The sequence below is a fragment of the Chelonoidis abingdonii genome, chromosome 2, assembly GCF_003597395.2.
Source record: "Chelonoidis abingdonii isolate Lonesome George chromosome 2, CheloAbing_2.0, whole genome shotgun sequence".
Taxonomy (NCBI): Eukaryota; Metazoa; Chordata; order Testudines; family Testudinidae; genus Chelonoidis; species Chelonoidis abingdonii.
In genome coordinates this window covers 159,903,457-159,975,545 of record NC_133770.1, presented here as the reverse complement: position 1 = coordinate 159,975,545, position 72,089 = coordinate 159,903,457, and the positions used below count along the sequence as shown (strand labels likewise).

The 72,089-nt window shown below is 42.9% G+C and overlaps 2 protein-coding genes across 3 annotated transcripts; one reads left to right on the top strand and one right to left on the bottom strand.

The window, feature by feature from the left end:
• Positions 1 to 16,105: 16,105 nt before the first annotated feature.
• On the top strand, positions 16,106 to 21,727 carry NEFM (neurofilament medium chain). Its single transcript, XM_032782505.2, has 3 exons — positions 16,106 to 17,257; positions 18,322 to 18,446; positions 19,871 to 21,727. The coding sequence occupies exons 1-3, from the start codon at positions 16,196 to 16,198 to the stop codon at positions 21,174 to 21,176; spliced, it is 2,493 nt and encodes an 830-aa protein (XP_032638396.1). The 5' UTR covers positions 16,106 to 16,195; the 3' UTR covers positions 21,177 to 21,727.
• A 10,955-nt stretch (positions 21,728 to 32,682) lies between these two features.
• NEFL (neurofilament light chain) lies at positions 32,683 to 39,789 on the bottom strand. Of its 2 annotated transcripts, none has more exons than XM_075061955.1 (4): positions 38,653 to 39,789; positions 36,355 to 36,479; positions 34,948 to 35,204; positions 32,683 to 33,255 (listed from the first exon to the last, which is right to left on the bottom strand). In XM_075061955.1, the coding sequence occupies exons 1-4, from the start codon at positions 39,718 to 39,720 to the stop codon at positions 33,080 to 33,082; spliced, it is 1,626 nt and encodes a 541-aa protein (XP_074918056.1). In that variant the 5' UTR covers positions 39,721 to 39,789; the 3' UTR covers positions 32,683 to 33,079. The 2 variants fall into 2 exon arrangements, with proteins under 2 accessions (XP_074918056.1, XP_032638399.1); XM_032782508.2 differs by having other exon boundaries at positions 34,879 to 35,204; positions 38,653 to 39,787.
• Between the last annotated feature and the right edge of the window lie 32,300 nt (positions 39,790 to 72,089).

The window sequence follows — 72,089 nt, the reverse complement described above, 5'->3', positions numbered from 1 at the left end:
AAAATCTATACTTTAATAAGAATGATGAGATGCTTCTTCATTCCTATGCCTGAAGAGAACAGAGATGGTGGCATAATTATGTTATCAAAATATGCTGCAGAGGGAAAGGCATTTTTTGAGGAAGCTCATAGCCAACAAATCCTCAGCAATCAAATTTGTTTTGGTTTATTTTATCTTGAGACACATTGAAAACATTAAATATTATGTTCATTGATGTGCTCATCTTGTTGAACTACATAGCTGCTCTAAAATGCAATAGTGTCTTCAATTTAAGCTGTGTTATCCCATATCTCTGTATGATCCATTCTAGATCTGCTATAGCAGAATCTGGCCCCTGACAGCAGGAAAGTTCCAGTCCTAAGCTAGAATTAATAGGAAAAAAATGTTGCATTATCTCAGTTGAATAATTTTTATTAGCCAGTAATAGGGAAGAGATAAAGATAGGACATTTTCCAGGGAAATTCATACAGATTGCGATGTGTGCTATAAATCTAATAATCATATTTTAATATTGTCTTCCTCTTAGAGCATACACATTTCTTAATTAAATGATTATTGTATACGCCTTTCTAGTAGGTATAGCCATTGTCAGATTTAGTATCAGTCAGGTGCTTTTGGTCTTCCTGTAGACAATTCAATTTCTAATTGAAGGTCCAGAAGCAAACAGAAGCGATCAAAGTAAAAACACAAGGCCATGTGCACTAGCCCATTGTTGTGTGCATGGAAGTCTTAATGAGGTCAACACAAGTTCTGCATCAGAAATGATGGCAGGATATGGCTCATAAAATTCTATTTGAACAACACAGCACCAACATTCTCTTCATTTATTGAATGTCACATAATCACCAGAATGGACAATCACTGGAGAACGGATCCTTCAAACCCTCATTCACATGAGGTGAAATTCACCCCCTGTGCATAGCACCAAAGCACTGTTTGTAAGTGATGAATTTTACTTGTGAGCAGTTCTCATTCCTGAGTGTAACAACAAGACATTGCTCTGATATAGCACTTTTTATCAGTGGACTTCAAAGTGCTTTACAAAGAGGGTAGGTATTATCTCCATGTTTTACATATGGGGAAATGGAGGCACTGATAAACTAAATGAGTTGCCCAAGGTCAACCAGCAGGCCAATGGCAGAGCCAGGAATAGATCCTACCTCTTCTGAGTCCCATTCAGTGTGCTATCCACTAGCCTACACCGCCTACTAATAAGGTTATAATAATAGAGTAGTTCTGTTGATATAAGAACTGCTTATATGACTAAAGATTTGAAGATCAAGCCAGTGGCTAAAGACAAGACAATCAAGTTCAGTTGCATTGTGCTCCTCAACAAACTTCATTATAAATAATGCATACAACACCTAAGGAATCTATTCGTCAAGTAATTAAGTGTGACTAGTGTAGTATGCAAGAATTAGGTTCATCGTGAAAGGTGCTTTTTTATCATAGTTGTGGCTTCCACTATCAAATCCATGACTTGGAGCCCTTCTCTTCTGATAAATCCACTTTAATTTTCTCCTGGAAATAAAAAAATCAAGTGCCTTCACTTTTGATGTTTTTTCCTTTATTAAATATTGAAATTTAGTCCCAGTCCCTCAAAGGTATTTAGGTGCTTTGAACGGACACCGAAATCTTTTTATTTACATATTATTATCATTGTTATTATTTTCTCTGGAGTCTTGACCTTGACTATACCTTGACCAAGAAATCTGGACCTTGGCAAAAAATAATTCAAAAGCCCTGCCTTTCAGGATCTGGGCCTTAGTGTCTGTGGAAAATGTTGAGATGACATCCCTGGAGAATGAAGTCACCGAATCATTGTAATAGATACAGCAGGAGGGCAAATTTCTGCTACAACAGCCTCTTCTCTGGATCAGCCACCTCTAACATGCTGAAGAGTGTTCTGTCTCCATGGACCACTCAGTCCTTGGCTGAGAACACTGATAAATCATGATGAGGATGTTCATACCTCTGGGCAGATCAGAGACTCATCCATTTCTTCAGCATGCTTTTAGAGTAATAATATTGTGCATGTGTATCGCTTTCTTTCATGCACAGATCTCAAAGAACTTTACCCTCATGGGAAAGTATCACGGTCCCCATTTTACAATAGGGAATCAGAAACAAAGAAGTGAAGTGATTTGACCAAGATCTCACACCAAGTCAAGTGTTGGGAATTCAACCCTGGTCTCCATCGCTCTAACCATTGGATGTCACTATCTCTCATGACTGAAGAGTTGTAGGAAATAGGTTTTGGGACTGCTTGACAGATTTCAATGTTTAATGGAAGTATGAAGAAAATGAAAGGATAAGAATAAGCCATATTGTACCCAGGCCTCTACTGACTGACTGCAGAGGGCACAAGTGACAGTCACAATCCTTGTTCATTCTCATGGAGTGTAAGGAATGAGCAACACTAGTACTCAGTGATTCCAGCCTCCCGAAGTGTACTGTGGGCTCATATAGAGGATGAAAGATTACATACTACACCCTACCAAAAGGTGTCTGGCAGCTGCAGCCACATCCCTGGTACACTTGCCTGGCCAAGCCACAATGCCTCCAAGATCTAACAACAGCTGTTTAAAGCCAAAACTGGCCCAATGTGTTTTCAACAGTAGGCTAAATCTGCCCCCAGTAATTAACTATCTTGTATGTGCATCACTTCCCCCTACAGAATGGGCTCAGAACCGCTCAGCTCTGTGTCATTAGCCCTATATTACAAACAGTTACCAGCGATTCTTCATTCACTGAGGTAGTCAGTACCTAGGCTTTTGAAGTAAAGCATCTGAATTATTTTCATGAAGTTGTAAATAGTCAGCAAGTGAAGCAAGCTTCCCATTGTAAAACTGTCCACAGAGCTCTTACAGTACTGTGCCCTTTGGCTGAATAAACGTTGCCCATAGAATTGTAAAAGTAAAGCAAAAACTAACAGAAATTAAAAAAAAATTCAATGCAAACAGTCTCTTTTGTAAGCAAAAGTTAGGCTAGCTGTTATTCGAATAACGCAAAATTTATAAAAGCAAAAATTGTGTAAGGCAAGTAAAAAAACTGTACAAAAAGTTGTTGCAACCATGTGTTAATAAAAAATATAAACTTTAGTCTAAATAAAAGTAAAAAAAATAAAATATCAAAATAACCTATATATGAACAAAATGCAGCTGTTGCTTATTATTGTATATAACAAAAATATAAATGCTTGTTATAATTGTTTACCTGTAAAAAAACCTGCCTAAAAAAAACAACCCTGTGTCCTAGTGCGCTCTCTTCCTCTATGCAATTTCTTAAAAATAAAGTATCCAACTTTGCTGAACCCAACCAAAAAGTAAAAACTGTGTTTTTCTCCAACAGAGTTTAATGGATGTTAGCAACTCTACAGCTCGCACCACTGGATATTGACAAGATTCAGGCAGATTCCTCACATGCCCACACCTCTTCCTATGAGACATAATTATGTTCTGCAGTTAGTGAGTCAGGCTTTTTAGTGGCTGTAGGACAGGAGCAGTCAATCATATCAGAGCCAAATTAGCAACCAGTGGGAGTGTACAGCAAATGGCTGCGATACATTGCAGTTGTAACACTACACAGGGAAAAAAGTGCATATGAAGAAAAACTAGTGATCAAGGCTGAATCAAAAAAAAAAGAAAAAGGCCGACCCAAGAGGAATTATTGTGATGTAATAAAGGAAGACATGCTAGCATGTGGTGAGAGCATATGACATTGAACAGAGCATGCTGGAGGGAGAGGACACACAGCAGACGCTATTTGATGAGATTAACACCAGGAAGAAGAACTGAGAAGAGGATCAGGCCAGTGTTGAACAATCAGATGCATTGTGGGGGTATTATATCTCCTTCTGAAGTAAGTCATTATCCACTGTTAGAGATAGGGTGCGTCTGTTCTGAAGTGTAATGGCAATTCCACTCTAACAATGGCCTTTGGGGTTTCAATGAGAGAATTTTTCTATGAGTTTACCACCAAAATAGCAAATTTTCATTTTTCTTTCTTTTAGATAAAGGGAAAATATATAGCATTCCCAAATCTGATTTCATATTGTTAATGCTGGCAAAACTCCATTGACGTACTGGAGTTACTCCTTGTTTATGTTGGTGAGAGATCAGAATCAGACCTGAGTTGTGTTTTGTGAATTGGTTCCTTGTTCCTTGGAATTTTAATGATCCTTCTTCTAATCTCTTGCCAACTCCCAAGGCTCTGACTTACACTACCGCTTAAGTCAATCTAATTTATATCGTTGAGGAGCATGAAAAGACACTCCCATGAGCGATGCAAGTTACAGTGACAGACGTGCTGTCCACACATCTTGCGGAGGTGGAGTAATTATACCTCAAGGCAAATGCCCACTGACTTCCACTGCTATGTAAAAACTGTGTGAGGAGCTCAGTTTTTGGCCAATCCCCGGATGACTTACAGGATCAATACCATTTTCTGTAGACAAAAAGGAAAACAAGTCAATGATTTCAAGGAGGGCTGTGCAGAGGGAAGGTCAAACAACATCAAGGTCCATTACAATCCCCCTGCTATTCAAACTCTGAATAATGTAGAGGTTCAAGTTTGCCTTTATTAATACATATGGTATTTTTAGTTAGAGAAAATATTTTTGCACATTTCTTCATAAACATGCTCAGTCATTTCACCTATATGCACAACGCCTTCAATTAAATGAACCCAAACCACTTTGCAATACATGATTTTAAAAGACTCAAAACAATATAACTAAAAATACAATCTCAGCTTTTTTTTTTTAAAGTGAAAAGTGTCAGCTGGATATAACCACGGAATAGGCACAGGTGGGGGTGCGGAGAAGTGGAAACTTCCATTCCATTGTGCCTCAAACTAGTTCCAAAAACAATATCTGTTACATGAAGATAGCTCCAGTCAACTCATCCCTTAGCCTCTCTGCTGAGATTACTACATGGCAGATGTCATGTTATAGGCAGACACATAGAGCTTGTACGGCATTAGATTGTGATATCTTCTTGTATAGTGTTAGATTGTGAATTCACCGACTCATTTCACAACAGCAGACAAAAGTTTCAGTGGCCCCCTAATATTAGGTGCCTCAATTTTGGAGTCCTCAATTTCAGACACTAGTAGACTACGGCAACATTTTGCAGGAGTGATAACATATGTAGGTGTCTCAGTCTTGGCACCCAGACACTGAATAATTCTCATCCCCTCTTCCCATGTCCAGAGCTGTGTGCTGTCCCTTCATTCTATTGTTCCCTTCCTCCCATGTCACTCCATTCCCCTCCTCCCTGGGACCCCATACTAGAGTTTCCCATTCTCACCACACAGCCCATGCCAAGGGCTCTGTATGCACCCTCCCCCAGTCTTATTTCTTTTCTTTCTGTCTGGAAGCAAAGTTATTCCAGGCATCAGCCTGGGAAGGTGAACAGACCAACAGAAATGCCATCAACTTGAGTGACAAGGTGGGTGAAGCAAAATCGTATTGGACTAACTTCTGTTGGTGAAAGAGAAGCTTTTAAGAAACAGAGAACTCTTCTTCAATTTGAGTGTAAGGTCTCACAGGTTTGGCCAATTAGAGAATGAGCTGAAGTCAGGTACAACATGATTATATTTTATGAGGCACAAAGAGGGGACAAGTACAGATACAGAATAGTCATCTTTGCCTGCTGTTGAGTGGAGAGGAAATGGCACTGAAATAGTTCCAGTTAGCAAAAAGCTTCACATCTATCATGGGAGTCAGAATGTTACTCAAACACTGCATCTGCATTACACTAAAAAATGTTTCTTTCCTAAGATGTCTCCTATTCAAGTGTTAACCAAACCTAGCTCTTGCTTAGCTTGGAAGATCTAAGAAGATAAAATGCAGAAGTTGCACAAAACTGTGCATGCCTCCCAAATATCAGCCTCGCTTTCTCTCTCTGTCTTAGGGTTTTTGGCTGTCACACATCATAGTATCCGATGGCTTTCCATGAGTGGAAACTTCCTGGGTCCAATGTATAGGGCATTGGACTGAGTTCCATTGCCAATTTGGCCACTGACCTAATGGGCAAGTCACTTCCCCCTCCCTGCAACTCCGTTTCTCCATCTGTAAACAAGAGACAATGACACTTTCCTTGTAAAGTATTTTGTGATCTCTGCTCTAGAGTGGCTAAGTAATAATAAACCACAGGGTCAGCTTACAGCAAACAGTGAACTCTAATGAAATAAACAAGTTTTCCCCAATCTGGATAGTTTAAGACATCATCTCCTGTGAGCTATCACAGGCAGCACTTGAAATAATAGTGTAGAATATTATTATTAAAGTTTACAGACAGTGTAATTTGGAATTCCTGAGATTGCATTAATTTGACTATTAATTCACAAGGAACTATGTAAATGTTAGGCTGAGAACATGAAGGTTACAAAAAATGCAGCATTGCATCATCACAACATATGCACTATCAGTCTTGCAATGAATGCAGCATTGCAGAAGATAATTTGCATCTCTCCATCTTTTACATCTACTTTTGCTCTTCAGATCATTCTCACACTCACCTTTCAAAGGGGATGAGAGAAGAAAATCTGAGGCAAGAACATGCTGATAATCAGAGACTCAAAGACTTACAAAGCACAAGCACCAGAGCCTGAAAATGACAACAATCTACAGGACTCTAATGAATATAATTGTTCTGAAGAATACACAATACCATTTTATATTGGCATATTTAGAAAAACCCTCTGACAACCTCTTTCCATTTCAGATGAAAAACTGAGCTCCTGTCTTATCTCAGACACATTAGTCATTGTTATGTCAGATCAAGAGCGACCCATGAAAGTCACTGATTAAAGAAAGAAGAAAAGATTTCCTTTGATTTTTCCATTTCTAAATTATCTAATGTAATTATTTCAAATTTCCAAGGGCAGCTCACTATATTTCACATGTATTTCTTTAGAATGTGTTACACTAGTCTCCGTATACATTCTGCACATTCTAGCTCCTTAGCTGGGGTGACTTTTAGCTCTTCTTTAACAAAATAACTTAAGGGATATTTTGACAATAAAATTAGCTAGTAAAATGTATTACCAGAAGTATTGATTTTCCTCCTCTGAATGCTTGTATTAGTCAATTTCTTTATTTATTCGTCTCCTGCTATTAACTTGGAGTTATTTCTACTGAGGATTCACAACTACTCTTATAGCACTGGCTCTGAGCCAATGAGTACTTGCAACATGTAATTCAGAATTTTGAATACAGTAAATAATTGAGTTTTAGGAAGATTCAGGGTATTGTACAAAGCACACACAGTCCTGTAATTACTTCTCATATTGAAACAAGTCATATTTTGATACTCACACTTCTACGGGCTAGCACACGGTATAACTAATAATAATTGAAGTCAATGGCAAACTGTCTTTGATGTCAGCAGTTCATTTTGTCCGAGAAGCAGCCCTTCCAGGAATAATTTCACAGCACGGCAGCATGTGGAGTACACAGAACTGGTAAGAGAAGCGGCCACACTGAGAGTGTATTGTAGCCACTTTTCAAAACTATGTTTTTAGTTCAAGGAGGTTCAAAAGCCATCAAAGCCGCTATCAAAGCTAGAAGGAAAGACAAGCTATTCTGGACTGCTTTGGCACTAAAAAAAGATTATTTTCCCCAACTTGTGCTACTTTCCACAGGCCAACTTTCAGCCCAGTTCAACTGAAAACAGATGGCACACCCAGGAAATATGACCTCTGACTCTTAAACATGATGCTATAATTTGGAAGCACCAAGGCAACAAAGAGGTGATTTTTCTTCACTTCCCATTTGGATTTAGAGCAGGCATGATTTTTTTCCCTTTATGATGTGGCTCAGCTGCAGAGATGACCCCTTGCATTGTTTATCTTGCTGTATGACTCACACGGACAATGGACCAGCCCCTCTGAATGCAGTGTGGGTAATTGAATAGCTCTAAAGCTGCAGAATTCTCCACTAGGGACCAAACAATTCTAATTCAACCATTTCCTAACTATTGATCTGCAATCCCATGACCCTTCTGTGCTTCCCCTTCCATCCCACTACTCCTATCATTCATTGTTATAAATGCAGATGACAGGTTATTGCATACTTTGCTGCATTTTCTTTTCAGTTTACCATTTCTAACAGCATTATTACTTTAAGCGTATGTTGCAGGTGAATTCAATGACCAGTACAGCAAAAGACAAGAAGCACTGATTTGAATTATGTCTAGAAAGGCCAGGTAATATGCAAGTTTCTACCATTGTACCTCAATCTTGATTTCCAGCACCTAGTGTTCTCTTGTCCCAGACATCTTCCTCCTTGCAGCAACTCTACCGTCTACTCCCGGCCACACACACAGACACATTTCTAGTTCTGGGCCAAACGCACACCTCTCTCACCATACTACTCCAGCTTCATCCACACATCAGACCAATCCTAGACCCACAAGCTCTGCCTACAAATCTTTACTTTAACATGAAGCACCCCTTGCTTTTCCAGCCCTAAGTTTTGCATGAGCAGATGTTTTCAGTTCTGCCAGATAGTGTGATGGGGTTTTGATATGCACAAATTTCCACTAGGAGCATAACACCTTCCATTCTCACTCACCTTAGTGACTTAGGCAGTATTTGAACCCAGTTTCCAAATTGGCAAAAAACTAGAGGGTTAGAGCTATCAAAAACATGAGTGACACAAGATGGTGTTTAAGAGGACACTATTACTGTGAAGTTCAATGATGATATGGATTAAATAGAGTATTTTTATCATGAAGGCACTCACAAGAGTAGCTCCAGTTGAAGATCTTGTAGCCATTTCATTGCAACCACATATTTTCAGGAGTTTCTTGTTTACATCCTAAGGACCTGATTCTCATTTATGCAAAGGTCAATTTACACCAATGACAATGAAAAAGGTCTTCTGAACCTGACTCCCAGTTGCACTAAGGCCTCTTTACATTGTCAGAGTGGTGTAAATTGAACTTTGCATAAATAAGAATCAGGCTCAAATTCTCAGCCTAGGGGCATTTTTTTAACTCAAGGAATGAAAGTTTGCTCCCTTTCTGTTTTAATGCAGAGATTATTTAATATTTTGTTCTTTTATAGCACGTTTGATCCAGGGATTTCAATGTGCTTTGGCAATATGAATGATGTTTCACAATCCCTCTTTAATGTAGCTATGCACTGTTATTACTATATTCTCTCTCTTCTAAGCACTTAGGACCTGCCTGATACAAAGCCCATTCAGTCTTCCACTGACTTCAGTAGTCTTTGGTCAGGCTCTTAAATACTACACTGATTTGTAAAACCTGAAGATGGTGTAGGAGAGTTGACTCACCCCAGGCACACCAGCTCATGCAAGGTATGACATGGGGCTCCTGTCCTCTCTAGCACCCTGCTGATTGTCACTCCAGTCCCACTGGGGTCCACCACTTCTCGTAGTTCAGCCTTAAAATCATAGATTATTAGGGTTAGAAGGGACCTCAGGAGATGATCTAGTCCAAGCCCCTGCTCAAAACAGGACCAATGCCCAAATCCCTAAATGGCCCCCTCAAGGATTGAACTCACAACCCTGGGTTTAGCAGGCCAATGCTCAAGCTCACTTTAAAATCTCTTCCCTTCCAGGATTACCAAAGGGCCAATATATTAGACTCAAGCCCACAGCTTTTCACCTCCTACCCAGATCCCACAGACTGTTCTGGGACTCTGCAGGGGTGTCCTCTCTCTCTCTCAATGCCTCCCAGGTCTTTTCCCCTTTCTGCCCAGCTCCACACTCAATAATCCTTCTTTTGCCTGAACTAAGGGTGTTTCTGCACTACCTTATCTAATGGATCATTAGGGGAACCCTCATTACGACCCTCTCACCCCTGAAACAAGCAGCCAGGGTCTGTTCCATCAAACCCCCTTCCTGCTGCTTCCCTTGACTCCTCTTAACTTGGCTTTCCTTCTGCCCTTTCCCACAGCCTATCCCTGGGTTTACTATACATCTTCTCTCTAGGCCCTTCCTTCATTCTCTAACAAGAAGACAGACATTACAGAATTCTTCTCTGTCTCCTCTGGGCTTCCTCCCTTTATAAGCTTGCCCTCCTGCAGGGCTTCATCTTCAGTTGGGCCTGACCCACCTTCCAGATGCCCTAATTGAGCTTTCTAGCCCCAGTTAATCCTTTTGGGGCCAGTGTAGGGTATATACCCATCACAATTGTTAGAGATAAAATTCATTTAATCAACTGGTAAATTGAGGCACAGAGAGATTAAAGAGACTTATCAGGACTTGAATCCTGAAGTTCTGTCCGACAATCCCCTGCACTAATCACTAGACTAATTACTTGGTTAATGGATGTGTTTTAAGTCTGCAAACCAATATACAGCCCAGTTTTTCCCCAGGTGAATGGTCCCATTGACTATATATGTGAAATGAGACTATTCTCATGAGTATGGGTATGCAGGATTTGGCTCATTACTGATATAATAATTTTAGGCATTTTTTCTTTTTTGCTTATTAAAAAATAGCTCATTAGACTAATTTCCAAAGCCCATAAAGGCAACTAAAAGACTCCCGTTGACTGCAGCAGGTGTCAAATCAGGCCTTTTATTTCTATAGCTGGATGAAAAAGATTGGTATTAAACGTGGTTACTGTGCACGCATGTGCTGTGATGGCTTTTCAGATTGCAATTTCATTGCACATTTGAAGCTCAGTTGTCAAAGAATATACTTTAAGTGCTCAGTGGGGCTCAGTTCAAAAACTATTTCCAGGATATGAGCATGGAAAGGGGGAGATTTCCTCAAGTGCAACTGAAGAACCTACTATAGTGCCCTTGTAGATAACATGAGCAACCTGCACCATGTGCACTTTCTGTGATGAGACAATAAGAGAATTTCTTTTACCATGCAGATGAGGCTCCTTAATGTTCACAGGATTATTGCTTTAATGAAATATACTTTAAAGGGTAAATATTGATTTCATTTCAGGGTCTTGGCAATTTGCAGCTGGAAAGTGGGGGATAAGCAATCTGTCAGATTCTTATGGGATGAGATGTACTATAATATAAAATTGATTTCACCCCCAAGGTTCTGCACTTCAAATGTATTTGCAAGTTTCAAAATATTCCCAGCAACTAACAATGACAGCAATTTGTTTACAGAATCATTCCATCTTGCACTTGCCAAAAAAGTACCATTGCCATTGTATTGTTCAGAGGACAATAATTACCCAATTGAGCCATGTATCAAATTATACCTCTCAAGCTCCAAGTTGTGGGACAAAGACAACAAGTTGTGTGTGTGTGAGGAGGTGAGAGGTCCACACGGGAAATGATGAATGCTCAGAGTTTAAAATGATATGGCATATGCCTCTTAATGTTAAATCATCTGTTGCTGAGGACACCGAGCTTTGGATCATCTGCATGCTGATGCTGATGGGATCAAAACCCACATTATCTCGCTGTCTTCCTCAGCAACTTTGCCTGCAAAATAAGGCATTGATCCTGAAAGGTCTCATATTGAGCTTCGCAAGAAGCACAGGCCTGTTGCATTCCAGCATAAGTGGGAGTGGAAACCAGAATTCTGCAAGAAACATTCATTCATCCCGATACTGAATGCAAGTTCTGTTTAGGATTGAGTTTTCAGGATTGTACGCCTTTCTTAGTGCAGTTTATTATCATCAACAGCAACATGAAACACTTCTGCATACAGAAAATAATGCATACGTATGGAAATATTCAATTTCAAGTAATAAAGCACATAGAATTGATACTGTGTTTTAGCCCTGCCTTGAGCAACTATAATTAGAACAGAAAGGAAATTGTGCATTGGAATTTCTCAGGCAAGCAAATGTTTTCCCCCATCAAAAGATTCATATTTTATTCTTTGACACCTTATCAAAAAGCTTGAAAAAGTTAAATTGCTCAGACTATGCTGACTGATCCATCACTCTTATAAAATTTGAAATAGAGTGTTAAAAAAAACATGGTTTTCATCCTCTCTTTGCTTTTGCTTCTCTTCTCTTCACTGCACCGGATGGTTCTCACAGCAATGCTGAATATGGTCTATAAACTTGTAAATGATCATCTATCATTAATTCACAAGCATAGCCCGACAGTTTTGGTTGTGACATCCCAAGCAGATGATGATAGGGTAAAAAAGGCTGTTCACTGACAGGCAGTTTCTCACAGCAGCTTCATGTGAGGCTGAATAATTGGATTTCTTATTCATTTGGTGGCCAGATGCTGTAAGGTACTGAGCAATTCCTTTGAAGTGATGAGTACCCCCTTGACTTCAATAGGAGTTGAAGGGCCTGAGCATCTTTCAGGAAGCACCGAAGCCCTTGCAAGATCAGACTTCTGATGCATAGACCTGAGTGTTTTCTTCCTTAGCCACTGCCATATCAGCTGGAGTAAATTGGCATCATTCCATTGCCTTCACTGGCATGAGTACAATTTATGCCAGGGATGATCTGGTCCATCATAAATTAGAAGTAAAAGGAGAACGGTAAAAATATCTGCTGGATCCCATATTCACCACCATATTTAATGCTCCAAAACGTCTGTTAGTCTATAAGGTGCTACAGAACTCTTTGCTGCTTTTACATATCTAAACTAACACGGCTGCCCCTCTGATACTTGACAACATATTTAAGATTCCAAGGAAACCAAATCCTCATCCAGTATAAACTGGGGTAGCTTTTTTGACTTCCATGGAGCAACACCAATTTACACTACTTGGGGATCTGGCCCCTTGTTTTAAGACTACCATTAAAGGACAAATGTTCAGCCAAATCCTGAAGTCTTTACTCAGATTTTACTCAGACAAACGCCACATTGAAGCACATTTATTCCATCTTACATGAATATTATCAATGCTCTCCTAATGAATGTAAAATGTGATTATATTAAAAACTGCTAGCTCCTGAGGAAAAGGCTCTAATCTGGTGTATTAGTTTATTTATAGATTTCTCTCCCTCCCGCCCAAGGTATTGCATTAGCTAGCCTGTCAAATTCACTGCAATCTCTCTCTATAATATAATCAAATCCTTCTCTCTGTCAGATCCCAGCATGGATTTTCTTAAACGATTCCCAAGTTTTTCATTATAATGATATATATTTGCTGGAATATTTTTATGGCAGCATTCAGCATTGAATATCCTGATTTTTGTTTCTTTCAAACAAGAAAGTTGCAAAAATCAGTCATGTCTTTCTACGGTATCTCTCCTCTTAACACTGGTTTTCCCAATAATGCACAATCAAGATTAAAAGTAATGTATTTTCTTTTCTACTCTGTGTAACTGGCAGCATTTTCCAGCATTATCTCCAGTCCTTCTCTGCAAAGAATGAGACACTATGATGCTCTTTGCTCAAAAGTAACGATACTTGTGTGTTAAACTCTGAGGCAAGAAGCACTCCATATTTAGAAACAGTAGTCTTCATCTCAAAAAATCCTCAACCAGATATTGACATAAAGTGGAAAAGAATTAGTTACTAAAAAAAGTGAAATATTTTAAAGATTGTTTTTGCCGGTTCATTCTAACCTCCATATCACCTTCATAAAAATGTAGCATTGGTTTTATCTACACATACTTTATTATGGACCTGAAGCAAATGTTACCAGAACAGTGATTTTTGAAAATGAAAAGAACTATCTTTCTGTAAAGTGATTAAAGATTTGTTTGAAAGTGTGTGTGTGCATCTCTTTTTGTCATGAATACTCTGATTTTGTTTAAAAGATGATCAATATATACTATAATTATTGTATTTTATACTTTACATTGCTTGAATTTAAGTATTCAATAAATAAGTCAAATTGTATTAGCACTTGATTATACAGTAACAATGTGTTTTGCATACTATTTTGAATAATCTGTGCATAAACATATTTAATGCAAATTGATTTTATTGGAAAAGTAAATATGGCTCTTCTTTTAATTGTCTTTCAGCACAATCATCTTGTTTTCAGAGCATTAAAAGAATAATAAAAGTCCCAGGCACCTGTGTCAACCATATGTTTTCTTTTACAGTAAGTTCTCCCTGTGAGTAATACAACATGAACATATTCTGTTTTTTCTACAGTTCTTTAATCAAAGGGGAAAATAACAATAAACCAGATCATAACACATCTTTTATCCTGAAAATTAATAAAATGCAATATCTTTGTTAATAGCATTTTTGTCTTGACTTCCTGCTGAGTCTAGAGAGTTCTTCCCCCCACCGCTACCCCGGAAAAACTATTAGCAAAATTAATAGAATGCATTTGGAATCCTTCATTGCTTCAATCACACTAAAACCTTCTCCCTATACTGGTCCCATACAACTCCAAATAGGTTAAACTGTGGATCTGTTTGCAAATGCAATTCAGCAGATACCTTGGATAATTCTGATTTCCTTTCTCCACTGACTGCAGTGCTGCAGTCCTATGACAACATCATATTAATGAGCGAACTGTGGTACAGTGTTCCATGTGGTTTGAAAGTTTAACCCTGTCTCTCAGACTTTTCTAGCTGTACCTGGTGAAGAAATGTTGCAGCATTTTAAATGTCATTTCATACACAGGGCTAAAAATAAGAAGGTAATTAGAGAACATAGTTTTGTTTTTCAAATGTTACAGATTTTGGAGTAGAAACAGGCATACATTTTAAGTGCCTACAATAAGCAAGGAATGCAGGAACCATGGATCGTTTTTATTTTAGCATCAGCAATGATTTATCCCTGTAATTAACTATTTAATTGCCTGTGTACCTGTGATACATCCAAGAATGCAAAGTCCACTGGACGCAAGCTAGTCACCACAACATACTCATAACAAATTACACTGTGCCACCAAAAGATAAGTTTTAAAAAGTCTTCAAAGAGAAAATGCACCAGGCATTATTTTTTTTAAATAGCTAGAGACAGATTGATCTTTGGGAAAAAACAAAGCCAAGAGCCATAAAATGAGTAATAAAAGACTTTAGATCCAAGGGGATTTTGAAAAACTCCTGTTTACCTGTACCAATTACAATGTGGGTGCTCTATCCCTGTAGTGGTTACACACTAGAATGCCATCAACTTCCTTCTGCAGAATTTCACGTTTCTGATTTTATTATTTATCCCTAAAATTCGAAAGCCAGTTCTGGGGCTCTTGATGATCACAAAGCAGCAATCCCATTTTCCTATTAATCCACCCAACCTCTCTTCTTTTTTCCAAGGGATTGTTGACCTTCAAATGTCAGACCTTTGTTGGGGGGAAGGGATTGTTTCTTTTATCCCATCTTCTCCCTGCCTTCCTGCTCCCCGTGATTCATCTTAATAGGACTGTCTCGGGCTAAGAATTTTACAGCTGTATGTGAAAGGAAATGACTTCAGGGGGCAACGTCTATTCACTCTCTGATCCTTCTTGCTACTCTGCATTGCAGAGAGAGCCCAGGCTTGACACTCTCACGCTGCTCATTTAGAACAAACAGCATACTAGCTAGGTTTTATTATAGCTGCGTGGGGGGGGGGGGGGCATCACAGCACCGGACAAACCACCCGGAGACGTGTTTTCATTCAGCATAAATTTCCCCTTCCATTGCTTTTCTAGTTGCCTGTGCAGCTGGCCGTGGTGCTGAAACCGCCATGCCTATCCCTCCTACACATAGACACACACACTTCTTACCTGCCTCCCCAGTGTATTCAGTGGGCTCTCCCTCAAATCTAATGCAGAATGTCTGCCGCCTCCACCCCTTGGAGAAACTCAGCACCCCCACCCACCTCCTTCTGCTTGTCGCTGTTCTTTTGCAGGGAGTGAACTGACCCTGCTCCATTGTGCTTTGCTCCCTGCAGTCGGTGGAAGCGAGCAGGGAGGGGAAGGAGAGGGCAAGGACGGGAGGGAGAGGATGGGAAAGAGAAAAGGGAAGAGTGGTAGGGATGGAGGAGATGAGGAAGGAGAGAAGAAGGGGAAAGCTAAGGAAGAGGAAAGAAAGGAAGGAAGGAAGGAAGGAAGGAAAGAAAGCAGAGGGGAGGAGAGAAGGAGAGGGGAAAAAAAGCAGCTCGCCTGGAAAATGGGGGAGAACAGGCTGGGGAGGTGGGAGGAGCCAGCTGCCGGGGGGTGGGGGCTGGGGCTCGCTGCGGCGCCTTCAGCTGCCACGTGTTGCCTCCCCGGCCCGCCCCATCCGAGCATGTGGCTGGAGCCGCGCGGCAGGCCGGCTCCCTTATATAAGGGGCGGGCAGTGGCAGGAATCGCGCTGTGAAAGCCGCACCCATCCCAAAGTCTTCCAAGATGAGCTACACCCTGGACACGCTCGGCAACCCCTCCTACCGGAGGGTGACCGAGAGCCGGGCCATCTACAGCCGGGCCAGCGCCTCCCCTTCCAGCGGCTTCAGGTCGCAGTCCTGGTCCCGGGGCTCGCCGAGCACCGTCTCCTCTCCGTACAAGCGCAGCGCCCTGGGCGCGCAGCGGGTGTCCTACGGCTCCACAGTGCTGAGCTCCTCTGAGAGCCTGGACCTCAGCCAGTCCTCCCTGCTCAGCGGGGCCGGGGACTTCAAGCTCAGCCGCTCCAGCGAGAAGGAGCAGCTGCAGGGGCTGAACGACCGCTTCGCCGGCTACATCGAGAAGGTGCACTGCCTGGAGCAGCAGAACAGGGAGATCGAGGCGGAGATCGCCGCCCTGCGCCAAAAGCAAGCCGGGCGCTCGCAGCTGGGCGACGCCTACGAGCAGGAGCTGCGCGAGCTGCGAAGCGCCCTGGAGCAGGTGAACCACGAGAAGGCGCAGCTCCAGCTGGACTCGGAGCACGTGGAGGAGGATATCCAGCGCATCAAGGAGCGCTTCGAGGAGGAGGCCCGGCTGCGTGATGAGACCGAAGCCACCATCCGCGCCCTGCGCAAGGACATGGAGGAGGCCTCCATGGTCAAGGTGGAGCTGGACAAGAAGGTGCAGTCGCTGCAGGACGAGGTGGCTTTCCTGCGGGGCAACCACGAGGAAGAGGTGGCCGAGCTCCTAGCCCAGATTCAGGCGTCCCACATCACGGTGGAGAGGAAGGACTACATGAAGACGGACATCACCTCCGCCCTTAAGGAGATCCGCAGCCAGCTGGAGTGCCACTCCGACCAGAACATGCACCAAGCCGAGGAGTGGTTCAAGTGTCGCTACGCCAAGCTCACCGAGGCGGCAGAGCACAACAAAGAGGCCATCCGCACGGCCAAGGAGGAGATCGCGGAGTACAGGAGGCAGCTGCAGTCCAAGAGCGTGGAGCTGGAGTCGGTGAGGGGCACGAAGGAGTCGTTGGAGAGGCAGCTGAACGACATCGAGGAACGCCACAACAACGATCTCACGACCTACCAGGTAGGCGACCCACATCGAGCAGTGAAAAGCACAGCGGGGCATCATGAGGGCCGGCCCGCGGGATGCAAAATGCAACCAGAAAATCAAAAAGACGAGTTGCCTCTGCCAATGCAAAATTAACTTGTACGCTGCAGAGCGACCGTGTGCAGAACAGGAGCGCAGACAGAATGAGTTATCGCTGACATGCAAATATGGCTTGTGCAAAACAAACCAAAAGTATCTGAAAAGGTGTAAAAAAAAAAAACCACGCTGTGCAAAATTTGCTTGCGTAGTGCAAAAAGATCAGCTGTGCAATGCGGTCCGGACGTCTAATAGCAGTGTTCAATGCTTGTCTCCGGACGTTCACGCCCTTTGCTGTCTGCTCTTCCCTCTGACAGTAAAATATTTCGTCCACAGTGCCTCTTTACAAAGAGCATTTTTAATATTCCTTCTTAGATTTTTAACTATTCTTTTAGAAAACACTCTCCATTCTCCACCTCGATGTACTATGCAAACTTTTAATGGTAAGGATATAGTAAATGACCTTCTATCAGAGATGTTTAACAATTTGCAAATATATATTCTACATTTTGCTGTTGCTTAGTCATAAAATAATTTGACTGGAGATTTTAAAATGATGTTTGGAAATGTTTTAACACAGCTTTTAACTCTTGACAGTAGTTTAGGGATAGCTAATAAATATCTTAAAATATATGGAGAAAGTTAAAAGGTCAAACGCACAGTCCTCCTGAGGTAATGCTCCATCGTAAAGAGTTTTGCCTGATTAAGGACTGCAGACTCAGGACCCAAAAGCTTTATTGTAATGCACAATTATTTGCAAAACAATAGGGCTGATTCAGATGCCCAATGAAGGCAGTGAGACCAGGATCAGACTCCTTTTGTGCTCTTATCCCTTTCTTTTATTAGTCCTGGATTTTAAGATGGACTTTTAAAAGGCTTCCTTACAGAACTTTTTCAGGGCTGCTGTTAAGCTAGAATATAGGGGTTAAGACTATTATCTGAGCAGGGATGCTTTTTGGATGCAAGTCTAATGATGTCATGGGGATTTTATGTATCTGTTGCAGGACACGATTCATCAGTTGGAAAACGAGCTGAGGGGTACAAAATGGGAAATGGCACGTCATTTGAGGGAATACCAGGATCTCCTCAATGTCAAGATGGCGCTGGATATTGAAATTGCTGCATACAGGTACCATAGGAATGCTGTGGATGTGTCTGGAATACTAATTGCACTGCAGATGCCACTGGTTCCAACCAACCTCTGCCCAAACAGCTTGTACCATTGGCAAGGATTTTCCCCTACAAGCATCAAACAGATGCAAGAATAGACACTCGGACAAATTATTAGCACTCTTTCAAATCTGTGCAAATTCAAGATCTTTTCACATTAAGAAATCTTTTTTGAGTTAATAACTGATCCAGCTCTGTGAAAGTCAATGTCAAAACTCCCGTAGACTTCACCGGGAATGGGATAGGACCATTAAACTGCAGTACAATGGTTCCATAATGCAGCATTCTGTTCTTATGTTTACAAAAGTACAAAGCAGGTGACAGTTTTTAATCTGTAATTATTTTCTTTCACTTCACTTTGCACATGTCAAGCAAGCAGCATGGGTAGTTTTAATGTGCTCTTGTTATTTTAGAACATGGCTGTGCTCGGGTATCAGATGAGCTCTGTTAATCTGCACATTGAAAACACTTTCACTTTTCTTTCTTAACTTTTCTTCAGAATCCTCCATGAAGTAATCCTGGAACAGGGATGTAGCTGCTATTGCCATCATCTGGCAGAATGTTTTTCTAGCCTCTTTTGCATTGCTTTTGTAACTGTTTATTTGCCACTTTTATTTTTGAAACCAGGTAGCTTAATAAATAAATAGACTACAGTCACAGCTTTCAAATAAAACATGAAAGCGCTGATTTTCTGGGTCAGAGGATTAGATGGGGAAAATGCATTTCTGAATATAAATAACATCAAAACAGACTATTGGAAAGCAACATCTTTAGAAGCCTGCCGAGTACTGGGGTTATCAAATATACAGAGAACGGACATCTTGTTTTATTTTATTGCCAAGGTTAACATGGTTTATTCTGGTGAACATATTATGGCCGAGAGTTTCAAATCATAAGGGATTTGGATGCCCAAATTAATGAGAAATGGGGATTCAAATGCCCTAATTGGCTTTAACAATCTAAAGTAGAATATTTCTCTTTTAAACATATTAGGGCCCAATCCTCAGAAAGGCTAGATCGGCATGGCTTTATTGAAGTGAAAGGCTATGCTCAGAACTGTGCTGATTTACACCAGACTGAGAATGTGGCCGGTGCATTTTTGTTACAAGGCAACAAACTTTGTGATTGAGTATGACAATCACAAGATTTAAACCAAGCTAAGAAAAAATGGTGTGCTATACACAGCACTGAGATATTACCGTGGTGAGCATAAGATGCCTGATCCCAGCCTATTGAAATCCCACTGAACATGAACAACCGATATTTTCCTTGTCCTTAGCATATTCCACATGCTTGAAACACCTTTCTATTTCTCTGAGACACTGCAGACACAAGTCAGACATTTTACATGCTAACTTCCCCTGCTCCTCTTTATTTCCCTAGGAAACTACTGGAGGGTGAAGAGACAAGATTCAGTGCCTTCTCGGGAAGCATTACTGGTCCTACATTTCCACACAGGCAACCCACGGTCACAATATCAACTAGTAAAATACAGAAATCAAAAGCTGAGCCGCCAAAGCTAAAGGTCCAGCACAAATTTGTAGAAGAAATCATTGAAGAGACAAAGGTGGAGGATGAAAAGTCTGAAATGGATGATGCCCTGATAGCTATTGCAGAGGAACTGGCAACCGGTGCCAGGCAGGAAGAACAGAAGAAGGAAGAAACAGAAGGGGAAGAAGCAGCAGCAGTGGAAGAGGAAATTGTAGCTGAAAAGAAAGCTCCAGTGAAAGCAGCTGCACCCAGAGCTGAAGAGGAAGAAGAAGAAGAGAAGGGAGAGGAGGAGGAGGAGGAGGCTGCAAAATCTGATGAAGCAGAAGCAGGAGGTTCTGAAAAAGAAGAAGCAGAGGAAAAGAGTGAAAAGGAAGAGGGTGAGGAGGCTGAGCAGGAAGAAGAAGAAGGAGGCGAGGCTGAAGCTGAGGGAGAAGAAGCTGAGGCTGAGACTAAGAAAGAAAAGGAATCTGAAGGGAAGAGCAAGAAAGAGGCTGAAGAGGCTGCAGTGGAAGAGAAGGTGGAAAAAGTGGAAACATCTTTAGCAAAATCTCCACCTAAATCTCCTGCAGCAGAAGAGGCTGATGAAGAACAGAAGGAATCAGGAGAAGAAGCTGAAGAAGGAGAAAGTGAAGAACAGAAAGTGGAGAAGGAGGGTAAAGAGGAGGAAAAAAAGGAGGAGAAGCCAGGATCCCCAGAAAAGCCAGGATCCCCAGTGAAAGAAGGAAAGGCTGTGGTGGAAGAGACCATCTCAGTCACAAAGGTAACAAAAGTCAGTGTAGAGAAAGAGTCCAAAGCGAAGGAAGGGAGCAGTGAAGGAGAGGAAAGTGACCAGGCCTCCAAGGGGTCCATGAAAGAAGACATTGCAGTTAACGGGGAGGTGGATGAGAAGGAGGAGAAGAAATCCAAAGAAAAAGAAATTGAGGAGGATGACAAGGGTGTGGTCACCAATGGCCTGGATGTGAGCCCATCTGAAGAGAAGAAAGGGAAGAGCGAAGAGAAAGTTGCGGTAACCACAAAGGTGGAGAAAATCACTAGCGACAGTGGGGACAGTACAACCAAATACATCACCAAGTCTGTGACAGTCACCCAAAAGGTAGAGGAGCATGAGGAAAGTTTTGAAGAGAAAATAATGTCCACCAAGAAGGTTGAGAAAGTCACTTCTCATGCTGTAATAAAACAAGTAAAAGACAGTGACTAATAAATAGTAATTAAAAAAATAAAAAAGAGCTTGGGTTGGTGAAAAAGGTTAAGCCATATGACAGCTGCAAAATGCATGTGAGTGACAGCTTAAAGCAAAACAGGTTCTCTCATGGAGTCTCCAGACACACTGTATTTTACTTTTTTGTGTGTGTGCGCAATACTGGGGGGAAATGCATGCAAGCTCAAGATGTTCTCCCTCCACAGAAATTGGGGAATTAAATAAATAAATAAATGCATGAAGAAAGGAAGCTTTTGAATTCCCTAAACTGTTGGAGGAACACATCTGAGGAACGTCTTAAGAGGTATTATGCAAAGAACCAACTGAGCCAAGAACAAACACAAAACAAAACAATCATGAAAAAAACAACCAGAATTCTTCTAGCCTTAAAAAAAGCTACTTATGAATAATTATGTTTACCTCACTGGTGCAATTAAGATGGACTTTTGTTCATGGGAGAACCTAGTTGACATTCACAGTACACAACCTTTTGTTGTTCGATGTAGAACCGTCACAGCAGTACTTGCTCAATAAAGGTCATATTGGAATCATGCCTTGCTCTGTGGTGTTTCTCTCGTGAGTAGAATTTCTCCCCAGGCTTTTTTTAATATAAATGATTCAGCATTAATAGTAAATTAGCTTCGGTTTACAAACTGCTTGGGCTTTTTGCAAACTTCTTTGCATTCCCCAACCACTTCTTTAAACAAATATTTAACAATCTGATCTAATGTGCATTGGAGCCAATGGGAGTATTACCATCTAATTCAGTGGGTGTTGGATTGGAACTCACATGCTTGTAAAAAAAAGTCCAGATTCACAGCCCTACAAAGTAAAGGTCTCAGTCGGGTTCACATCCTGCAAGCCTTACTTGTGTGAGTCGTCCCGGTCACCTTCACAGAACTATTTGGGTGAGTAGGGTGGACAGTATATGATGTTTTAAAGCGTGGATAGGAGTAGTTTAAGCTTCCTCTGTACACACTCTACCCCAATCTCTAGGGGCCACCTAAGGGGTGGAAGAGAGTCTCTAGGACTCATACAGTCCTTGGCCTCTTTGTTGAGACTGCCACCAAGTGAGCCAGTAGGGGTTGTGATGGGGTTTGGATATAGGTGTTTGTCCATTAATAAGTGGGCTGAGAACCATCAATGCATTTCACAAAGGTCTCCAAATACCCTTCAAAAGGCAGTGACTGCTGATGGCTATGGCTCTAGCTATGATTTAGCCCAGCAACTTAGAGGCGGATACCTCCTTGACCAAATCCTTAAAATCATCTGCTCCTTGACTTATATTTTAGACTCTTCCTTGTCAATGCAAAACACCATTACACTATTCAAAAATTAACAGTAATTATACTCTTTCGGGAACAGAAAACTGCCTTAAAGGCAATGTTGACATTAAATATAATTATTTTAAATAGCTATTCATTTTAAAATATATATTAATGAGATTATTCCAGACACACAACTCCAATTAGTGATTGTTCAGATTACAGCATTTGTGAGTCATACAGAAAACTGAAATGAAAGCATCAATTTCATCCCACTGAAATGAGAAAAAAGGATGGGATTTTCAAAAGCCCTCAGCACTGGCCTAATTCTTCTTCCATTAAAGCCAAGCATTAACCTCCACAGAAGAAAAATTAGAAGCAATGGCCCGCTGAATTCCAACCTATATAGAAAATAAAAGTTTTAATACACAATAAAACAAGAAGAAGATAAAAGCAAAAGAACAATATAAATGGGTCTTGTTTCTCCATTGCCTTCCATCTTGTGTGACCAATGAGACTTGTGTAAAATGAATGGGAAGCACGTCCACCCTGATTTTACACCTATTTTTCAGACGTGTAAATTGTTATTTGTATAACTGTAGCACTTAATTGCCTGCACAAGGCACAAGACAGTGGGGAATTGGGTCCATGATTTACTAAAAGCTTAATCAAATGAGATCTAAAAAAAACACAAATAAAAAAAATGCTCAGCTGGTGTAAATCATCATAGCTCCATTGAAGTCAGTGGAGCAGCTCGAATTTACTTCAGCTGAGGAGCCGACTGAATACGTCCTGTTACAAGATAAATCGAATATTCAGTCTAATTAATGCTTTTGTGGGAATTCAGATAAGGAATACTACTTGCTTCCTATTACCTTTGCATATCAGTTAAATAGAATATTTACAATACCACCAGTGAAAAGAGTTGCCAATCATTTTTTATCTGTCTGTATTCAGAATGAGAAGCATCCTGAATTTCATTGGCTAAATGTAGCACTGATCAAAAATCAGTGATTTGCATATGTCTTCTGGGGGATTTAATTCTTTACTCTATCAATAATTGAGGGGATGAGATGTGTATGTTCATAGCTGAAGGAAATGTAAAATGTCCACAGTGGAGAAAACTTTTCAAATAAATCTAAACCCTTTTGTGTAGCAAAATAATTAATCTTTTTCCTGCTGTTTTCATTAATGAAATCTCTTCTCAACAGATTGCTGGATGACTGGTGTTTAATTAAAGCAAAAAAAAAAATAGCAAATTAAATGGCAACATCTCAATAGCCAATTTATTCATAAAAGATTTATCTATCTTTATATAGTGGCTTAAAGAACAGACTTTTGCAGTTCATATATATAAAACTTCACTTTTATGCATAAGATACCAACTAGCAGAGGCACACGGATCTGTTCTTTAAGTCAATCAGAATTAATGAGGAGTGGTATGCACCCATATTTAACTCCCAAGGGTGATATAATCTATTTAGACTTTTAAAAAGCCTTTGACAAGGTCCCTCACTAAAGGTCTTTTTTAAGAAAGTAAGCAGTCATGGGATAAGAAGGAAGGTCCTTTTGTGGATCAGTAACTGGTTAAGAGAGAGGAAACAAAGGGTAGGAATAAATGGTCAGTTTTCAGAATGGAGAGAGGTAAATGGTGTCCCCCTGGGGTCTGCACTGCAACCAGTGCTATTCAACATATTCACAAATGATCTGGAAAAAGAGGTAAACAGTGAGGTGGTGAAATTTGCAGATTTTACAAAATTACACAAGACAGTTAAGTCCAAAGCAGATAGCAAAGCGTTACAAAGGGATCTCACAAACCTGGTTGACAGGGCAACAAAATGGCAGATGAAATTCAGTGTTGATACATGCAAAGTATTGCACATTGGAAAATAATCCCAACCATACATACAAAATGATGGACCCTAAATTAACTGTTAACTCTCAAGGAAGAGACGTTGGGGTCATTGTGGATAGTTCTCTGAAAACATCCTCTCACTGTGAAGCAGCAGGCAATAAAGCGAACAGAATGTGCTACTTCATTATAGCACTCATTAACTCTTATGTAGGTTCCAAAGCATGAAGAAATTTTCAGCTCAATGGACCACTACCTGGGTTGAAATACTGGGCATTATAATTAGTTACAAGAGATGAATTTTTGAGTTAGATTTGCATTATTCAATGGGCATTATGCATTTTAGATTTTCCGCATTCGTTCTTTAGCTTCTGTAAGAACATTGGGCTTCCCTCTGTGGTACTTCAGTCTTATGCCAAGCTAAAAAGGTAGAAAGAAAACAATGACTAGTAGTTCAGAGAGAATTATCTGTAGGTGCTATATACATATAAAATAAGCAAGTAGTTCCATTGCAGTCAATGGGCCCATTCAGGGTGCAACAAGTTAAGGATCTGTATAAGACTCTGCAGGATCAAGGCCTAATGATGCTCACCATGTTAATTTAAGTGAGTTACATTTTGATCTTAGTCCTAGTGGACTTTCACAGGTGTACCTGGAGTCACCAATTAGCCTGATATTTTTTGTGTCATGCCCTCTTCCACAGTTATGATACCCTAAGTATATGGGCAAATTCTGATTACTAGTATTGTAGTTGTTTATATTAGAATAGCACCCTACAGGCTCCAATTGAGATTAGGACATCATTGTGCTAGGGGCCCTATATAGATAAAGTAAGAGACAATCCCTACCCTACAGGGTTTACAACCTTAAATAGACATGACAAAGGAAGCATTATTAACTCCATTTTGTAGGAGGAGCAATGAGACATTAGATGACTTGCCCAAGGGGCCACAGAAAGTCTGCAGTCAAGACGCCTGTCATAAACAGATAGCTAAGGGTTAATGTTTCTTTTACCTGTAAAGGGTTAACAAAGGGAACCAAACACCTGACCAGAGGACCAATCAGGAAACCGGATTTTTCAAAGCTCAGGGCAGGGAATTTTTGGGTGTGTGTCTTTGTGCTCATCTCTGTGCTGTCTCGGTTCTGAGAGTAATTCTCTAATCTCCAGGCTTTAAAACTTCTGTTTCCAGTTGTTAAGTACAGTATAAGACAATATAGATTGTCATAAAGCATAACTCCCAATTCTGAACCTAGCGGTCCAAAAATTCTGGGGTGCCTGCATGAAACCTCAAGCTTAATACCAGCTTAGATCTGGATAGCGCTGCCACCAGCTCAGAAATTGCAGTGTCTGCTCACTCTGGTTCTCCCCAAAACTTCCCTGGGACACCCAAAACTCCAATGCCCTGAGTCTCACAGCAAAGAGAAATAACCCACTTCCCTTCCCCCTCTTTATCCTGCCTCATTTCGCCGCTGGTACACTAGGAGATCTACCCTGCACAACACCGATGAGATCCAACGTGTCTCTCTCCACCTCTCCAGAGGCTATACAAATTCCAGCTTAAGTAACTCTAAACAAAAGAATTTCCCCCTCCCTTCGTTCTTAGCCTTAAGCCAGAGGGAAAAAAATCAAAGGTCTAAAAAGAAAGCTTTATATAAAAAGAAAAAACATAAAAAATGGTCTCCGTATCAAGGTGAACAATATCCAGGGTAATGCTTAAAAAGAAAAATGAATAACAGTCTTATCCAAAAAGAAATACAATTTAAAACATTCCAGCAAACTACACACATGTAAATACAAAAACAATATAAAAACCTATATTGTCTTATACCTGTACTTACAACTGGGAAACAGAAGATTTTAAAGCCTGGAGATAGAGAGATTACTCTCAAAGCCGAGAGAGCAACAGAGACCAGACAAAGACACACACCCAAAAATTCCCTCCCTGAGCTTTGAAAAATCCGGTTTCCTGATTGGTCCTCTGATCAGGTGTTTGGTTCCCTTTGTTAACCCTTTACAGGTAAAAGAAACATTAACCCTTAGCTATCTGTTTATGACAACGCCACTGGAAAGCAGGTCTAATACTCATTAGATACCTTTGTCCCGTGCCTTACCCTCAACACCATTTTTATAAAGGTCTCTGAGAAACCACAGATTTTGTAAAATCAGGAAGGCAGAACAGTCCACTCTCACCCCAGGGGACAGAGAGGCACATGAGATTAAATAGAATTTTATTACACAAAAGTGACTTACACCAGCATTCCCTCATGTTAATTTGTATTGTGATAGCACTATTGTAGTAGGCATTGTACACACATACAGCAGTCAGTCCCTACTCCAAAGGGCTTACAATCAAAGTAGACAGTCTTTCCTACCCACAATCTTTGCACCCCTAGTGCCAGTGTTAACTGCTCTTGGGGCAGCCTCTCTAGAGAGGCCCCAGCTGTTTCCTAACTGATCTCCCTCTGGTCATCTCTAATTAGCCCAGTCCATCAATTTACCCTAAACTGAGTCAGTCATTAAACTTCAGGGCTTGCAGTCTTCCTTCATCTTCATATCAATAGCTTAGAGACAGGCTAGTTTGCAGTAGTGGCTACTACCTCTTCACTATCCCAAGCCTTTCTACCTCCTCATCTCACTCTGTCTCCTTGCTTTGTAGCTGGGCTCATCTTCCTTATTGGTCCCATCTGTGGGTGCATGCCTCCATGACTGGCAGTTCTGGCAGCTGTGCTGGGGGATGGCCAGCCTGGTTACCCATAAGCAGGGAAGGCTCTCCTCTCTCTCCTGTTTGTAAATCCCATTACAATCAGGTCATAAATAATATATACTAACAAAAACACTTTTATATCTTATAATGGTATCCACACTAAGGGGTTACACCAAGCTAACTATATTGGTTTCTAAAATAGAACCAGCATGTAGACTATAGGCAAAAAGTAGATATAAAGAAAAAAAAACAATGAGGGAAGCACAAAGAAACAATAATATACTAGCGAGCATGAAAAGCGAAGGTCACAACTACCTGCTGCCTATCCATTGCTGAAGTTTGTTTTGTATTATCAGTCTTTTGAGCAAAAGAAAAAAATAATATTTCAGCCTTTAATTATTTTCTAGCTGTAGATTTTCTATCTGTAAACTCTGATGTATAAAACATGTTAGTGAATTCAGGAAATTTCCCAAAGTTAATGTTTCCACCCGATCTGTTTGAATAACCCACAGGAAACACAGTGCAAGGTGGAATGAGTAACAGAATAACACATATTTCTAAATATTTATAATACTGCATGTTTTAGATTAAATTAATCTTTAATTTTGCCGGGGGGTTTGTCTGCTGACATCTCATATCAAGCACAGTTTGAAGAGAGAGAGTAAATTCAGCTCACGGAGGCAAAATGGTTATTTCATTTGTCTGATTTGTACCAGTTACTTCTTAAAATCAGCATGATCACTGGAGGGATTAATTAATCTGGAACCCCAGAGAAGTTCATTAATTGATCCAAAAGCCCCATGAAAGGAATTTTTAAAATCTGAAGTTATGTGTGGCAGATACGTGTGTTTAAATTTAAGGACAGACATGCAAAGACTACCACTGGACTACCAGTGATCTCAGTGGGTTTTGGGTCAGGCCATAAATTACTAATGGATGATTAATGAAGTCATAAAAGCACCACCACTGCTCAATAAGGGACAAAACAAGGTGAGCAAAGCAAATATAGGTCAGGACTGAGATTCATGGGGAGGGCTGTTTGGAAGGAACCTTATTCTGGGCCATTGCCATCAGTCCTAAATTTTCCAGAACTAAAACCCAGTTTAGAAGAAGAAAAATATGCTTCTTTTCTGGAAAGCTAGCAGTTGTACTTCACAGGATATATGAACGAGTCCCCATTCCCAGTGTATGTCACACATTACACTCAACACCTGGGGTTGGCTTGTTTTTCATTTGTTTGTGGCTCCCCCCCCCCCAACAATGCTAAAAATAATATTAAATAATAAATGAAAGCAGCAAATAATTAATGATGAAATATTGAGCAAATACAATATCCACAATATCCTGACACTTTCAAGCATTTTATTCTACCTAAGAGGAAAACAAAACAAAACCAACTTGATTAATAAGAAAAATCATTGGTTTGAATACAGTTCCGATCAGTTGTGACCTATGGATGTTTTGCTCTCCTAAGATTCAGTCCCAGCATTGTGGGAGTGGGGGGGAGACACAATAGATCTTGTAATGAAGAGAGAGCCTAGGGATGGCAACTTCACTGACTACCCTAAACGGCTGCCCAGATTAAAGTGAGAGGAGGAAAAGTTTCCTCATGTTTCCCCCTCTGCCCACCTGGTTTACTGCATTGCTTCAAAAAGAGCTCCCAGGTTTATAAACATGAAACAAGTGTTTCTAGCAGAATAACTAGGTGCCCTGGGGTCTGTTTGAACTCCCACGCACAGCAAATACAGATTGTCCTGTTCCTTTTTACCAGCACAGCAGAACTCCAGGAACCAAACAAGGCTGAGCAGTCCCTGCAACCTGTAAATATCTGCAGTACATTTTTCCCTGTCTGTTTCTTGCACATTTCCTAAAGAGCTGGCTTAAACTTTTAGCCCTTTCTTCCAACTAGCCTGTAGCATGTTCCAAAGGATGAAGATAAATGGGATCTTCTACAAGAAAAGTGCAGTCAGAGGAAACCTTTGATGACAGAAGTCTCGCTAAGCTTCTTTCATCGTTGTTTATTTGCAAATTTCAGGTAGAGCTGAAGTGGCAGAATAACTGTTTTAAACAAAGCAACTCCTGGAGGCAAAAGAAATACACAGGCCTGAACAGGGCAGGGGGCTGATCCCAGAAAAAACATGAATAGAGGGACAAGGCAGGTGAGGTAATATCTTTTATTGGAGCAACTTCTGTTGGTGAGCAAAGCAAACTTTTGAGCTTGCACAGAGCTATAGCAAGGTCAGTTCAGATGATATGCGAGACCTGGATCAACACCTGATTCTCCTAGATGGTTTGACGTTGTGCGGTGTTGAGGAGCTAAAGTTTCTCCTGAAGTCAGTGCAAGTGGTAGGTGCCTAGCATTCCACTAAATCAAGCCCCCAGGTGGGAGGCAAGCCCGTTAACTTTGTACAGTTTTGCTTTAATGTCTTGGGGCCTGATCCTGAGGTCTATGGGAGTTCTGCCTGTAAGATCAGACTGTGATGTCCTATGAATATGGCAATTATAAGCTTGTCTAAGAAAGGCACATAAATGAAATTCCAAATATTCTATTTCACACTGATAAGATACTGCTGTACTTAAATGCTGCTTTGGTGACCAGGGAAACCACTTAGCAAAAGGCACAGGAATTATCAGGTAGTCTGAACTTCTCCTGCCTTCTGATCAAATGGCAAATAGCATTGCTTGTGATTTCCTCATCCTTTTCACCATAATTGTTATGCATGGTTGTTTTTGCTTCACTGGAAAGGGAGAGAAAATGTGTTTAAAATAGCAAGAATCTAACAGTGTAAATTTTTGATCATGGTTAGCAGAATTGGCCAACTTTGGAAAGAAACTCTCCCACCAAGAAAGATGTTAAAAAGGAAAAGCATTCTGAGTTGTCTAGCTTCACGAGCATTACCAGATGTAAGGAGAATTAGAAAAAAAACTAGCGTTGACAGTGCCATTAGGATTCCTTGCCCAGAACCAGCAGTCACTCCAGTTATCACAGATTCAAAGCCAGAAGAGATCATTGTGATCATTTACTCTGACCTCCTGTACAGCACAGGCCATAGAGAATGCCCAGAACAATTCCTACAGCAGATCTTTTAGAAAAACATCCATTCTTGGTTTAAAAATGGACCATGATAGAGAATCCCCCCAACTCTTGATAAATGGTTCCACTGTTTAATTGCTCTCACCCTTAAAAGATGACACCTTATTTTTGTTATCTCTGAGGACAAGGTTGCACTTCCTGAATACCTTCTTGCTAAACTCCCTTATGGCTTGTCTACACATAAACCGCTACAGCGGCACCGCTGCAGCACTTCTGTGAAGCCATTATCTACACCAACAGGAGGGGTTCTCCCATCTCTCCATAGGTAATCCACTTCCACAAGAGGCAGTAGCTAGGCTGACAGGAGAATTCTCCCATTGACCATGGGCTGTATACACTGGGTTGATTTAACTGTGTTGCTCAGGGATGTGGATTTTCACACCCCTGAGCGACATAGTTATATCAACCTAATTTCCTACTATAGACCCGCCTTAGTTTCTTTTCCACTGTTTCCTGGGAGTTTGGGGGGAGAGAAATCTTTTTAAAGGCTGACACCACACAATCTCCTCTTCACAGCTCTTTTCTCACTATCACACAGATGCCTTTGGAAAAAACACTTGAAAACTCTTCAAAGAATGAAATACACCCTCTTATCTCTTGAATGGTTTAGTAGGCAGAGTGGGGGGAAATAATAACCTACTATTTAAAAAGTGCTATCTATGACTTATTTCATTTTGTAAAAGCAGCAAAGAGCCCTGTGGCACCTTATAGACTAACAGACATATTGGAGCATGAGCTTTCGTGAGTGAATACCCACTTCATCGGATGCACGTATTAACCCATGAAAGCTCACGCTCCAATACGTCTGTTAATCTATAAGGTGCCACAGGACTCTTTGCTGCTTTTACAGATCCAGACTAACGCAGCTACCCCTTTGATGCTTATTTCATTCTCTTAGGAGTGCTGTACATTAGAAAACTTGCTTTGGTTTAACTCCTAAATCAGTTTTAAATTGATTTAGCTAAACCTGTGCAAACCCTTCATGTAGACACATTTAAACCGGTGTAGAATCATAGAATCATATAATATCAGGGTTGGAAGGGACCTCAGGAGTTCATCTAGTCCAACCCCCTGCTCAAAGCAGGAACAATCCCTGACTAAATCATCCCAGATGGGGCTTTGCCAAGCCGGGCCTTAAAAACCTCTAAGGAAAGAGATTCCACCACCTACCTAGGTAACCCATTCCAGTGCTTCATCACCCTCCTAGTGAAATAGTTTTTCCCAATGTCCAAGCTAGACCTCCCCCACTGCAACTTAAGAGCATTACTCTTTGTTCTGTCATTTGCTACCACTGAGAATAGTCTAGATCCATCCTCTTTGGAACCCCCTTTCAGGCAGTTGAAAGCAGCTATCAAATGCCCGCTTATTCTTCTCTTCTGCAGACTAAACAATCCCAGTTCCCTCAACCTCTCCTCATAAATCATGTGCTCCAGCCCCAGTGTAATCTTTGCTTAAATTGGTTTAGCTTCATTTGGTAATTTATCTAAGTGAGACTTAAGTATTGCATAAGTCTTGTGCTGGCCCTCTGCATAGGGGCAGAATTTCATCCTGTGTCCCTATACACTAGCTTCAGTGCTGCTTTATTTATATGCACTGAAAATAAATATGCTCAGAACAAGGTATGAGATACTTATCTTGTTTTGAGAGTTGCTGTCTTGTTTTGCATCTCTCTTCCCTTTCTAGTTACTTTCATTTTTTGTCTACTCTGTGATCCTATTTCATGCAATTTTAGGCTGATCTTTGGAAGCTGAAAGTAATTGGGTGATTTGCAGTAGAAAGGAAGACTCCTGGGGGGAAAGTACAGAGATAACTTAGTGAAAACTCTATGGGAAAGCAGGTCGCATTCAAGTAGAAAGATATAAATGTTTGCTGTCATTCCCCTTGAGTTTCTCATAATGCAACACAGCTTTGATCATTTTTATTAAGGAACTGATCCAAAGCACGCTGAAGTGAATTTCTATTGACTTCAGTGGGCTTTGGATCAGGTTGTAAAGCATAAAGGATCTGAGTGATTCCAACTGATACCCTCTGAGAACTGTGTTTGTGCTAGAATATGCTAATATATATATTTTCCCCTTTCTATCCACATTGGATTCTCTCATATTCAAGTTGAACTAAACCTGTCCCTTATGCCAGTATGTGTGCAATGCAAATCCCAAGCTGCAATGTAAAGCCTTTCCAGAAGTGTAGTAACTATGGCTTTAAATCATGCAACGGAGAACATACACTCAGACTGCTGTGCCCATATGGAATCACTATTTCTTCAGTGGGGTTCTGCATGAACCTGGCAGTGTGTCCATGTGCTACACTTTGCAGCTGGGGGGGGGGGCTTATAAATACCTCCCCCGCATTATTTCCTTCACTACTTAGACTGTTCAGTACAGATTATACTCCAGACACATGAAGAATTTGTGAATGATAACTCAGTGTTTACATCCCCAAAGGCACCAGCTGAAGATGAATATTTACCAATATTACATGACCATCTGTATAGGACTGGAACATTAGTACTTCGTTCTAATCGTGTGTATAATTTCATCAGTCATTTCCAGATCTATTTCATAACATATGACACACACTCTGAGAAAACTGTGTATGCAGTTCTTTATCTTTATTGTCTAGCTTTATTGCACATACTTTATTGAAGCCTTCATTACTTTACCACTCAAGGTTTCCATAGCTATTTTGAATTTAATTTAAACATATTTGGTCTCCCAAGTGACTTAATTTTATTTTAATTTTAAGGTTTTGAATCATCCAAATTGAACATAGCTCCTGAACTGATAAGTAAACACCATGCATATTCTGGAAGCAAGCCAATGGGCACTCTGCAAGCATACTGATACTGTGCATAGAGAAAAAACATCATAGAACTTTAACTTTAAACCTAAATTGTCTCTGAATTAAATACATGGTGCAACATTTTTAGCTCAGTAAATTTATGGATTGTTTTGTGACCTGATTGGGAAATCGACACACAGTCTAAATCAATCCTTCTTCTTCTCTTTTTTCTCTTCCTCTCCTGCTGCCTCTTCCTTCTTCTCCCCCCCATCTTCAGCTTCCTCAGCAGCCTCTTGGGATTCTTCTCCTTCTTCTGCTTCTTCCTCTTCTCCTCCTTCCTCCTCCTCACCCTCTTTGGCTTCCTCAGATTCCTCCTTGGTACCTTTAAAAATTGAGCAGCAATAAAGCATTCCATATCTTGCATGTAGCAGCTGCTGAGCCAGGGTCTTGATTCTGCTTTAATTGAAGTCAATGATAAAACCCCTACTGACCTCAATGGGAGCATAAATGAACTTAGGCTACATCTACACTACAGCCAGGATCCAGTCGAGTTAGCAGGTCTACTGAAACCTGCCAAATTGACAGCAGATCACTCTCTAGTCGACCCCTGCACTTTACCCCTGATGAGAAGAGTAAGGTAAGTCAATGGGAGAGTTTCTACCATCGACCACCCACGGTGTAGACCCCATGGTAACTTGACGTAAGGTACGTCAACCTATTCATGTAGCTGGAGTTGCATAGCATAGGTCGACTTACCATGGTAGTGTAGACATGGCCTTAGTTTGGAGGCTTCAAAGAAACTTAATTAAGTTCAAGGTGTGTTTATTTGGGCAAGGGCTTTCAAGAGACTAAGGGAGTTAGGCACTAAATCATATTGAATTTCAAAGGGATTTGGGTATTTAACTTCTCTAGGCTCCTTTGAAAATTCTGGCCTTAAAAAAAACATAAATGATTGGCAACTCATTTTAAGCCTTGGTCCAAAACCCACTGAAGTCAAAAGGAGTCTTTCCACTGACTTCAGTGAACTCTGGATGAGCACATTGGTGATACACTAGAAAATGCACTATCTAGTTACAGATGAGCTTTCATACTAAGTGGATCTTAGATAACTGTTTAAATAAAAAACAAATTTGCTTTCGGATGTGTGTAGTTGAAATCCTCCCCCAAGGATTAATCATCATAGATCATTAATATCTGCCTGTTTAATTCTTTTCCTGCTATTTAGGCATTTAAGATTTTACAACCCATTGTTTAGTGCATTAGACTACGTGCCCTGAGAATGATTATAGCACCAAAAAGAGAATGAAGATTCTCTGTGGAGCTCTAGTTCAAAGACACAGGATAACAAAACAAATTGCAACAGGAACTGCAAAAGGATGATCCAGAGAATAATTATTTTTAAATGTTTCTTTAAAAACTTCTGAGTTTAGTAAAGAATGTAATGGAAAAAAGTACTTTGGTGGAAGGACAGTGGAAATAACTGGCAAGATCCCCAGCTGATGTAAATCAGCACAGCTTCACTGAACTCAATAGCATTGATTTATGCCAGCCGAGGATCTGGTTCAAGATGTTCTCTGGGAATGAATATTTAGTTCAAGATGTTCCTGTTCTTTTCAGGAATGTCTGCAAATGGTAAATTAAGTATTGTTTATTGGCTTGAGAATTTGCCAATAGCACTTTCTATTAACATAGTCCAATGCTCTTTCTTTCAGAGTCAATTGCAAAGCTCCCATTGACTGCCAGGAGAGCAGGATTGGCCCCATAATGTATTGAACATTCAATATTTGTCTGATTTCATCCTTCATATTGTACTTAGGTTTTCCTACACATGAATCATGGGATCAATCCAGCAATTCCTTACATATGTGAATAGCCCCATTTAAGCCAATGGGTCTATTCACTTGAGTTAGGAGTTTTTATATTAACAAAGATTTGCAGATTGAGGCCTCATATATGAGCATAGGTGAATTCTGGAATAGTATGCTTTGAAAGTAACCAAATGTACCTTCTTCCTCTTCTTCAGCTTCTTCTCCTCCCTCCTCTTCCTCAGCCTCCTCCTTCTCCTCCTCCTCACCTTCTCCTTCTGAAGGGGGCGCTGCTTTCGCCACTTCCATTTTTGCTGCCTCAATAGTTTCCTCTACTTCTATCTGTTCTTCCTGAACGTGACTGGAGTAGTAAGCAGGGAAGGAACGGGCTGACATCAAATAGGAGCTGCTCTGTAAACCGCTGTAGGCAGACCTGCCAAAGACTGGGGCACTCTGAGTGTAGCCACTGGTTATGCTTCCAACACCAGTGAAACTAAGCCGTGTCTCCTCACCTTCCAACAATTTTCTAGAGGAGAAAAATGAAACCATTATGTATTGTCTGTCCTGCAGTTGGGCCTAGAAGCACCATTCATGGGCCAGGACCACACTGTGCTAGACGCTGTACAAACACGGAACAAAAAAGATGATCCCTGCCCCCTAAAATATTACCATCTTATACCCTTTTGGTAATAAAGACCATTATTCTACAATAAACAACTGTCTGGCAATTATACATTGATCCAAAAAGGATGGCATTTTATCAAAATGAGTTACAGAAGGTAGAAATAAGACATCAGTGTGCATCACTGGATGTAAAGAACCCTTTGAAAGGGAACTAATAAAAAACAGCATGAAAATAACACCACTACACCAACAATGGAAGATAGTTGTATTCTGTTATCCTGTAGCACTGCACAGAGTAGGGACACCCAACAATTTGACCTCCTCCTTTTGTTCCAGGGGGTGCATGTTTAATAAATATACCAAGCAGTTTTATACTGAAAAAATACTCCCCTGCCTCTACACTCAGATACAGGTAATCAAAATAATTTTAACTTGGTGTTTGCAGTTTCCATTAATGCCTAGGGTCAAGCATAAAACAATGATGTAGCAGTAAGTTTGCTCCCAAACATTAGCCTTCAGATGAGATTTTAAAAGCACCTAAATAAATTGTAGTGGGATTTGTGCTCCTAAATCACTTAGGCACTTTTGATTATCCCAATCTTTGTATTTATTATTTTAATTAGGCATTGCTGGTTCTAATAAACTTTTTGTATTCAACAAATATAAGCATAGAAGGTTTATAATATAGTGAAGATTTTGTTCTGAAGCAAACATTTCACCTTCAAATAATTTTTGGTTGGCTTTTTTTCTCTGAGTGGGTTTAGGGGCTAGTTAATAAAAACACTGAAGAATAAAATAGAATTCTATAGGAAACCTGCAGCAATGTTTTCTATAGTGATGATAGAGTGCAGAAAATGACCTCATAGTTCTTATCTATTTCAGGTACCTATTAGTCTATGAAAGGCTAACATAGTCAGCAGCTATAATTCTTGCCAAATATTAGAGCTAATTATGTAAAGGGCTTAAAGCTATGAGAGGTATGAAAAATAAAATGGAATTTCTCCAGCTGCAAGAGAAAATTTCTGATTCACTTAAAACTTTCTCCATCATACCTGTAGGCTGCAATTTCAATATCCAGAGCCATTTTCACATTGAGAAGATCTTGATATTCTTTCAAATAACGGGCCATCTCACTCTTTGTGGTTCTCAGTTCATTTTCTAATTTATTAATTGTGTCCTGTTGGGAATAAGAATATTCAAAGACATAAAATCTTTATTCCTCTACAATCCTATTAAATGTAATCCTGCTGCAGCAAGGGAACGTATTTGATAGACCCACGTCTGGCCTCAAATATAAGGCTGAAACTCTCATTAAGTGCCACATCATCTGATAAGGTTTTTCCATGCCTAACATATATGATTCCATTTCATTTAATGTTTTTAAGATCCAAAATGGTTTTGATTTTCCCTATTTCCCACAAACAATTGCCAGAATATATTTTAGTCCCCACTATTTTTTTAAAGAAGAGGTGCTTATTTGAGAGCAGAAAGCAAGTTATGTTGTGAAGCTACAATCATTCAACGGATAGTATTTTACATTTTAGCCTAATGTCATTTTTCTTTAGTTCATGGAACTTCATGCCAATAAACACAATGGGCCAGATCCTTAGATGGTATCCACTGGCATAGTTCCTCAGTGGAGCTACATCGATTTGCACCAGCTAAAGATCTGGCCCATTAGATTCTGTGCCTACTACCTGCATTTGCAGATGTTTATCTAGTCCATTTCCATCCCTTTTCATTAAAGAAGTGATGGATTCTTTGCTACTTCAAACTAGTTAGTTCCTAATATGGTGGTTACTAAAAGAGAGAATGACCCTCTTGAATCATATCTTGTTTTAATGATACAATCCAGTACTTCTTACTATGGCAAAACTTCCAATTGACTTTAATCACAGAGTCATAGAAGCATAGGATTGGAAGGGACCTCAATAGGTCATCTAATCCAGTCCTGTGCACTCAAGACAGGACTACCTAATAACTAAACTATTCCTGACAGATGCTGATGAAGAATTTTACCTGAGTAAGGGCCACAAGATTTTACATACAGTAATAAGTGATTCAAGGACTAAATTATTCCTGAAATTTTTGTATTTTTTTAAACACAAACTCCATTCATTTTTTCTTAATCTTTTATTCTTTTCTTCTTTTGCATTTTCTAGTATTATTTTCTTAATTAATTACATTTTTTCATTAAAGGATCAATTAAATCCTTTAAAAATGTATCCATGTAATTAATATCACCTAACATGCATTAGAACTAATACCATCGGTTCAGATTTTATTCATTAACTACAATATGCAATTCATAAATCACCCAACCCAAAGAATTTTAATCCTGTTAACAGAGCTGTACTCCAACATTTATCAAAATGATCATAACTAACAATGTTTTTAACTGTAGTCATGTAATTAGCACTGTGTTGAACACCATTTTAAGTAATGCAGTTCATTTAACTGCATTCTGTTATAAGCATTACAAAACATTCATCATAACTAATGGCACCTTTTTAGTTGCTACACTTATTGCTGAGTTCCGCTTATTTCACCAGAATTGGGTTTTAACTTAACCCTTTAAAAGCTATTCCTGTAATGAATATACATCCTGCTTAATGCAAACCTTTGTGTTACTTTCTCTTATACCTGAGGATACAAGCACCATGGACATTCTGCATTTAGTTGCAAAGAAGCACTGTCTATGTTCTGGGGAGTCCATGCGCAGGGGAGATCTCTCACCTGCCTAGAAGACTGCAGGGGTCAATTCCCTGAGTAGGGCCTGATCCAAAGCTTACCGTAGTGTATTCCCACTGACTTCAATGGGCTTTGAATCCGACTTTAGGTGGTGGGGATTTCTGCACCGTGCCTGTACAGATGCTGGGGTTGCCGCCTTCATTACTTATCTAGGTGCTGAACAGCTTGCTGGGTTGGCGCTAGTAATAAGACACCCCACGGTGCTGGACAGCTCCCTGGGTTAGCGCTAGACATATGATACCACACGGCGCTGAACAGCTCCCTGGGTTAGCGCTAGCGATAAGACACCCCACGGTGCTGGACAGCTCCATAGGTTAGCGCTAGCGATAAGACATCCTAGGGTGCTGGACAGCTCTCTGGGTTAGCGCTAGCGATAAGACACCCCAGGGTGCAGGACAGCGCTAGACATATGATACCCCACGGTGCTGGACAGCTCCCTGTCTGGGCGCTGGAGATGATGCCTGTAGCTACCCGCCCAGGCGCTCGGGATGCAGGACAGCTCCAGCTGGGGATACTGCACCGTTGCCCGCCCGAGTGACCTGCCCAGACTCTCCAGGGGTCCCGGGTACCCGCCTGCCCATATCCCGGGGGAGGCTCACCTGCATGGCGGCGATGTCGGCATTCTGCTTTTCCTCCAGCTCCTGCAGCTGCCTCTCCATCGCCTCGTTCATGCCGCGGGTGGCCTCGATCTCCAGCGTCTTGGCCTTGAGCAGCCGGCGGCTCTCGGAGATCTCGTCCTTGGCGGCGCGCACGGCGTCGGTGTTCTTGGCGGCGCTCTCGGTGAGCACGGTGAAGCGGCTGCGGAACCACTCCTCGGCGTTCTGCATGTTGCGCGCCGCCAGCTTCTCGTACTGCGCCCGGATGTCGCGCAGCGCGGCCGAGAGGTCCGGCTTGGCCGACACGTCCATCTCCACCGAGAGGTGCGCGTACTGGATCTGCGCCTGCAGCTCGGCCAGCTCCTCCTCGTGCACCTTCTTGAGGAAGGCCAGCTCGTCCAGCAGGCTGTCGATGCGCTTCTCCAGCTCGGCCCGGGCCAGCGCCGCCTCGTCCGCCCCTTTGCGCATCTCCAGCAGCCGGCCCTCGGCGTCCTCCCGGCTCAGGATCTCCTCCTCGTAGCGCGCCTGCAGCGCGCGCAGCGTCTCCTCCAGATTCTCCCGCTCGCCCTGCAGCGCCTGCTTCTCGCTGCTGGCCTCCTCAGCCGCCAGGCGCAGCTCGCGGATCTCCTGCTCGTAGAGGGCGCGGAAGCGGGAGGGCTCGGTGTGCTTCTGCCGCAGCACCAGCAGCTCGGCCTCCAGCACCTTGTTCTGCTGCTCCAGCTCGTGCACCCGCTCGATGAAGCTGGCGAAGCGGTCGTTGAGGTCCTGCAGCTGCGCCTTCTCCTGGCTGCGGATGGACTTGAGGTCGCTGCTCATGGCCGCCACCTGGCTCAGGTCGAAGCTCTCCACCGAGGGCAGCAGGCAGCCCGAGGCCGACGAGGCGGCGTAGCTCCGGCGCACGGACACGGAGGAGATCGGCGCCGAGAGGCTGGAGTAGGTGGAGCGGGACAAGCCATAGCCGCTGCCGCCGCCGCCGCTGCTGCTGCGCACCGTGGCGATGTGCAGCCGGGGGCTCTCGGCGTAGCGCCGCTTGTAGGCGGGGAAGAAGGGCTCGTAGCCGAAGGAGCTCATGGCGCCGCCCGCGCAGGAGGAGAAGCTGCTCTGCGCCCGGCCACCGCCCGCCCGCCCCTACTTATACCCTCACAAGGGGGCTCTGACGCAGCCGCCCCGTCGCGGGGAGAGGCCGCGGGCGCCGGTGCCAAGAGCAGGGAGCGCGCTGCGCCAAGGGGAGGGGCCGGGCTCCGCCTTGGAGACGGGGCTGGTCTGATCGCCCGCTCCGCGTCAGTAGTTCCTCTCAGCCCGCTTCAGCCCATCCTCCCAGCTCCCCTCCCATCGCCCCCTTCGCCCCCATCCTCCCAGCTCCCATCGCCCCCTTCATCCCCATCCTCCCGCAGCAGCTCTGTCCTTATTGGGTTCCAGAACACAGCAGCTCTGTAGCAGGGCAGTTACCCCACTCCTAGGGGGAAAGGTAGGCTGAGTGGGGACGCGGCCACAGCCAATCAGGCCACAGCTGGCCCTGATATAAGGGCTAAGAGAGAAGCTGGGTCAGTCTTACTCCAGTCTTGGAGTGGGAAGGACCAAGCTCCCTGGGAGCACAGCGTACTTGAAGCAGAGCAGTGCTAGGGAAGGGCAAGAAGAACTGGGGCGGTCTAGTCTGGCCTCTCCCCAGGTTGAAGCCTTGTTAAAGCCTAGGGAGGTACTGGGGCTGCAGAGGCAGCTGGTCCAACTCCCTTGCCAGTGATGAATAGCTATTACAGACTGCAGTCTGCCCCAGCAAATGGGGCTAGATGGCAACTGGCAGTAACCGCTGAAGCAAGGTGGACATAGGGGTTGGGGGTTCCCCTGGGAGGGGAGACCCAGAATGTGGGGGTATTGCTGTAGGCAGCACCCCAAGGTAAAGGGCACCAGGGTCTGGGAAGGACATGGGCGGGGAGGGGGTGGGCTGAAGCAGGAGAGACACCAGCCAGCAGAGGGTGCTCTGAGGCTGGAATTGAGCTACTTTCTGGATGACCAACAGGAGGTGCTGCAGTGGTGAGTCCTTGATCTGTTACAAGCTCCCATTGCCCCCGCCCTTTGTCCCCATTCCATCTACCCTACCCCCAGGAGCTCCTGTTGACCATCAGCCCCTGCACATCCAGCAGCTTCTTGCCACCTTTGTCCCATCAGTCTGTCACACCCTGTTGGTTTATTTCATTCCCCAGCTGCTCCTTAAACCCATCTCCATTAACTCCTTTCAATCCAGCCCCTTTTTTATCAACTCCTTTCTCCTACAGCCCATCATCTTGTCCCCACCCTCCTCTCATCCCATCAGTTGTTTCACCCAATCTCATTCCAGTCCAACCCTCTTCCCCCAATTAAATTGTGTCAGCCATCATCGCATCAGCACCTGGTATTTCCATTACGTCCTTTCACCTGAATCCACCCCATCATCTCCTGGAATCTCCCCATTACCTATGTTCACTTTGTGAACTCCACAACTAATATGCAGTGGGCAGCCAAAGTAACCACAAATAATTCAGGATTTTTGCTAAGTCTCAAATCTATGCAGTGGAGATGGCTGCAAATCACTGAACAGGGATGTGATTCCTGCTTGTGTAGTTTGCAAAGACCTTTGTGGGGGCGGGGGGGAATGCAAATGGAACAATTGCTAAACTGCTGGCTGACTTGGCACATCATTATTGACCACATCCATGTTTATTTCAAGTGAGTACTTAGTTTACCATATGCTCTGGGTGTCCTAGGCTTCTGGTTGATAGGAGCTAGGACTGGATGATGGTGGTTGGATCACCCGACAAGTGTTCTGTTCCTTTCCTCTGAAGCATCTGACACCAGCACCTGCTGGAAGGCAGGATACTGGGCCAGATGGACAATTGGTATGACCCAGTAGGGCCATTCTTATGTTCTTGTGTGCTGCATGGATCTGATCTAAATCCCAGCCAGTGGAAAGACTCTCCCTGACTTCAGTGGGCTTTGGATCAAGTTATTATGGGCCAGATCTTTGGCTGGTATAGATTGGCACAACTGCATTGATTTCAATAGTTCTACACTGATTTACTCACTGGAGAGCTGATCCTCTAGTTTTGTAGTATTTTATTTAATATTTTAATATCTGAGTTTCAAACCTGAGGAAAATAGGATTAGTAATAACTGGTCCTTATATAGTATTAAAAATCTGGAGCTCTAACACTCAAGTAGTCCCAGGGTGGGGATGAAAAGTGTGCAAAATCCATTCTTTTGGGTCAACAGCTGGTGCCAAGAAGAAAGAGGGCTAGTGTCCTCCAGCTCTCAGACCCTGTCAGGGCCAGCCATAGGCACAATGCACCCTGGGTGAATTTGTATTTTGGCCCCCACTGCCTCCCTGTGCTCCACACCCTTCCCCCCTCCCCCCATCGTCCCTGGCCCCCATTGCCTCCCCATTACCTCTGCCCCCTGCTGGCTCCCCAGGGCCTCGCTTCTTCTTCCCCCCGCCCCCCATTGTCCCAAGATCCGTTCTGGGGCTTTGCACCATAAGCCCACCATGCTCCTAGCCTCTTGACCACAGCACCCTGGGCAGCTGCCTGCATCACCCTCCTGTAAGACCAGCTCTGGACCCTATAGAAACCTCTGCATACCAGCTGTGGTGTTGGGCTACTGTGTGACTCAGTGGGGACCTTGTTAGCTAGGAAGAGAATAGAGCAAATAAAAGTCATTGTTTAAGCCGTCATCCCTTGGAAGTTTAAGTATTTAGGGTAATGCTGGCTCAGATTTTTCTACCTACCTTTTTCCTACTGCTGTTTTTTTTCCAGTGTGAAGAGCATAGTCTAGGCCCTGCTGTTTCACTATAAATAAAAAACAATCTAAAAGTGAAAAGAACAGGAGTCCGTGTGGCACCTTAGAGATGAACACATTTATTTGAACATAAGCTTTCGTGTGCTACAGCCCACTTCATTGGCTGCATAGAATGGAACATATAGTAAAGAGATGCCCCTCTGCCATGTACATTGGCCAAATTGGACAGTCTCTATGCAAAAGAATAAATGGACACAAATCTGACATCAGGACTCATAACATTCAAAAACCAGTAGGAGAACACTTCAACCTCTTTGGTCACTCAGTAACAGATTTAAAGGTGGCAATTTTGCAACAAAAAAGCTTCAAAAACAGACTCCAAGGAGAAACTGCTGAATTTGAATTAATATGCAAACTAGATACAATCAATTTAGGCTTGAATAGAGACTGGGAATGGCTGAGCTATTACACATATTGAAACTATTTCCCCATGTTAAGTATCCTCACACCTTCTTGTCAAACTGTCTGTAATGGTCTATCTTGATTATCACTACAAATGTTTTTTCTCTTGATTAATTAGCCTCTTAGATTTGGTAGGACAACTTCCACCTTTTCATGTTTTCTGTATGTGTATATATATCTCCTTACTATATGTTCCATTCTATGCATCCAGTAAAGTGGGCTGTAGCCCACGTAAGCTTATGCTCAAATAAATTTGTTAGTCTCTAAGGTGCCACAAGTACTCCTGTTCTTTTTGTGGATACAGATTAACATGGCTGCTACTCTGAAACCTAAAAGTGGTGGTGAACAGAGGATTGTCTATCAATTAGCATGTAAGTGCTCCTGCTACCTCATCTTGGAGGTGTCAGGGCAGGGTGTTAGGGTGGGAGACAGAGAGGGGAAAAGGTGTGCAGGAGCAGAGGCTGGCTACATCTGATTCAGATCTTACATCAGCGATGTACATTAGGCTGCCCCATGCAGTCCTAATTTCCACTGGAGCTATGTTGTCCAGCCACCTCTCTGCAGCTGCCCTTCTCCACTCCAAATGAGCACAGCTAAGACAGAACAGAGACTCAAACCTCTGTGTTTAATATGTTACCACCATGTAATGTCACGTCAGTCACATGCTACTGTATACACTGTAATGCGTACTATGGTGTGATGTCATCTTTCACTGCACATCACCCACACTCGCACGATTGGTGATAGAAAGATGCTATTATGCATTTTACTTTGCAGCTTGGGGATTCCGCTTCCCTAGGCCTTTTTCTCATTCATAGATGTATTGCTGGTTAAAAAGCACCATAGGAAACTTTGGACATTGAGACCCACTCTTCACTTGCAGAGCACCAGTTATAGCAAGGGCAGCCGATGTCTGCCATGTGCCGCAGCTCTGAGCTGAACTGCAGAAACCATCTCTAGGTCTCAGATTTTTCTCTGTTTAATTCTAATGCATTTTGTTCTTTGTGAACTAGGGATGTATCATATCTTTTATGAAAAGTTTCAGCTTCCTGTATCCTAAATAACCCTTTAATATGAGGCAATACTGACACAAGTCATTGGTGCCAATGGGAGTTTTGTCTGCATGGAGTAAAGGATTTGCGCACATATTGTATAGTATATAGAAGATGAAGAAAAATTTGCTAACATGTATTTGTTTGTTTCCCTTGAGTTCTTGTTTGCTTTTGCCTGCAGAGTGGCTGAGCAGCTCTCATTTTATTATTTCAGCCAATTCCATATTGTTCAACCCAAAAACATTAATTTCTCCATTCTGAGTTTGTTCTGCCACTTGATTACAAGAGCAAGTGGAAACATCCAGCAGCTTCTTTCATAGAATCATAGAATATCAAGGTTGGAAGGGACCTCAGGAGGTCATCTAGTCTAACCTCCTGCTCAAAGCAGGACCAGTCCCCAGTCAGATTTTTACCCCAGTTCCCTAAATGAACCCCTCAAGGATTGAGCTCACAAGCCTGGGTTTAGCAGGCCAATGCTCAAACCACTGAGCTATCCCTCTCCCTTTTTTTAAAGGGGGGTATCTGCCCCAGAGCACAGAACCCAGGAGTCCGGGCTCCCAGACCCCTCCCCTCCCAGAGCTGGGGAGAGAACGCAGGCATCCTGGCTCCCAGCCCCCCTGCTCTAACCACCAGCCCCCACTCCCCTTATCAGATTCTGACTATGAGCTCCAGGGGGAAGGGCCAGATTTATTTTGTATCTTGCACAGCACTGACAGCTCATCTAAACTCCTTCAGTGAGTGCCTAATTAGATTTCATTAGTTCTGTTTACGTTTTGGATAAGGAGTCAAAACCAGGCCACACAATCAGATGGCAAATCCCTCCTTGCAGCTTCAAGGGGTTAGGTCTGAGCCCTGGAAATCAATTCAATGGATGACATGGGTTTGTTTGCTTCAAGCAATTAAACCTAAACACAAAGAACAACCGATTTCAGATGTTTGTACAAATGAACTCAAATTACCCTGGCTTGCCAGAAGTGAGGCACTCTCGGTGGTGAGAGTACCATAAAACAAGCCTACCCTGAGAGCACTTTTGAAGAGCTCACTCTTTCCTTCTTCAGGCAGTCAATGGATCTTTTGTCTAAGTAAGAAATGCAGGTGCAAGTTTAAGATTCTGAAGGCCAGATCCTCAGCGGGTATGAATTGTCACTGTGCTATAGACAAGCTATGCCAGTTTACACCAGCTAAGGATCTGGCTTTTGGATATGAAGCATCTCATTTCCCTGTGGATGATCCCCATCTCCAGGTTGTTTTGTCACTTGAAAAACAAAATTTTATGCTGCCATAAAAGAAGTAAGAATAACCGTGGCTTTGGGGTGATCATGAGTTCCTCCTTTCCTTTTTCATCTCACTGCATGGTAAACTATAGGCCAGGTTCTGATTAGTTGTATTCCAGTATAACTCCATTGCTTTCAGGGGAGTTACTTCTGACTTATACTAGAGTAAGTGAGGTCAGAATCAGGCCCATTATGTTGTGTGATATATCACGCATCTAATCCATGCAACATAACATCCAGGTAACCACAGGAGGAACACATCAGGAGTGGAAGGAGACGACAAAGCCCCCTTTAGAGGCATCCACGTATCATACTTACCTTACTAGCATTTGTAACCATTGACATATTTTCCCCCCTTCAACTGCTTCTCTGAATCATTCTTTGAACCTGTTCATGTAACTTCCATCATTATCTTTGGAAACCTTTCTCTCCACATGAAGTACCTTCTGGCACAAAGAAGTTTCCCCTGGACTCTCCAAATATGCAGTGCTTTCTTATCTTCAAAATTCTTGCACCATTGTGTTGACCTGATGCTTTCTCACTCTCAAAAAGATTAAATCCTGTACAGCTGTTGTATCAACCAGTTTACAGAGAGTTAGTAGTGTTCTGCCCGCACAATAACATGTTTAACAGTGATTAAGGCTGAGATTTTTCAAAAGAGCTTAAGGTCCCAATTCCCATTGGAATTCTGTAACATTTGGACACCAAATTCCTTGAAACGCCTTTGAAAATCTCAGCCTAATAGTATGCTTGCACAGCTGTGCTTGCAAAAATGGATAAGCAGTTACCATGCTTGTGCACACACATTCTTGATTAGTTGTGCAAGCAAATGGACACACATGAATAGAAATGGCCATTTTTCTGAGCAATTGCCTGATTTCTGCTTGCAATCACAGCCTATGTACGTGCAAATTAGTCACGCGGTTTTGCATGCATTTTTGCATATGCAAGGGTGTGCAACATTTTAAAAGCCAGACTCAAAATATAAATTTTGTAAAAAATAACCTAATGCTAAACAGTTGTGTATGAGAGATATCTGCTGTAAAAAAAACGTACTTGGGCAGATAGGAATAGTAACAGTGATAAAGACAATAAAATGTGTATTTCAGCCAATCTCAAAATGGGTTGCAAATATTATTTAAGCCTGACAACATCTCTAAGTATTATACTTACTTTACACTAGGGTCACAGAGTGGTTTAAGTGAGTTGGTCTAAGGTTAGACAGGAAATCAGTGGCAGAGTCCAGCTTTGAACCCCAGAATTCTAACTCCCACTCCCGTTCTACAGCTATTCCATGCTCCGACAGAGAAGTAATAGAGAGCTTATAATCACCAGTTGCGGTTTACACAAATGAATGTTGTCTGCCTTCCTGTTGCTTAGCCCTATTGAATATTGCTGGGTATAGCTTGTTTCAGAGACCTTGGCAATGACTATATAAGCTGCATCATTAACCTGCAGGATAAGGACTACGGTTACCTGCAACAAGGATGCATATCCATCTTTTATTAAGTGTTGATGCTCCCACTAATGCATTCATTGAGCTTTTATAATGGAATCAGCAAACATTTAAGAAAATTAAACTTCAGCTACTGTCTTAAGACCATGTGACCATACCAGACATAAATCCATAGGCATATTTCCCTGTCCAGTTCTACTAATGCATCCCCATCCTGGCTAGCCACATAACGGCTATGCTAGCCTTAGGCCTTCCTTGAACAGGAACTGCTGGTGGCACAAAGTGTAAAGGTCCGTGAAGGATTAAGCAGAGTCCACCACGCAATTCAGAGAGTATAAGGGTTCTGGATTTCAGGAACAGGTGAATCATCACAAAAGTATTTTTTATGTATCTGTATTACGGTAGGACTTCGAGGCCCCAAGAGAGATTGAGGCCTATTGTACTAGTTGCTGTACCATCACGTAGTGGAAGACAGTCCCTGCCCTGAGGAACTTGCAGTCTAGATAGACAAGACAGGCAAAGGAAGGATAATTATCTTTGTTATTGATGGGGAGTCAAGGTTATGTGACTTGCCCAAGGTCACATAAGAAATTTGTGGCAGAGCCAGGAACTGAACCCAGATCCCTCCTCCAGAGGCTTTATAAGACCATCATTCCCCAGTGTGGAGTCTAACTAAACCATGGGGGAGTTCATCCCTTTTTACTGAAATGACTAGTTCTGTAGAATTTTGAGAGTCTCCTCATCTCTCTGTATAGACAGAAGTCCAGTACAACTGATGTGAGTTACACACAAACCCCTCCAGGCCCTCTAATATATGTATAAAATATTGCTTAGCAAGACACAAGTATCCAGACATGGAGCAGTCTGGCATATGCTGCTGGCAGTGGGATGCCAGTAAAATTCTCTGTGTTGTACTGCAGTTTGCTGGTGGAGTGCAGTAGCAGAGAACAGCTGCGGCGGTTCAGCTCTGCTGTCTCTAAGCAAAACATTTAGGCAGGCAAATGCACCTAATTTCCCACACCAGATCTTTTTGTGCAAATCAGGCTGCAGACACTGCCTTTGGGTCAAATAAATGATTGACAAGGACTTGTGCATACCAGAGGGAATGCGAAATTCATGCCACTGCTCCAGTATTACAACAGTATAACTCCATTGAAACCAATAAATCTGCTAAGGAATAATCCCTCTCAGTGCTTTTCCCTGAGCGAAATAGCTTTGCATCACTTCATTGTGAGGCTATTGTAATTTACACAGTTTGGATGACAGTATCCACAAGGCTCTCACATCATGAATTACATGTAAGAATGAATGTGTTTCATCATTGCTAATAATTAGAGCTGGTCAGGAAATAATTTTTTTCCTTTAAACAAATTGATGAAAATGAAAAAAAAATCATTGTTGTCCACATTTTTCTTTAATTTTTTTTGGAAGGGAGGGTGTTGAAAATCCAAAACATGATTTTTTTTATTTGAAAACCATGGCTGAACTCCAAAAAGGTTTCATTTCTCAAGATTTGGGGTCTTTGACACACACACACCTATATTTTGACCAAAAAGGAACATGTTTTCATGCAAATTTTCATGTAATCCAAAAGCTGTTTTCCAACAAAAAAATTTCAAAAAAAAATGTTTGACCCATTGTCCTAATAATACTCACACCACCAGTGGCAAAACCAGTGGGGGACAGCCTTTAGGTGTATGTATGGTACCATGTCACAGTGCCACCCACTGAAATCTTGCCTGTCTGCCCCTCAGGAGTGGCCGGGCCAAACTTGAATGGCGCTGCAGCCCCATGTGCCAGGTCACAATACCCAGAGTGGGAAGTTGGCCTGGCCCCAAGGGCCAGGAGCCACCACTGTCAGGTGAGTGCAGAGCAGGCTCGCCCTCTAGCACCCACCCCAGGCCCTCCCCTCTGCTCCAGTCCAGGATTAGAGTTGCAGTGCAGAGGCAGCATATGCTGCTGTGGGTGGTCTGTGTCCACTCGGGGAGATGAGAAGGAAGTGGCAGCAGAGCAGGAGAAGGAGGATAGGGAGCAACACCAATGACCCATCACCCCACTGGTTGCAAAACCTGGTTCCACCACTGAATGCTACTTATCTTAATCTTCTTTATGTTAAGCACCAAGAATGAGCTGTCAGTGCTGTGCAAGATACAAAATAAATCTGGCCCTTTCCCCTGGAGCTCATAGTCAGAATCTGATAAGGCAAGACAAACCCATGCTGTGTAAGAGAAATGAAGCTAAGCCTATGTGTATTCTACTGCTTATGCTGCATATTGTAATGATACCCTGTATGACACTGCAGTTAGTATCCTCTGAATTGAGTGACATACTGACATAACTTGTGATGGGCTATCCTGTCACTTTGTTGCAGGCCTAGCAGAGATCTCCTTTTAACATCCTCCCCTTGAATGAGAAGAGCTTAGGGTGAGAGCAAGGAATATACTTTGTTCTGTCACCAGAGGGGGAGCCCAAGAGTACAACACACTTATTTGAATGAGTCCCACAGAGGAATAAATAATATTCCCTGCCTTTAGAGGTCCAGTGCCTCTTGTGATAGGCAGTCAGGCTGGATTAAAGGAGGTTCTCCCAACCTAATTCTCTCAGCTGAATTACAACACTGCCTTTAGACCCAAATCCGGCAGCATGGGGGGTAAGGATTCTCTCCTTTGCTGCTGCAGACTTTGTCATCACCCAGTTGAGCTACTGAGGTTGAGTTACTGGGAGAAGATTTGGGTCTTACTGAGCAGTGGTTTAGTGAACTACAATTTGTCCAAATACATAGTCACAGCACAAGATGAAAACTTTGTCAGTGGAACTTTACAGAGGAATAGGAGAGCATCAAAGCTCTTCACTGCTATGCATCCAGAAAGAGATATAGCCATGTGGGGTTTCAAGGCACTCAGAAACTAAGCACTGTGCTAACCAAGGTATGCCATACCATAAAACACACTAGCATGGCTCACCTAAAGGCTGAGCAGCCAACTCTTTTTTCAAGCTGCAGCATGCGCTGCAAATATCAGACTGTGAGCTCGTCAGTGAAGGGACAGTCTTTTACTGGGTTATGGGCAGTGCCTACTAAAACGGGACCCTGATCTCAGTTGAGGCTACTGTGCAGCACTGTAACGCAAATAATAATGATGAGAGTGATAATTACATGACTGAAAGAAAGCAGATCAACACAATTGTCAAAAATGTGCTTGAGCCGTTCCCAGCAGAAAGCTGTTGCTAATTATCCGTTGAGATGGGATGTGGGTGGGTATCCATACATTATCTTTTGTGTACATTGCCCTTTATATGTCTCTAGACTTTCCCCTGAAGTCAAAGGCAAAAACGTAGATTTTCCTGTGAGCAAGAGTTGACCATTCATTGGTCTGGATATTTTCTTGTATCCTCTAAATATTTCCCAAATATTTATATGAATGAATTCCTACTGATTTGTAGCTAGATCTTTGGCTTAATCACTTTAGTCATATCTTGTTTCCATTTGTAAAATATGCATTCATAAAATCCTTTATTAGTTCTGCTGTCTGTCTCTTGCCATACATACCCTTCTATCTAGCAATGGTATTTCTAGGGCCTCCACCCTCACTGTGGTCTAGATTCTCACAGGCATTTAGATGCCCAACCTCCATCAATTTCAATGGAAGTTAGGTGCTTAAATACCTTTGTAACTCTGAGCCTAAGCATCTGCCACACTCTCATACTGTCATTACCTCAGTAACAACTTACGGAAACAAGTGAACTTTAGTATTAAATAAATAAATAAATTCTCATTGTAACATCAATTTCAGACACATTTAACCTAGGTAGCTGACCAGACTACGTCTGTGTATACGTGGTATTGCCAAAAGGCACTCACTCATTTGTTTTAACTACTCCAAAATCTCAATGGGATGTTGTGGCAGTTGAGCAGATGGTAATGAGTGTTCTCTTCTAAGTGACAGTCCGCTTCCTGTCTAACAGCAGAAATTGTGAAACACAGACTGTCTGTGAGACCAATAATTAATCCATGTGAGTTGCTGGGATTGTTCATCTCATCTAGATTGCTCTGCCCCAGCTGGGATGGAACTACATTAGCAAGATGCAGTAATGCATTTATTGAGTTAAAGAAAGGAGATAAATCTTCTTCAAAGAGGCCCGATGATTCACAAATAAAGCCATCAAAGTTCACTAGAAAAAGCACTAACTTTGTTTTCCAGGAGAACTACTTGTCTATTTATTATGATACTGGAAATAGCTCTTGAGGCTACAATGTAGGGAATAAATCTGCACTGGCAGGTGCAATGGGCAGGATAATAACCCCTTTTAATTCTCATTTCCATGCATCTGTTGCTTGAATTCATGGGTGGATTTTGTGATGCTATGATAAGGTGCATATCAAACACTTAAATAAGCCAAACATAAGAGGTAATGCTTCACCTTTCAACAGCGGCATTTTGCACTGAAGAATGACAGCATGAAGCAGTGATATAAAAGGTTTGGGGGTTTTGTGCTATCGCTGGAAAGAATGAAATGGAGTTTGCAATTAGATTTGTAGGGCTGGATTCTTACCCCCATCTGGGGGTTTCACAGGTTTCCACAGACTTTGATGCAGCATAATTATATTCGAGCCACTTCTCAATGGATTTCTCCAGGCAGAGATAATTGGGGTGCAGAACAGCTATTGGTGTTGAGTGAGCTACAAGGGCATGGCAGATTTGGGCTGATTTATTTCTCACTTGCTACAAAGCAATTTAAACCCTGTCACGGCTGCTTGGAATGGCAGCCATGCTCAGGTGTGAAGATATACACATGGGTGATCGCTGGTGTATTTTATTTCAGGTTAATATTGTTGCAAAACATATGTGTTGGCAGAGAAGCAAATGATATGTGAATGCAGATATATTGATATAGAGAGGTAGAGATATAGAGAGGTAGAGATGCCATTTTAACTTCCTAGGAAATGTGCATGCAATGTGCATGTAAACCGGAGACAAACATAGAATGATCAATATTAACAGTTAGGCCTCAAGCTTCAGCTGGTGTAAAATGGCAGCTCAATTGACATATCTTTTCTTCTTACTTGCTCTACCTCTCTACTACAGTGACAGCTCCACTAGTGAAAATCAGCCCAGACTGTTGCATTTCATTAGCTGGATGTCATCAGACATCTCTCCATCTAGCACTCATGCTGAGACAGTTAATTTACAGATAAAGCCATGGAGGGATTATCATTCCAAAGTGAGAGCTGTGCTGTTGATTTAAAACACCAACAAGGTTTTACAGCACGTCCAGAGAGAGTTTTTCTTAATCCACAGTTCTTGTCAACATACTGGGTCCATGTACCTAATGCCACCAAAGTGACAGAGTAAATGTGAACAGGAAATGTGCACAGGATGTCTGGCTGCTGCAGAGTGATCTCAAGTATGCATTTCACTTCACTGTCAAAGTAAGAGGCTGCTGCTCCATCACTTTATGAATTGTAAATCCAGTTATGACCTACCATTCAGTTGTGTACTTTGAGTGCTTTAAAGTTTGGACTGGAGAAGGCCATTCCACCTTTGGGAAAACTGGGCTATGAGGTATTTTCAAATCCTAGGATTGCAGCATTCTGTCCCCGGGTTTCCATTTCAATGTGAGGTGTGTGCGCTTAGGATCAAGCTCTATGGCCCAGATCTTTAATAAGAGTTAGGTACTAAACTCTCATTGAAATTAATGGGAGCTAGGTGCCTAAATACCTTTGAGATTCTGAGCCTTAATGCCTTGAAACAAGAAGGGTTGTCAAAAGGAGATTTATTTAGCTTCTTGTTATAAAGGAATGTTATCGGCATTATAAGCAATCCCAGGATCAGAGTAAAATGGATTCTCACCTCCCAGGGATCTACAAGGCTATAGACCCTAGGATTTGCTCATCCTCAAGTTCTCTGACTTCCACTAGCAGAAACCCCAGAACAGAGCTCCCAAAAGAAAGCGCAGAGTTCCTAATCCTATTCCATTAGGGAGCCTAGAGCCAGCTAGCACCGGTTCACAGACTGGCTAGCTAAGAAACAAGAATGGCCAGGAATCTGGAGCATGGGCTTTTTAGCAAATTCTCCAGGCGCCCTCCAGCAACTGAGCTGCTGGGGCTGTAGGCACCCAGGTTAAATCTACCCTCCTTCAGTGGAATGCCTCCACGTAGGGAAGAGGTAGGAACACCATATCTCCTCCCCAGGGGGTGTAATTGACCCTATTTTATATCAGCAGGAGTAAACTACGTCTCCTATGTTTAACATCTTATAGGATAAAATGTTACCACTGTTAACCACATGCTATTCCCCGTCAGCATTACCGTCCCACATAATGACATTAATAACAGGGTCTTATACTCTCTATGATACCCATGAAACGGCATTAGTGGCTTGTTGCATGTCATAATGTTCAAAAGAATAATCCAGCACACTTACATTAGCAGTATACTGTATCACAGGAAAGTATTTCATTTGGTTTCTTGGCCAACCCCACTGCAAACACCTGGAATTTAAACACAGTCTTCAGAAATATGACCAGAACTTATTGCCATTGGATCGAATCAAGCCCCAGTTTTCCAGAATGTAAATTATATTTATTATTGTTTTATATACTCTTCTTTCTTGGCACTTCCCTATATGGGGTCAGTGACTGTTACTATTTTTATATATTGATTATTATTCTATTATTTCTACCATTTAGTAAAGCTGTTCAGAGTTGCACAAACCCTGGCTGGTTCTTTAAAGTGTTGTTTAAAGCCTTCCATAACTGCAAACCTAGAAAGAATATAAAAGTGACACTCTGGTACTAGACAGCCTTTCACTCCTAGGGACTTGCTCAAACCTAGTACCAGCCAGTAATGACAGGAATTCATTCCCATCTCAACTCTTTGGTAGCATTCATGAAATATTCCTGCTGTCTGTCCATGGCACACAATAGCTTTAGTCTCCAGAGGGCTGTATTATTTTAGTCTAATCCAGGTTATTGGGTTTAACTGGGTGAGATTTAATGGCCTGTATTATACAGGAGGTCAGACTAGACAATCCCTTCTGGCTTTGAACTCTATGAAAAACTTCTAGAGGATCACTGTACAGTTCCAAGTGGACAACTGTTTGTATCACAAAAGCTATCAGTACAGTTTGACAGGCTTGTCTGAAGTATCAGCAGAGAGACTAAGGACTAACTGGGCCACAGAGACAAGCCCCTTTCTCACTAAAGAAGGTATGGCCTTGTGGGTAATGCAGGAGAAAAGGCTTTGTTCCTGCCTCTGCCACAGACTTATTGTATGATGTTCGACAAGTCACTTCCCCTTCTAGGGCAGAGTCTCAGCTGATGTAAATTGGCTAGTTCCATGAAAGTCACCATCAATGAAGGATCAGCCCTTCTCTGCCTTGGTTCCTTATCTGCAAGATACTAACAATAAAACATCTTTTTCTCCATTCTGTGTCTGCTCTATTTAAATTGTAGGTTCTTAAAAGCAGGTGCTGTCTCTTATTCTGTCTGTATGCTGCATCCTGATGGCGGTTAGGGCCTCTAGGTATTAATGCAGTGTAAATAATAATAAACTTGTAGAGGTGATCCTTCCAGATCAGTTAAGACACAATGACAGCATAAGGAAAATCACACTGCTGCATCTGTTATTCCTATAAAGGAAGACTTCATTTTCCAAGGCTGTCAGTAAAGCACATTTTATGAGTAGTAAAATTCCCCCCCCCCCGCTTTTTTTGGAGGGGGAAGTGATTTATCAAACTACTTTTCACTATTTTAAAAAAAGAAAAGATTCTCTGTTGTTTATAGCCCCTATTGGAAGCTTAAAACAGAAATCAGCTACTTTAATTCAATTGTTTATTCAGTATGCTTAGTTGCTGTCTGTGATTTTTTTGTTTTGTGTGTGTGTGTGTGTGTGTACAGAAACTAGGAAAATTTAGCACTGATGTCAATGGGACTGAGCACCGTGTGTAAAGTTAAACACGTGTAAATCTGGATGTGAGCATTGGTTCCCACTCATTTGGTAAAGCTGCTTGACAACAAGGTGTGCACTTCTGTTTTCCCTACATTTTGTAAAAATCATGGAAATATTTCTATGCATACTAGGTTATTATCAAAATTAACAATAGAGCATCACTTGTTAATATAAGAGAAGAAGGGGAAATAGCTAACTGTTTTCTCTCGTCACATTATGAGTATGACTGAAGTATAAGATAAGATAATACATGCTTCATTATATTATTGTTATTATTAGTGGTCAGAAAATATTGTCATGGGAAACTTTGATATATTTTCTTCTTTTCCCCCCAGAATTTCTCAGGACATTTTTTGGTTTGTGTTTTTTTTTTCCCCTCCTTTCCTCTGCCAGTGTGCAACCAGCTGTAACAATAATAATGTCGTTCTTCTTGTTCTTTGTTATTTATTTGTTTATAACAATGGCGGAGGGAGTAAACGGATTGCTTCCTGCAGCTAATGGGGTTTTTAGTTCTGATTAACACCCGAGGGCCACGGACAAACAGTAATAAGCCTTTCACAGAGGCGATGCTTGCAATGCAGATAAGAAGCAATGAGTGTGCAAAAGTGAAGCTGGTTGGCCAGTTTGCAGCCCCAGCACAGAGCTGCTACAGTAGCATTGCACTGTCAATAGCAAGGAAATGCCACGTGCGGCCCAATCTAACCGGCTGCAGCAGAGGATTTGGGGTCTGTTCTCCAAGTGAGGGTGAGAGGAGGGGACAGCGAGTTGTTTCTCTCAGTGACACGATGAGTGGAGCTGAAGGGAGCAGAATGAAGTACATGCCCTGTTCTCCTCCCAGCCATCAGCCACTGTGCACCGAGAAAAGTGCATTGCAGATGACCCTGCATTTGGCTGGGCTGCTTCTGGGAAGGAACGTAGATTTCCTGGCTACCTCGCCACCAGAGCGCTATTCACACCTCTCAGCAGCCTGCACCGAATACCCTGGCACAGGGGGAAATGGGAAGGCTAGGTGCCCAGCAGCTCATCCTGAATCACAGCTGCCTGGAAGGCTGCAATCATGAGCCTTGTTTCCTTCCTCTGCCTGTGCCTGCAGCACCTCCTGCCTGTGAGTCACCGTGATTGGAGCTGCAGCTTGGGGGTCAGGAGGCGTGGCTGGGTGGGTTAGGAGAGCTGAAGCCGCAGTGCATCTGCCTTCCCTTATGCAGTCCCCGGGCTTGGGGTGACGAAGGGGGCGTGGGACAGACAAGGCAACCCCGTGGGGACATGTATATGGCTGCATGTGGAATAGAAGGAGAAGGTAAAAGCTGCAGCCCTGGGCAGCACTGCTTGCCTGTGCATAATAGGGGAGGGACGTGTAGATGAAGAGAGACAACCCCTGCGACTGGGGGTGGGTTGGAGTGGGCTACAGCCCCCCCCCCCCCCATGCCTGTGCTTAATACAGGGGCAATCCCTGTGCATGAAGGAGTGGACGTGGAGGTTGCTACACCTCCCTTGCGTCACAGGAAATGTACGGAGATGGAGAGAGCTCTAGCCCCGGGCATGGATGGGGAGGGCAGTTAGAGTGGGCTACAGCCCAGTGGGCAGCATCCTCTGCTTGTGACCCGGGGGCTGTAGATGCAGAGAGAGCTGAGGGTGCCATCCTGAACGGTATCTCTGTCCTGCCCAATCAGCAAGGGGTTATGTGACTGGGGTGGGGGTTGGTCAGGAGGTGAGGATTGAGCAGCTGCCCCCGTGACAGGACTTACGGGGGAGAGGGGAAGCATCACTCAGCCCTCCTGTGCCCTCCTCCCTGTCTGAAGCTGCTGCTGCTTGCTGCTGCAGACCAGTTGCTGGCAAAAGTTCAACACTGCACCAACTTCCAAAGGAAAAGGGTGAGGGGGAGGGAGGACGAGAGGTCCGCATAGAGGAGGAGCGACTGTGTCCCAGGCTTCCCCTGGCCAGGAGCCCAGCTGCTGCAAGGGAGAAGGGAGTGGGAGAAAGCAAGCCTGCCCTGTTACCATTCAATACCAACCCTGTCCCTTTGCACGGGGCTTGTGAACTTGGGATCTCTATGCCTTTCTCACCTGCCTCAAGAACCAAAATTCCGCATGTGGTACCAAAGCTCATCCAGAAACATTTCCCACTTAGAACAGGTTTTATTCAAAAGATGAGGGATTTGGCTTCCACTTTAAGGGCTTTTGACCCAAACACTGTCTCTGCCCCAGGATTGCCAGCCTCCCCATCTCTTGTGCCCAGTGACACCGGGTCATCTGAGTCCTTGAGATATCCTGAGGATGGGGAGGAGAGTGGGGACCGTGCAATTAAAGTCATTTAAAAAAGAGAGAAGAGGCAAGGGTTAAAAACACAAAACAGCAAGAGAAATAGAGAGAGGATGGAAAAATGTAACAGGCAGGGGGGTCAAACCAGAAGGTGCAGGAAATAAGCGAAGGGGTAAGGAACAAACAGGGGGACCTTATAGAAATCTTGTACCCCTTCTCCTTAGCTTCCTTTTGGCCCAGTTCTGCAACTCTTATGCTGAGCAATGCTAGCTGGTATGAGCAGCCCTGCTGAAATCAAGTAAGTGTTAGTCCTGTGAGTAAGAGTTGAGGAAACTGGGTCCGCTCCTGCAGTGGGAGTGGAGGGCCCTCAGCACCATGCAGGATCAAGCACACCGTCTGTAACTGGCCTAATCACATTGTAAAGCACTGTGAGACATGGAGTTGTCTGCAAAGTTCCTCCTGGCCCACACTGCGCTGTTCCCTAAATAGGTGACGATCCCTTTCCCCACACAAGCCCCCTAAAATGCACCTTACTTCTGGAGGGACTGGTTTGAATCTATCCATTGACAGGGCCGCCACTGGGCATCCCTTAATTGGTGAGTGCTTACGTTCTAGTCTATAAATGTTCTTTTACCACACTTCATGTAAGAGTAGTCCCGCTGGCATCTCACCAGCGTGTGTCAGGGTGCAGGCTGCTGCCCTGGCCTTCCCACTTCTTGGGAATGAGAGCCCTGGAGTCTTCTCTGCTTCTCTCAGTGAGTAGCAGCTGGGTATGTGCAGTGCTCAGTTGTTAGTAGCTGGGGGAGTGTAGTGGTATGGGGGCGTGTGGCAGCTTTGCTGCTGCTCTCAGGGGGCCAGGGCTGGATTAAGTTTGAGGGGAGTCTGCAGCTGTTATAGTTCTGGAGGCCCCTCTGTGCATATTCAATTCCTTCCCCTGGCTCTTTTACTGCCGCCCATGGCCAATGCCATAAATCACCTTAGTTATACCCATTCCCGGTTTTAGAGGTGAGAGACCCATCCTAAAGCTGGATGGCAATTATAACAAACAAAACATTTTAATTTTGGCACATATCTGGAAGTCATGCACATAGTGACGCTAATTATCTAAGTGCCTGACTATGGGATATATGTTTGGGGGGCCCTCAAAATATGAAGGCCAGGCTACAGCCCCTAGAGCCCCTGCATTAATCTGGCCCTGGTGGGATGTGGTGATTCCTTTGGTGGTCTCAGTGAGTAATGGCCGGGGAAGGGGAATATGGCAGCCTCTCTTGTGCTGTGGCTGGGACAGAGTGTGTCCAGCCCTCTGGGGCTCCCAGTAAGTACTGGGGCATGGCGGGGGTGGGAGGTAGGCATCGATGTGTCTCCTTCAGCTCTCAGTAGGTGGACATGGGGCAGTGGCTTGTGCAGACTCAGTCAGGGAAAGTCAGTGGTGTCCTAGGATGCTCCCTCTTTGCCGCAGAATGATGCTGAGTCACTTCTGCAGCACCAGCTCCTCCCTTTGAGCTCCCCAGCCCTTCTTCCCCTCCAACACTGACGCTGATGGAAACAGCTCAGTTCCCTCTCTCCCCATCCCCAGCTTTCTCACTCTCCTCTGCTGGGTGCCAGCTGAAGCAGCCTTTGCTTGAAAGAAATTATTGCAGTAACCACCATAAGTAGATGTTGAATCTATTCCCCCTTTGGTAACAGATCTTCCTGCTCCTCTAGGGAGCAGCAGTAATAGCGGATGAATTCAGTATGTGCTGCAGCAATTTTCTCCATTAAAGAAGACCTCCTGGGCACTTAATCAGCAGTGATCATGCAGCTTCAGGCAGGCAGTTCTTGGAAGAAAGGTTGGGAGGGTAGAGAAACTTGATTTCTTGTTTGTGCAGGAATAGGCAGCATTAAAACCCTCTGTTCTGTACTAAGGCTGCCACACAACCTCTCCCTCCTTAGGGGTTGCTGCAGAGACATCTCAGTAAAGTTAAACATTGCACACAACACAGCTTTGGAGAGATGTTCCTGGGGAGAAGAGAAAGTGATACAAGAATCTAAATGTAGGATTGTGTCAGTTTCATGAGGGGCTGGGTTTGGGGTGAAACAGTTGCAGCATAAATATTGATGGATGACCCAGGAGGGGGAGGGGGGAGTTCCAGCAGGGGGAAAAAGTTCCACCCTCTTCTTGTTCTTGTTTGTCCTTTCAGAATGTTAATGGCATGTTTATGTCTTTGATAACAAATCTGAAAGGAAGAAAGTTATTTATATGACACACTAGTCCCTATTCTCCCCCAAATCCAAGCACAATTAGAGCATTTTTTACTGTGAGTGGATCATTCATTGCCTTATATATATCTTACATCTCCATTATTTACTATCGTATAGCTGTACCTTCCATATTTTATTACAGACAGGGCTGGTAGCATCCCCTATTTTTAACGTTGCCCGACCCTTCCCCTTATGAAACCTGGTTTTCAATTGTTGATAACTTTGCCAAATTTTTAACCACTCAGGCTGAAATTTTACATGCTAGTTGTCTAAGGTTTGAATTTATTTGTGTATTTATTTTGGAAAATTTCAGCCAAAATAGTTCTTGTGTTTCTGAGAATGATACTGAGGAAAAACACATTGTTTTGCTTATATTAAAAAAAATATCTGGCCCTCTTTTCTGTGAAAATCTCTAGCACCCCGACTCTTTGGAACTGAGAACTGAAATGCATCAGGGTGATCGCGTTTATATCAGGGAGGTGCCTTCTGCCATCACCATAATTAACTATGAAATTCCAGAGAAAGAATTAAATGCTTTGAGTGTTTTTTTAATTGTAGCGTGAACTGGTCAAATCCAATTTCACGATCTCCTTATTTCAGAGATTTTCAACAACTCAAAGGACCAAAATTGGTTTAGACAAGTGATAATCTTGTTTCACTAAAGTAGACTATTCAGATGCATCAAGAAAATACTGTGCTGGTTTTGTGAGCTTCTTGGGGCAGAGACTTGTAGTCCAATGGTGTCCTGATTTCTGATTTTGACCTCTGGCCATTATTACTATAATCTATTATTGTTACTACTAATAATAATAGTGTCACCTCTGGAGACAGGTTACCAGACTATGAGCCAAATTTTCAATTTTCAAAACAGCTCAGCCTCTATAATCAGGGCCAGCTTTTCAGCAGAGTTCAGCTCTCCTTTAGCCATCTAACTAAATGGCCAGATTTTTGAAAGTACTCAGCACGTTGGCTGCTGGGATTTTTTGAGAATCTGCCCATAAGTGTCACAATGAGAATTTTCTGGGTGATGAGCTCTTTTGAAAATCAGTTCTGGGTGCTTGAAAAATTTGGCTCTGACCCCTTTTGAAAATCTGACCTCGGATGAAACATTGGTAAGATGTGTCCCGGTGGGTAAAAACTCCCATTTCCTCAGCATATTTTAAAGAAACTCCTTGCCTATACACTGGGCCTTTCATGCCTCCTTTTGTACATTTCTTTTTAGCTCAAACCATGTTTAATTTGATTTCTTTGTGTTGTACTCAAAGTACTATACGGGATCTTTTCAGGGGGATTAAGGCAAAACGCCACATTTATTAGTAATACAGGTATTAATTAATACTCTATCATATGCATATGATATATTACAGTCATGCATTCACACACACACACACACACACACACACACTCCGTCTTGCTGTTGTTACCAACTAGTTGCTCCCCTTAACTGCACTGGCCAGGTGAGTTAGATGGGGGAGGGGTGGAGCCGGGCTTCTGCCGATCCGGATCGATGCTCCGATGGTGACAAGACGAGACCCAGGGTCCTTCTGCAAGACACCTTGTATTTATAGCAGCTTCCCTCTTATGCAAATCCAGACCAGATTCAAAATCTGGGTCTGTGTCCGTTGGTCTGTGCTTTGTGCTGCTTTTTTTTCTGGGTGTTGTCCCAATGCTGCTCAAAGAGGGCGTTTTCTAAAGAAGGTGCTTGCTTCTAATCCCTGAGGTCGTCAATATGTCTGCTCTTCTTTATTGGGCCCACTTGACAAGTTGTATTGTCCTTTGCTCTGGCTTCCATTCCCTCTTCAACTGTTGTAGCTGTCTGGAGGTGGGTGTCTTCCAAGCCTCACTCATTCACACCTCATTCAGTCAATGGGGCAATTGATTACAGAGTGGGGGGGGGGATCTCTTATTCTACTTCTAGCAAAAAGGCACATGTTTCTTTCACTTTAACTATACTATCCTTAGGGGCTAGAACATTTAATACAAAGTTTTCTACCAATTTTCTAATACAAAGTTGTATGAGAGAGGCACAATGCCAAGTCATATGAAATACAAAATTAAACAGTGAACAGAAGTTACAATGCAGGCAAGTGTAGTGAATGGTGAACAGAACTTACATTAATAAAGTGAACAATTAAAAACAATTTCATTTATCAGTTCTACATTTGTGACTATGCAGGTGTTAGATAATGAATGCATCATTTTCCTTTTGGGAAGCCAGTTTTTATCAGTACCCAGAACGGGGGATTCATTTTGGCCAAGTTCTGCAGTGTTCATAAGTATCTATCAGTCTTCCTGTATATAGCAGCTATCAATCATGTCTTTGTGGGAATAGTTCTTCCAGGGATTACTCAAGGAATAGTCCTTCCAGGGATGAATAAGACTTTGCAGAATTTTGCCCTATCTGTTTATCTATCTGTCCCTCCCACTTTATCATTAAGCTATATGAGCACAGTAAACTGCACTAGAACATTTGGAGAGAGTGTCTATGAATGTTTTCTATTAGCTAATGGGCAGATCATTTCCAATCCACTTGGTCTTGCTGCAAATGAAGCATTAAGGCCTTGGCTCTTTTTAAGTATAGTAATTTATCAAAGAAATAGAATCAAAACTGAAAGAAAAGACTGCAAGGACTCTGTCCTGGTATTTCATTTTAGCATGTGGCTCCTTTGCTTGAATAAAACAGTAATAAAACATTGTCCTTGTCTGGAGCCTTTCATCAGAAGATCTCAAAGCACATAACAAATATTACTGTTACAATTATAGTACTCTAGTATTGGCCTACCTAAATTGCAGTTGGGTAGCTTTTAACCTGCACAACCAATGTTTTCTAAAAGCTATCTTTTATATCACCCTCATTATCACAGTATCTGGCCACGTCACCAGTATTAATGAAGTTATCTTCTCAACACCCCTGTGCTGTAGAGGAGCATTGTTCCCATTTCACAGATGGGAAACTGAGGCACAGAGAGATTATGGGCCAGATGCTCAAGTGCTGAGCACCCACAATCAGGGCCAGATTTTCAAGAGCTCAATTCCCATTTAAGCTCTTAAGTAAGGGCAGAGTGTTGAAAGAGCCTAGTGCCTCCCAGCAAGCCCCGATTGGGACACTTATGGACAGATTTTCAAAAGAATCAGCATCCAATGTGCACCCAAAATGCAGGGCTCTGTTTCAAAATTTGGCTCTTATTTAGGTGCCTAAATGGGAGCTGAGCTCTTTGGAAAATCAGGCCCCAATTGTGTTTGCTGAGCACTTAGAAAAATCTGGCCTGAATGGTGCAAGGTGACACTAAAAGTCTATGGGGGAACCAAGAACTGAAACTGGGTCTTGTGAGTTCTATACCCCATGCTTTAGAGTGAAACCCATTATTTTTCAGGCCTTCCAAAAATAGGTGCATAGTGTTGCTCCCATGGAAGTCAATAGGGGTGTGATGGGGCAGAGCAACCCCGCACTGGTACTGCAGGAGTTAACCCTTCCTTTCTAGCAGAGGAAGCCACCCCCCCCCCCCCCCCCCCAGGGCTCTTCTGGACATGCTCCAACTGGAGAACAGGTAAAAGGCCTGCAGAACTGCTCAGTCTGGGTAGCCTGATGGAGGGGAAGGAGGGTCCCTAGGAGGAACAGCCTGTGCTCCAGGATCTGGAAGCCAACCAAGCGGGACATGCCCTGATGGAGCACATCACAGCAGGAGAACAAACCGGAGGATCCCTAGACATCAAGAACCCGGAGATTATGGTAGGAAGTGACCCAGGGGAACTCTAGAGGAAAATGGCATTAGAGCTGCACAGAGGCTTGGTGTGTTTTGGGTGGATCCCTGCCAAGTCAGTGGCAAGGGGAACTTGCCACTATCAGGGCCCTGGGTTGGGACCCGGGGGAGAGGGTGGGTCTGGGTCCTCCTTCCCCAGCCACCTCCCCCAGTCCAGGCTGGGGGAGTGGCCCAGCGCAGGAATCATACGGACTTTGGTTGCTAGGCTGCATTACCCTGCTAGCGAGGGGTGGGGCAACTTCCATGGACTCTGGCCATTGGGCCATACTGCCTTGATGCTTGAGGTAAGCCACATGGACTCTGGCTGCTAGGCCACACTACCTGGCTTGTGAAGGGAATTATATGTGCTCTGGCCACTGGGCCACACCACTCTGACACTGGGAGAGATTTATATGGACTCTGGCCATTAGGACACACTACACTGACTAAGGCGTGATTATGTGGAGGGAGGCCATTGGGCTGCCCACAGAGAGGTGAGCATACAAACTTGGGAATGGTGAGGTTTTGACAGCCATTCTTTCCCCTTCCTCCCCGCTGCCCCAAAGGAGCAGTAATGTGCCCAGGACCGCCACAGGGGGTTTTGTCATCAATTTCAATGGGAGACATGAGACTGGGATGAGGACTTCCTTGTGTAGTCTTTTATGCAAATTTGATTAATTAACTTTGCCTTTAGGAATTTGGTGGTTGCTCAAGCTTTTTTAACAAGCTGCATGTTTATTGCAAGGGCCAATCAACAATACACTCTTGTCCAAAAGCAGCCATAGCAATAACTTGCTTGTTGTCATCTGCAAAAATTATCGAGCAAAACGTAACTTTTATCTCAGTCAGCCACTGCACTGGGTATGTAAACCATCCCCATCAAAGGAACAATTTTCCCAATGAGGGACACAATTGGACTTGCTGTCCATGCATAATAGGAATGAGCATATACCATGTGCTCCCTGTAATAACTAGTAGTGCTCTGTTGTGGTCTGATTTCTTTTCCGTATGGGTGCCCCATCCTCTCTAGTGAGTAGGGGATTTGCATCATGTGTATAACATATGATCACTATGGTTCAATGCATGTTCTTGTCAAAGCAGCACATGTTCTGTGAATAGGTTAGGCACATATATGCTCTGCATTGGGAAGAAATATATCAGTTCATACAGATCCTGAGCCAGATCCTCCACGACCACTGTACAGCACTGGTATATTTTGCCCCTAAATGAGGTTCAACCAACTGTGGGAGGATTAGCTCAGTATAAGGGGGAATCTCCACTGACGTAAAGCCCACGTAGGCCTGCTGGAGGAAAAGGAGCATGGCTAGCAGGAAGAGGGTATGGCCAGAATGCCCACAGGCTATGGTGGGCCATTTTTGGCCACACCATCTCAGCATAATTTAAAACAGCCTTTAGGCTGTGCCTAGGGGATAGAAGAAGTGACTGGACGACAGGACTCCTGGTTTGAACTTCCAGATTTGGGAGGGAGTCTGATATGAGATCCACTAAAGAGCAGGAGACTGGAAGATAGGACCAGAAAATACCTGCAAGAGTCTCTAGCTTTTCTTCTGCATTGCTCATGCAGTATGCTCTTCTCTCCCCCACAAAACCCATACACAGCAAAAGCAGAGCCAGCATAGCTCACGTGTTTGTGCTTAATGAACGAAGGGAGCCTTCAGAGGATTTGCATGTTACAGGGATTGCTTGCCTTAATTTTCACAGAACAGCTCTCCCTTCCTTTAGCAGTTTCATTTATTTATGTTTTCCCATTTTATGCATTCATTTAGCAAAGCACATGAGATGTAAGAACTTATTACTGGTGGGTGAGACAGACAAGCTTTTGAGCTCAAACTTGTCTCTCTCAAAAGAAGTAGGTCCAATAAAAGGTAGTACCTCACCCACCTTGTCTCTCTCATATCCTGGAACCAGCACCGCTACAATGACACTGCGTAAAACTTATCTTTTTTAGGCTATGAGCTGAGGAATCTCTGTTTGCTAATGATCTGCCATCCATCAAATGCTCTGAAACACCAAGGTTTGTAAGTAACATTTGTATTTCCCAGCAGAAGGTGCACATGCAGAATAGTCTGTTCTAAGACTTGGCACAGTGAGTTTTTCTATTCCTAAATGCTGGATCAAAGGCATGTTAAAAAAAAATTGCTTAACCCAGGCCGTCCTGTTTTCCTCACACTCAAAAATAATGGGAAGGAAAAGTCCCATTGGAAGAAATGTAAGATAAAGGACTGTAGCTTGTATAATCAGCTGCAGCCCCTTGGGGTCTAAATGCAGCAGCAGCTTTTGCAAGGTTTACAAAATGTCCCAAATAGCGGAGGGCAGGGTCCGGTCCTTAATGCTATGGTTCTTTGCAGGTTTGGTGGTGATTACTTATGGGCCAGATCCTCAGATGGTGTAAATGACTTCAGGGACGTTACATGGATTTGGAGATCTGGCCTTATGTCCCTATTTGGAGAGAAATGCAAGAATCTCACATGAAGGAGATAAGGATTTTGCATGTAAGAGTTGTAGGAGTATCCATAATGAAGCATGATGCTTTCATGAAATTTTGAGCAACTGATTCTTTTATCTCCCATGTGTGCTCCTTGCACCTTGGCTGAGGTGGGTCATAGGGATTTCAGAGGATGGAACCTCACATGATTACATTTAATGGACTGAAATATCTCGCTTACTCTGGATTCTGCTGCCTTGGTATTGTTATGCTAGCCCCCTTCATTCAGGAGCCCAGAAGCAATCAGCTACAGCCAGGAAAGCCCCTCAAGGTAACTTCCTTTAGAGATCTTGAGACAGATCCTCATCTGGCATAGGTGGATTACAGTTGCATTGACGTAAACAGCACTACTTCCATTTACATCAGCTGAGGATCTGGCCCATAACATTTCAATACAAGATCAATTAAGGTAAATCACGTGACTTTGTAGCCCAAGCATATAGCCACTTTCTGATAACAGACTAAGGCCCTTATGACTCATACTGGTTGAAACTTTTCAAAGTTTTAATGACATTTTTGGGAGGGAAAGGAGGAAACATATTTGTCATGAAATCTCCCCCTTATATTTTTTGACCAAGTCAAATCATGTTACAGAGATGACACAGATTTATCAAATTCCTTCTCATGTGGTGTCTGTCTGTCACTTTCACTTATGCATACAGATATGAAAGCTGTCTATTTCTAATGTGTTCCTACCCTCATGAGATTTTTAGTGGCGGTTAGCTTCCCTGGTAGCTTTCCACTCCTCAAAGAGCATAAAACTAATTGTATCTATCTAGAAAAGATGGCCGTCTGAATTGATTCCAATTAATTAATGCAATGGGGGCTTGTCTGAACATCTACCTGGCAATTAAACCAGATGTCTAACTACCATGTAGACACAACCTCTGTGCCTTGCCATCAGTTAAATGGGGATAATGGCACCCGGAGGGGGCAGCTGGGTGAGGGAATGAAGGCCAGATAACCACCTAAGATAGAAGTCAATGGAAAGGACTCCACTGACTTCTTTGGCTTTGGATCAGGCTCTTCCGCAGCTGTGGGTGGAGAGTCAGACCAATAACTGACCACTTTTTCCAAAATCTGGGGTTGTTTCCAGAGTTCTGTATTTATCTTTCCTTTCAAAAATAAAAAAGCTTTATTTACATTTCCAGTCCCCCAGACTTCCATTTTCATACTTGGACAGGAAAGAGGAGATAAAACCCACCTGAGGTACAGTTCACCCTGCTTCCTGCTCTCAGGCAGAATCATAAAATAATCTGCTGTCTGGCTTGCCATAATAAGATGTTCAGCAGAGAGACCCAGAGTTAAATGAAATGTAACCTGTGTTTAGATTTATGCTGGGTTACTTGAGCTTGCAAAACACTTAACTACTCACCCTCTGTCATTGCAACTCATACACCAGGGCCCCACTCAACCATGATTATGTTTGAAAATTCCTGCTTTCCCTCATATCAGTGGGGTTTTTGGATTGAGAATGGATCCCAGGGATTATGTGTGCTAAAGCATTTTGCAGGTTGCAAATGGGGGCATTTGTGGTGAATTTCAGTGGATCCTAGGGACAGAATGCAGCTGCCTTATAGAAAAGGAAGTTGTGTATCAAAGCCTTGGCAAAGTGCACATGCTGCAGTAGAAGAGGTTGGTGCCCTGTTCTGTAGGATGCTAAACACCACTGACTCCTTAGCAACGTCCACAGCCAGACCTTTAATGGGTTTTCAATGTGCACTGTTTCTTAGAAATATAATGGCCACAATTTAGGATTGAACCCATGGAGCTAAGAGCACACAGCTTGAGCTAACAGATTTAATCCCCTGTTGGGTATAATAGCAGACTCATAGCCTTTGTAGATCAGGCACCCCTGAACAGGGGTTACACAGTTTCATCCTTAGGGCCAGCTCTTCTCCAGGCTGACGTGTTGGGTATAATTCATTATCAGACACAGCTGGGGATGAACTTGAGGCAGAGAGAGGATAGACCAGGAGGGAAGGGGTCTAGGGCTCTCTTTCTGTGGGAAAGGAACTATGAAGAAACTATAGGACTGGAGCTAGCCTTCTTGTGGGCCCTGAACTAGGAGTGAGGCTGCAGAGAGGTAGCTCTATGCATTAGTGTTAAGGAAGAAGAACATACATATGAGGAAAGCCCAGAGGGACTAAAAGTTCCTACCTGGGGCAGGCAGAAGTAGCTTAAGTTACCTTTAGCTTCCTTTGGGGGGTTTTGAGTTTTCCTGGGGAGAAGCCAGGAACCTCCTTACTCCGACAGAAGAGAGGGATTGAAGAGGAGCCCAGGTGAGGTGGAAGATATTCTTTTGATGTCCAGGATGGTGCTGAATGCCCTTTACTTGGGACTCTGGTACTGTGTAGTAGGTGAGATGGTATGTGACCTGGCTGGAGGGCTGAGTCACCAGAAGAACCAGACCACCACAGGGCCTGACTGTCAGAAGGGAGGCAGCTGAGAGGAAGGTTCTTAAGTGCTGTGCCCAGCCAAGAGAGGGTGCTCTGGATCATAAATCACACTTTCCTCCTGGGCATGTGGACTGAGGGATGGCTGAGTGGTACTAATACTGGCCACCTTGACTAGCTGCTGTCACACCTCTCTGCTAGATCAGAGTAAGGAAGACAGGGGATAATGAGAAGGAGCAGATAGCTGGTGGAGAGGAGTCTCTGGAGCAGTATCGCTTGGGAGGGAAGGAGGCATTACCAGGTGAGCCTATGGAACTGGATGAGGTAAGAGCTGTGAGGTGAGTTGTTGGGGTGGGTACCGGTTACCATTGGTTTAAACAGCTAAAAATGGTACCTTATGCTACAACTTGTAAGTCAGCTAGAAAATGTGCCTGTCATAGCAACATGTTAACACACACATACAGCTGCTGATGTTTGTGTGGTTATTTACTCAATTCATCCTCCATTGCTGTGCTTTGAACACTTTAAAGCAGCAGGAGCTGAGGGGGCTTTGAGAAATGTTCCTTCCTAAATATCTCACAATGAGACCCTTCCAGCAATTAGCTCATCTTCTCCAGGATCCAATGCATAGAAGCTGCTGCGTTGTTGTTGTTGTTGTTTGTAGTTGGTTGGTGGGGTTTTATTTATTTACTACTTTGTTTGCTAATCCTACATCTAAGCAAACTACAGAGAAATGGGAATTGTGTTGCAGATTTGCTGCTTTTCCTGGTAACCTGCTGTGAATTATTTATGCCGTCTCCTTGTTGTCCTGGAGGCTTTCATTAAGGGAAAGGCATGAGTCTGCAGTTTCACTTATAGGCCTTGGTAGCATGGAGTATGAAAAAGATGCATCAGCAGGGAGCAGAGTTAGTTACCACAGTCATTATGAGGATAGGCTGCCCACCTCAGGAGATATCTTGTATATTAAAATTCAGACCAGATTGTAGTGAGAGGAAAATGGCTGCAGTAGCTCAGAGTGATTAGTTATTGGCTGAAAAGCATCCTATTCTCCTGTGTAAACCTGGTGTAACTGACTGAATAGCTGGGCAATGCATTGATTAAGGTCTTGATTCAATAAGGTACTTAGGCATGTACCTAGCTAAACAATAATACTTACACTTGACGAAGGAGGTCAGTATCATTCCCTTCATTTTACAAATGGAGAAGCTGAGGTGCAGAGGGGCCAAGTGACCATTTGGAAGGTTACCCAGTAGCCCAGAAATAGAATCTGCTCCCCTGGTCCAGTGCTCTATCCACAAGGCCACACTGCAATTCTGTTTTCAGTGGCACTGCTCACATATTTGCAGTTAGGCATATATTTAAGTATCTTGCTGAAATAGCTTTCGCACATCCCTGCTGCATCTTCCACTAGACAGGTTCCTATGGGGACTACTATACCACTTTGAGCTGCCCCCCAAAGCAGGACAGCAGTGGAAGTCCCCACAGGAATGTCTACCCATATATTTAGAATAACGCCTCTTCTCTATCTTGCTAGCTACCTTTTCTGCCTTTTCCTGTGTACTTCAGCTTTTAATCTTTACAAACATTGGTGTCTTCCCAGGGGATTCAGGGGGCCCGGGGCAAAGCAATTTCAGGGGGCCCCTTCCTTAAAAAGTTGCAATACTATAGAATACTATATTCTCATGGGGGGGCCCCTGCAGGGCCCAGGGCCTGGGGCAAATTGCCCCATTTGCCCCCCCTCTGGGCAGCCCTGTGAAGACCTGGCCATTTTGTGTCCAGGTCATTCAAGGCTATCACATGGACTCTGTGCTTGTAATACTGACAGACCCCAGTCAATGGTGGGTGGGATCAAACATGGGATCTCTGGAGCTAAATGCATGAGCTAAAAGCCATATGGCCATTAGCTAAGGCTGTAGAGCAGACTCATTAATCTCTCTGTAAGTGGTCTCGGTGCCACGAGATGGGACAGAAGGTGTGTGGGTTACATGTGCTCATGGCAACTTTCCTTTTGTTTGTTCTTGTCTTTGTTCTCTAACTCTAAGATGAAGACTGTTCTGACCACAAGTATCCATTTGTGTCTGAAGAAGCATAACAAGTGTTCTGGTGGTGATGATGGGACTGTACATTAACAAGAAAATTTGCCTCAGCTTCTCCTACGGCCACCACTGCTGAAGTATCTGAGCACTGCACAAGTAATGTATTTATCCTCACAACAGCCCTGTGAGGTAGGGAAGTGCTGCTATCCCCATTGTATAGATGGGGGAACTGGATCACAGAGAGGCTTAGGTCAGATTTACAAAGGTGCTGAGGTACCTATCAGTGCCAGTGCTAGGCTCGTAACCTTCTTCAGTGCTTTTGTAAATCTCTCAGGGTACCTGCATCTATAGGTACCTAAATACCTTTGTGAATCTAGCCCTAAGTGACTACCTCAAGGTGTGTGGGGCAGTGGTCAGTTCCCTACTGTCTCCCCAGTCTTAGCCTCACAGCTTAACTACTAGACTATCCTACCTTCTGAGGTGTGGGCTTCTTGGTCACAAAAGGAACCAGACTAGCACTGGCCTAATATTTACACTGCCTGTATGACACATTTTGTTATGTATCTGTCTTTTAATGCCTAGATAAATGGTGCTAGTTGTGTATAATGCTGAATTTTTAACTGACTTCAATATCTCTATGCTGGTATACTTGCTAGGTCGGTTACCAGTATAGGGCATAAAAGTGAATCTTATAGCTTCTCTGATATGCACAGCTGTGGCCACACTTTTTAAATTCAATCAAGGCAAGGGTATAGACACCATCTCTGTTAAATGCTCTCCTTAGAAGGAGATGATGGATATCTGTGGCCATTACCTAATGCCATATGCTACCCTCAGTCATGTCCTCAGTACAATGTAAATTGCAAACAAAGGACCAGTCAGACACTGTTATCCTTTGTTCACACAGACCAGCAGACTAGCATTGGATGGGAAAAGGGGAGAGAGATATGATAAACAGCGTTATGTCTGTCCATCAATATCAATTCCCCCACTCTGAACCTTAAGCATCCAAAAGATGGGTACCAGCATGGAAATTCCTCTAGCTCAATTACTAGCTTAGTACTTGGTAGCGCTGCCACCAACCAGGATTTCCAGTACGTGGTTACACTCTGGTCCCTGCAAAACCTTGCCCAGGGAACCCCAATACCCAATCCTCGGATTTTACACAAGGAAAGTAAACCCTTTGCCTCTCCAGCTCCCTCCTGGGTTACCCCCGGAAGATTACTGTAATTCAAACTCCCCTGAATCACAGTAAGCAGAGGACAAGTCACCTTCCTCCTTCCTATCTTTGCTCTTCCCAGACTTCCCTGCAGAGAGAAAGTAATAACACAAAGAGAAAATATTAACACTGTCCTCCCTCCCTCCTGTCTCTCCACCAATTCCCTGGTGATCCAGACCCAGTCTCCTGGGGTCTCATAGAATAAAAAACAATCAGCGTCTTAAAACAAGGATGCATTTTTACTGTTTTCTCTTTAATTAAAAACTATCTTTGTAAATTAAAATGGAAGAGGTACAGGGGTCTTCAGCTATAGACACTGGGAATAACCCCGCCAGCCTAAGTATACAAGTACAAATTAAAATCCCTTCAGCAAAATAACAAATTGAAATCTTCCAGCCAAATACACATTTCAAATAAAGAAACAACACATAAGCCTAACTCGCCTTATCTACCATACTCGCTATTCTGAATTTATAAGCGTATCAGGAGATTAGAGAGAAACACCTGGTGAATGTCCTGGTGTACTCTCCAGCACACAGAGAATAACAATACTAACAGCACACACAAAAACTTCCCTCCCTCAAGATTTGAAAGTATCCTGTCCCCTGATTGGTCCTCTGGTCAGGTGACAGCCAAGCTTACTGAACTTGTTAACCCTTTACAGTCAAAAGAGATATAAAGTACTTCTGTTCTGTTAATTTCTACTATCTGTTTATGACAGTGCCATAGATGTCTGACTGCATGATTCTTTAGCTTTTCATGCTGCAAAGTATCCTGCTATGAAGTTAGACCACATGTGGTGAGCCTAATCCTGCTCCCACTGAAGCCAGTGGTATCTTTGCTATTCATTTCAATAAAAGCAGCATCAGGCCCAATAACACCTTATCGGTGGTATTTCGAAAGCAGCCATTGCTGTAGTATCTAGCTATCGCTGCTGCTGTTCCTTCAGCATATGCAAAGCCAGCAATAACAATATAACTTCACACTAAACTTTGGGTCTGTACATACTACTATCCCTATTGTACAGATAGGTAAACCGAGCACATCCCAATAATACTAAGGAGTAGAATAGAATAGTCAGACA

Coding starts and splice junctions, on each gene's coding strand:
- NEFM (XM_032782505.2), top strand. CDS start 16,196: ATGAGCTACACCCTGGACACGCTCGGCAACCCCTCCTACCGGAGGGTG. Junction 17,258..18,321: donor ACGATCTCACGACCTACCAG/GTAGGCGACCCA, acceptor TATCTGTTGCAG/GACACGATTCATCAGTTGGA. Junction 18,447..19,870: donor ATTGAAATTGCTGCATACAG/GTACCATAGGAA, acceptor TTATTTCCCTAG/GAAACTACTGGAGGGTGAAG.
- NEFL (XM_032782508.2), bottom strand. CDS start 39,720: ATGAGCTCCTTCGGCTACGAGCCCTTCTTCCCCGCCTACAAGCGGCGC. Junction 36,480..38,652: donor CCGACATCGCCGCCATGCAG/GTGAGCCTCCCC, acceptor TATTCCCAACAG/GACACAATTAATAAATTAGA. Junction 33,256..34,878: donor AGCTGAAGAAGAGGAAGAAG/GTACATTTGGTT, acceptor CAATTTTTAAAG/GTACCAAGGAGGAATCTGAG.